The sequence below is a fragment of the Apium graveolens genome, chromosome 4, assembly GCF_009905375.1.
Source record: "Apium graveolens cultivar Ventura chromosome 4, ASM990537v1, whole genome shotgun sequence".
Classification (NCBI taxonomy): Eukaryota; Viridiplantae; Streptophyta; class Magnoliopsida; order Apiales; family Apiaceae; genus Apium; species Apium graveolens.
Window position 1 is genome coordinate 179,376,813 of NC_133650.1, and position 72,089 is coordinate 179,448,901.

General features: G+C 36.7%; 2 protein-coding genes across 4 annotated transcripts; both read right to left on the reverse strand.

Moving 5' to 3' along the window:
• Positions 1 to 10,784: 10,784 nt before the first annotated feature.
• LOC141716961 (dehydration-responsive element-binding protein 2F) lies at positions 10,785 to 11,788 on the reverse strand. Its single transcript, XM_074519101.1, has one exon. The coding sequence runs from the start codon at positions 11,746 to 11,748 to the stop codon at positions 10,891 to 10,893; it is 858 nt and encodes a 285-aa protein (XP_074375202.1). The 5' UTR covers positions 11,749 to 11,788; the 3' UTR covers positions 10,785 to 10,890.
• A 1,151-nt stretch (positions 11,789 to 12,939) lies between these two features.
• Positions 12,940 to 21,017, reverse strand: LOC141720454 (uncharacterized). Of its 3 annotated transcripts, none has more exons than XM_074522879.1 (5): positions 20,815 to 21,017; positions 20,519 to 20,682; positions 18,451 to 20,168; positions 18,199 to 18,271; positions 12,940 to 13,254 (listed from the first exon to the last, which is right to left on the reverse strand). In XM_074522879.1, the coding sequence occupies exons 1-5, from the start codon at positions 20,924 to 20,926 to the stop codon at positions 13,102 to 13,104; spliced, it is 2,220 nt and encodes a 739-aa protein (XP_074378980.1). In that variant the 5' UTR covers positions 20,927 to 21,017; the 3' UTR covers positions 12,940 to 13,101. The 3 variants fall into 3 exon arrangements, with proteins under 3 accessions (XP_074378980.1, XP_074378979.1, XP_074378981.1); XM_074522878.1 differs by having other exon boundaries at positions 18,451 to 20,219; positions 20,815 to 21,016; XM_074522880.1 differs by having other exon boundaries at positions 13,116 to 13,254; positions 18,199 to 18,257; positions 18,451 to 20,219; positions 20,815 to 21,016.
• Between the last annotated feature and the right edge of the window lie 51,072 nt (positions 21,018 to 72,089).

The window sequence follows — 72,089 nt, forward strand, 5'->3', positions numbered from 1 at the left end:
GTGTCCACCACATAGGCTAGGTAGGCCTCATTTCCTTTTCGTAGCATCCTTCTGGCCTGGGCCATAGTCAAAAATTTCTGCGTCTGCCTCTTTTCTCTAAATATAACTTCTTTCTTCCCTGGGATATTTAGCTTAACCTTCTTCCCTTTACAGTCTATCTGAGCATCATTGCTAGATAGCCAGTCCATTCCCAAAATTACATCAAACTCCCCTAATTTAAAAGGAATCAGATCAACACTAAAAGATTGTTCCCCTATGCCTATCTCACAGGCGGGGTGAATCTGGTTAACAGGAATAATTTCATGATTGGCTATTTCTACTTGTAAGGGTTCTATCAAGGGTTCAGCCTTAAGTCTTAACTTACATGCAAGGTCCTTTCATATAAAAGATTTAGTTGCTCCCGAATCAAATAAAACGTTTGCACTGACTGAATTTAGAGAAAGGGTACCTGCTATCACATCTGAATCTTTCATAGCATCCTGGACTGTCATGTTGAAAGTCCTTGCAGTAGGTGGCTTATTAGAAGCAGCCCTGCTTGCTCCCGAAGCTGCTGGTTTATTCATTGGGCATTCCCTCTTCCAATGACCCGGGCGTCCACACTGATGACAAGTGGTGGTTGGAATAACGGCAGGGGTTGATGATGGGCACTTAGTTGAATAGTTGCCTTCCCGACCGCACTTAAAGCAGGTTACTGGCTTTCCTTTACACTCCCCAGTGTGATTCCTTCCACATATGTTACAGGCTGGCAATGGGGGTCGAGACTGGTTGGGATAGGACATTCTTGACTTCTGGCCGCTCTGGCTCACACTCACGCTCATCGGTCGCTTAAACCCAGTATTCCTTCCTGGTAGGGACACTGCTCCTCGATTAAATCTAGTTGGGAAGCTCCTTCCTGCGGAACCTCCACCCATGCTCATACTTTTCCTCTTTATTCCTTTCTTCTCTCTTTCCTTCTGCATCTGTTCACTTCCGACTTCTACAATCATTGCCTTTTACACCAGAGTGGCATAGTCCGTAAGCTCAAGGATTGCCACCCTATTCTGAATCCACGGTTTCAGTCCCTGCTGAAACCTCCTAGCTTTCTTTTCCTCGGTGCTCACAAACTCCGGCACAAACCTTGATAACTCAGTAAATTTCGCTTCGTACTCTGCTACAGACAAGTTATTCTGCTTTAGCTCCAAGAACTTGAGCTCCATCTGGTTTTCCATAAACCTCGGGAAATACTTTCCCAGAAACAACTGACTAAATCTCTCCCAGATTATAATAGCATCTGTCTCCATGTTTTTCTTGGCCTCCCACCAGTAGTTAGCTTCTCCTTTCAGAAGGTAGGTAGCAAATACAGTCTTCTGTGCCTCATCGGTACTCAAAATCTCAAAAGATTTCTCCATTTCCTTTAACCATGCCCTTGCCTCAACTGGGTCGGCTAATCCGTGGAACTCAGGGGGCTTAAGGGACTTAAAAGCCCTGAAAGAGTTTGCCACAACATTGTTATTTCCTTGAGGGGGTGGGTTGGGTTGACGTTCCAAATTCTGCCTTAGGAGTTGCATGAACTGGCCCATGGGATCCATGCCTGGGTTTGGTACTGGTTGCTCAACCTCAGTTTCTCCTTCTTCAGCCTCTATCTCAAATCCCTCAACATCATAGGTTTCCTCTTCCTCTTCATACAGGGAGTCATCCTGTTCCACATAATCCTCGTCTTCCTCTTCACTGTGTTCCTGGTTCCTATCATCCTGGTTATGGCTTCCCTGGTCCTCAGATCCAGGGTTCGCCCTAGTTCCAATCTTTCTTGGCGGCATGATTCTGATAATAATAAAAAAAAATTATTGGGAAATCCAACGTTAGGTCACAATCATATACAACATTGTGCCCTGCACAGCTCTTATAATGGGGAGAACGTATATCGCAATTCTATTATTTTATGACAGTTCTAATACGAAGTGCAGTAATAATAATGATAAAAACAGTGATCTCGACACTATGGAACTGAACCGAAAGGAAACAAATATATACATAATGCGAGAAATACATAGTTTGATCTGGTCAAAAGTACAACAGTGCTACAGTCATCTGTCCCAAAAGTGATACACAAGAGTCTATCTGTCTAGTCAGAAAAAGGGATGCTATATACAAGTTAACTATCCCGGAAAATTGGCTCTTACTAAGGCCTCGGCTAACTAGACAACTAGACTATTCCATCGTCAGTCCTGAATCATACACCGGAGCGGGTCAGCTCCCATACCCTTTCCATCGCACGACGGAAGATATAGTCGGCCTGCCGCCTGGAGATCCTACCATGCCTGTCCCCCTGGAGAGATCTGAGTCTCGCTCGGGACGTGAGCTCTATCCCCGTAAGCTCCCTCCTCAAGGATCGGGGTATAGAAGCCCTAGTCTCATAAGCTCGGGTACGCCTACCCGCCCTCTTACATCCAACTCCCTCCTGGCCTCATCCAGTCGGGCCTCGGCAACAGCCATTCGGGTCCTCAGAACATCCTGAACATATCCATGAGCTAACGAGACTGCCTGTGGGCAGGGTCAAGAGGTGGTGAATCCGGAGCCGCTGAGGGTGCCTCCTCGGTCTGCCTAGGCTCGGAAGTATGGGTCTCTGAGCTGTCATCATCGGGAATCCAAGATAGTGGTGGAGGGGTAGGGGCTCTTACCACCGGAAGTGTGGGTAAAGGGGTACCAGCATACACTACCATAGGTCCAACACGCTCCTCAGCTACTGGGACCTCATCCGGGTCCTCCTCATCTGGAATAGCAATAACCTCTGTCTCTGACTCCTCTGAGGGGTCCTCCTCATCTGAAATAGCAATGACTTCCGTCTCTGACTCCTCTGAGGGGTCCTCCTCATCCTCCTCCATCTCAGGCTCCTCCTGATCCTCAACATCTAGCAATGCCTCATCATGCTCACGCTCGAACATCTCAGGGTCCTCTATCTCAGGTGCCTACACATTAAACGAGCTAAGTTACTATCATGATACTTATAAGGGTTCCCGTAAGGGTTTTAACTGTCAGCACTACTTTAAGTAGTCTGACCATGAACTTGGCAAGAGTTCTTATTATCTTTGTGAGTTTGTTATTATATCGTCGCATCATCTCTGAGGTTTATAACGCTTAGCTCTGATACCATTTCTGTAACACCCCCAGATCCGGGGTCGGGGATCCGGGTCGTCACGGTCTTTCTTTCCACAATATCACTTCACTTAATTAATAATAAATAACCTTATGCTGTAACCCCACACTAACACACACCACAACCCGTTATAGTCTCAGAGATGAAATTGAAATAAGTACAAGTCTTTGAATCCACAATTTAAAAGTTATTACAACCCAAAATGATTACTTGATAAATTTACAGTTAATTGCCATTATCTGCCACAAGTTATAATTATACATAATTGATTCTCAAAAGTAGATGGTCTGATCTACAATAGATCTACCTCTGCAGCTATAGCAGCTACAACATCATCGGGAAGACGCGGGACACTTCCCACGCGCTTGCGCTGGGTCTGCTGGAGTCTGGCCATCTTTCCTAACTGTTGTTGTGTGATGAAGAAATAAAGCAAGAGTGAGCCTTACAGCTCGCAAGATAATATATAGTGATAACAATAATATAAGTATCTAAATGGATACTTACTAGAATCTTTTATCAAGTGTAAGATAATTACTTACTAGATATAAACCACCTGAAACATTGTAAACCGCAACTCTGAGATTATATTTGTAATTTTAACAGATTATTTCTTTAAAAAAATCTCAGGTGGCAAGTCAAAAAATAAACCACCTGAAAATTTAAAACATGTGTGTTCATATTTTATCACCCAAATAAGAATTAACTTGAAAATTTTAATTTGAATTCAAGCCCCCTACAAATTAACCTAAGTTGATTGTTAGTGAATAACAATTGGTATTAGAGTAAGGCTTCAACAAACAGAAGGTTTAAAGATCTTGAAGTTGATCCATCAACTTTGGTAAAGGAGGTAGAAGCCCAGATTTCAGACTTGTGTAAAGAATTTATAGATCTGTCTCTCATGGCTAAAGATAGTGATTCAAAGATATCCTCAAGAAGCAGTCAGGTAATTACAGTTGATTTCCCTAGGTTGAGTAAGGGTGAATGTCAAGATACTATCAATGATATATCTTTTGAACTGCACTACTTGCCTAACCTTTGAAGTCTCTTAAAAAGGAAAATGGTAGGATTAAAAACAATAATTCCTTATTATTATTCGAGAGAAACAACTTATTAAAGATGCAATTGCTTGAAGATGAAAATGCTAAGAAAAATTGTCTAACTGCTAAAGATAAATTGCTGAGGATATTAAAGATAGAAGAAATTTTAAAAAGGCAGTTAAAACTTGAAAAAAGTAATTGCTAAATGGAATGAATCTAGGGATGTAACAAGCAAATTCACAGATCCTGAAAGTGTTGAGTGTTTCTGTGAAGATGTTTGGAAAATGGAGAAGAAGAAATTTGAACAAAATATTTCTACTGATAACTACTCATCAGCAAATAAAAAAAATTGTTGGCTTTCATTTTGGTGTTTCGAAGAAGAAGCTTTCGTCAACTCTTCTTGTCGATTACTACTAATTTTATAAGAGTAAATATAATAATTATGAATGTATTTTACACTAATTTTCAAAAATATGACTTACCCTTTGATAATGTGAAAATTTCACACATTTTTTAGAAATCATTATAATACAACCACAAATATGTTATTCACTCTTATATGGTTAGTAGTTAACTGGGAATTAAAGGAAATTGACAAAAGTCGTCCCTTTGAAATTCAAAAATAAATATTAACAATTTTTTTGAAAATCCCAAAATTTGGTATTTTTTTGAAAATCTATTATATATATAATACTGCAACATCAAGTTTTTGGGGAAATATTTTATTCATAAGTACTATTTTGCCCCTGGATTTTATTAAATATTAAAAATTGTTGTTTTGGATTGGAATCAAACCCATGTCAACTATTTGTAAATTTAACATATCAACACTTGAGCTAGAGACGCATTTGTTTAAGTCTTGGTAACATCAAGTGTTGAGGTAGAGCTTACTTGTTTAGACGGAGTGTGTCTTAGTCTATATTTAATTTGATATTTATTTTGATATATCTATAAAGTATAATGATTCGAGACTTGATTAAATAACTCATTTTTATATACTAACTTTATATTTGGCGAAAACAACAAGAGTATATATTTTTTAATTATACAACTTTTTATTTATAGTTAAATTTAGAGTTCACATACAACTTTAATAAAAAAATTCATTTTAAACCCAAATTTCTTGTGTAACATAGCCAACTTTATCTAATCAACGAACCGAAACATGATCTTCTAATCATAGTAATTTAAAAAATATATTTTTCTCCGTAACCATTGAACCATGTTAGCCTCTTTATACTAATTTTATGAAAGAATAATGTAGGATATTCATAAACATAAAATATAGAGTATCGATATACGAACATTCGATAAATAAATAAACCCATCAAATAAATGAATAATCTCGATGAATAAAAAAATTACATTCCCGAATGTATTCATTCATCGAGATTTTATTGCACATGTTTGTGACTGTTCTAGGGATGAGTAAAATCGAACCAAAAATCGAAATCGAAACCAAAAATATTATATATATAATACTGCAACATCAAGTTTTTGGGGAAACATTTTATTCATAATTACTATTTTGCCCCTGGATTTTATTAAATATTAAAAATTGTTGCTTTGGATTGGAATCGAACCCATCTCAACTGTTTGAAAATTTAACATATCAACCACTTGAGCTAGAGACACATTTGTTTAAGTCTGGGTAACATCAAGTGTTGAGGTAGAGCTTACTTGTTTAGACGGAGTGTGTCTTAGTCTATATTAAATTTGATATTTATTTTAATATATCTATAAAGTATAATGATTCGAGACTTGATTAAATTACTCATTTTTATATACTAACTTTATACTTGGGCAAAACAACAAGAGTATATATTTTTTATTTGTACAACTTTTTATTTATAGTTAAATTTAGAGTTCACATACAACTTTAATAAAAAAATTCGTTTTAAACCCAAATTTCTTGTGTAACATAGCCAACTTTATCTAATCAACGAACCGAAACATGATCTTTTAATCATAGTAATTTAAAAAATATATTTTTCTCCGTGACCATTGAACCATGTTAGCCTCTTTATACTAAATTTATAAAAGAATAATGTAGGATATTCATAAACATAAAATATACAGTATCGATTGACGAACATTCGATAAATAAAAAAACTCATCAAATAAATGAATAATCTCGATAAAAAAATTACATTTCCGAATGTATTCATTCATCGAGATTTTATTGTACATGTTTGTGACTATTCTAGGGATAAGTAAAACCGAACCAAAAATCGAAATCGAAACCAAAACTATTATAAATATAATACGGCAACATCAAGTTTTTGGGTAAACATTTTATTCATAATTACTATTTTTCCCCTGGATTTTATTAAATATTAAAAATTGTTGTTTTGGATTGGAATCAAACTCATGTCAACTGTTTCTAAATTTAACATATCAACCACTTGAGCTAGAGACACATTTGTTTAAGTCTTGGTAACATCAAGTGTTGAGGTAGAGCTTACTTGTTCAGACTTTAGACGGAGTGTGTCTTAGTCTATATTTAATTTGATATTTATTTTAATATATCTATAAAGTATAATGATTCGAGACTTGATTAAATAACTCATTTTTATATACTAACTTTATACTTGGGCAAAACAACAAGAGTATATATTTTTTAATTGTACAACTTTCTATTTATAGTTAAATTTAGAGTTCACATACAATTTTAATAAAAATTTCGTTTTAAACCCAAATTTCTTGTGTAATATAGCCAGCTTTATCTAATCAACGAACCGAAGCATGATCTTCTAATCATAGTAATTTAAAAAATATATTTTTCTCTGTAACGATTGAACCATGTTAGCCTCTTTATACTAATTTTATAAAAGAAATATTGTAGGATATTCATAAACATAAAATATACAGTATCGATAGATGAACATTCGATAAATAAATAAACTCATCAAATAAATGAATAATCTCGATAAATAAAAAATTTACATTCTCGAATGTATTCATTCATCGAGATTTTATTGTACATGTTTGTGACTGTTCTAGGGATGAGTAAAACCGAACCAAAAATGGAAATTGAAACCAAAACTATTATATATATATAATACTGCAACATCAAGTTTTTGGGGAAATATTTTATTCATAATTACTATTTTGCTCCTGGATTTTATTAAATATTAAAAATTGTTGTTTTGGATTGGAATCGAACCAATGTCAACTGTTTGTAAATTTAACATATCAACCACTTGAGCTAGAGACACATTTGTTTAAGTCTTGGTAACATCAAGTGTTGAGGTAGAGCTTACTTGTTTAGATGGAGTGTGTCTTAGTCTATATTTAATTTGATATTTATTTTAATATATCTGTAAAGTATAATGATTCGAGATTTGATTAAATAACTCATTTTTATATACTAACTTTATACTTGGGCAAAACAACAAGAGTATATATATTTTAATTGTATAACTTTTTATTTATAGTTAAATTTAGAGTTCATATACAACTTTAATAAAAAAATTCGTGTTAAACCCAAATTTCTTGTGTAACATAGCCAACTTTATCTAATCAACGAACCGAAGCATGATCTTCTAATCAAAGTAATTTAAAAAATATATTTTTCTCCGTAACCTTTGAACCATGTTAGCCTCTTTATACTAATTTTATAAAAGAATAATATAGGATATTCATAAACATAAAATATACAGTATCGATAGACGAACATTCGATAAATAATAAACTCATCAAATAAATGAATAATCTCGATAAATAAATAAAAATTACATTCTTGAATGTATTCATTCATCGAGATTTTATTGTACATGTTTGTGACTGTTTTAGGAATGAGTAAAACCGAACCAAAAATCAAAATCGAAACCAAAACCGAACAAAACCGCACCATTAAAAATCGAACCAATTAATAACCAAACCGAATTAAAATTAAACTGATAATATGGTTGCAGTTTGATTTTAATAATTTTTAAACCGAATACAAACCAAACCAAACCAAACTTTTCACAAATTTTCAACACATCTGTAATTCACAAGTCATTTGATTACCCTCCCTTTTCATTATTTTGGTAATTTGGTTGATTACTTTTTTACCATTAAAACTGAAGTCTAATTTATATATGTCTTACAACACAATCAAATAGTCAGGTTTATGCCAACATGAGCAAAATGTCAAGGGGGTAGGTCGATACAATATAACTCGGTACTTTTTTTAGTCATCTATGGAAGTAGGTCATAAAGAAATAGATTTGAGAAAAAAAGATTTAAAGAAGAAGATTATTCTCTTTACCAATATATATATATATATATATATATATATATATATTCATTCACGATCTTATAATAAGAGTAGAGGATTATTCCTTATGAATCGATAATTAGTTAAAAATTATGAACATAAATTCATATTTATGAATAAATAATTTAGAATCAATCTATACCCCTTAAACACATAATATGTGACGTCGAGTATGCCCATGAATTGCATTGGGGAAGTAGCTATTACCACTAATATTTGAACATGGCGAGAAGATAATTTTTTTTTAAAACAACGCACATAACGATCATCGCCCATTTCACGATAATTTTAAAATTTTTATTACCGTTAAAAACTAAAAACGTCTCGGTATGAAATGTTTAGTTACTATCATTAATAATAATCCTGCTCCAATTCAATGATTTGGATCAATTCTTATTGTGTAGTTAATTCAAATCAATTATTTTAAAGAGCAAAATGTTCGGTAAAAAAAATAAAATATTGTTTTCCTTTATACTACAATCACTCTGAATATTACACGTTCTTACATTTTTTTTATAAATATACCATATTCGTCAGCTACACATATTTGTAAAATATATTTAATAAATATTAAAATACTTAAAAATTAATACTCCCTCAGTCCCTTCCAATTGTTTATATTTTTGACGAAGTGTCCGGCACGCATTTTAAGGTGCATAAAAAGTATAGTTATATAACTTATTTTTACAATTTTCTTTTTCTGAATAAAAGTTGAATGTTTTAATTTTTATTCAGAAAAATAAATTTGTAAAAAAAATTACAGAACTATACTTTATATGCACCTTAAAATGCGTGTCGGACGCTCTCTACAAAATGTAAACAATTGAAAGAGACGGAGGGAGTATATAAGAACTGCCAGTGCCTTGCATGGGTTTAGGAGCTAGTTATTATAAAATAAGATAACAACTATATTTACTCTATTACCACTATTACCACATGAAAAAAATGCCCAAAATACAGAATTTTTGGCATTCAACTGCTCAAAATACCCGGATATCCGAGAATCTCCCAAAATATCTACGACATACGTATTTAAGAAATGCGTATACAAGCTTCTAAAATTTAATTAAAAATACGCATGTTAAACATGCATATTCACTTTTATTTGTAAGAAAAATGTGCATGTTCGACATGCGTATTTACAAGAAAAAATGTGAATACGCATGTTGAACATGCATATTCTTTGTTATTTTTTTAGAAGCCGATTAGATCCTCAAATACGTGTTTTGTGGGTATTTTGGGCGCACACTACCGTCAATTAATATTTTGGTCGGTTTACCTCAAATTGTGTATATTTTGGTTTTTCACCCATTACAAAAGTCCATAGACAACTGCATATGCGAAGTTTAAAAAACCGAAAGCTCATAATTATTTTTTACGGTTAAAGAAGCAACAAGAAATATATGCATACATATCATGGGAAAGTGTATCTCATTCTCTAAACATCATACCAATCTTTTTACGCTAAATTAATTGATGATCAAATTGCATGTGAGCGTAGTGTTTCCTCTGTAGTAGCTTGCAAGTAAAGGCAGAATATTAATGTCACTCTCTATCAGTTCTGCTAAGCTCTGCCTTAACCTTCTTCATCAATTCTGGATTATGCTTCTTCATAGAACCATGTCCAAGAAGTCCTTATGCTTTGTTGCACTTCCTTCGTTTCGTTGTCACCGTTTCACAAAACCTGAAACAATCTGTAATGTTTTTCCCATATCTATATCTGTTCTTGTCCTTAACCCTTGCAGGTCAAACCATCTAAGCCATGGAAACAAATCAGAGATATTAAGAGTAATAAAGCTCACTTTTCCTTCACTTCCATAGTGCGTCACAAGCAAAACAAGAAATTACAAAGTAAATCGATATATTTGTTTTCTTTAAATAATAAATGATGAAAAGATAACGAAGCCCTGAGTTAATTTGATAGGATTGTTTAATTGTAATTGAGCATCAAAATTGTCCAAAGACAGAGCATTGGTTCTCGACCGATTCCAGAATTGTTGATCCTTAATTTCCTGTTTGTATATTATAATGGAGTAGTTTGTGAGTTTAGAAAATGTTAATCTAATCTTTGGTACGATCATTTTAGATAATGTTTGAATGTTAAGGCCGTCTGTGCTTGAATTGGTTCCAATCTTACTAGTCTCTCAAATTTGTATAGGTGTAATCTCTCATCAACTGACGACCACAAGTGCAGGGGTTTTTGTAATCATGTCGAAATCTCTGGGTTAGTGTATGGCGCTGTTTTACTTCAATTAGCATCATTTTGAGGTATCTATTCTTTAATTTGAATATCAACCAGTATAGTACTCATAACAATTAGCTGTTGTACACCTTACACTATAGTACTCAGGTTAATGTAATGTAAAAAGCAAGCATTCATTGGCAAAACATGTTTAACATGCACGAATAGCTTCGACTGTCCTGCAATAATGCAGTCAGCAGCATCATACATAGCCTTAAAAGTTCCAAATCGAGGTGGTGAAACTGAGGTCTTCATTGATATCATAAGCCTGCCAGCTGTTAGTTTCTGCTCCTTGACGATTCTCTATATCATGCAACTCACCTAACATGTCCCAGTTGAAACTTGTTTTCGCAAATTCTGCAACTGCATTGTCGTCATTCAAAGAAGATTCAAGCTCCGTTAAACTACTGCAGGCCTCTCCTGTATCAAAATGATTATCTTTTTTGATAATACCTAGCTGTTGAAGAAACTCATTCAGATCAAGCTGAGGTTTCTCAGGATAAACCCCTGAGGTAATTTTGGATGATGACTCTACTACATCTTTTGCCTTGTCTATTGGACTTGGAGGGAAAGGTTGGTTATTAATAAATGAGGCTTCATTCTTCGGATCAGTGGAGGATGAGCTCGACGAAGATGACTGAGACAACACACCAGTTTTCTTGAGTTCTTGAAGCCTTTGATGAATAACATGAACACTTGGCTGAGCATTCAGATTCAACAGCCCACTAGCCGGGAACAATGTGATGTTATTGTTGGATGGAAACCATTTAAACTTATGTGATTTGTTTAAAGGGTTAAAGTTGGTTCTCAAATGTGGTAAATTTAGGTAAGCATCCGGTCCATATAATCGTCTCGCAGCTTCATCATAAGCCACAGCAGCTTCTTCAGCTGTGGCAAAAGAGCCTAACCAAAGTCTGGTTCTTTTCTTGGGCTCCCTGATTTCTGCCACCCATTTTCCCCAAGTCCTTTGTCTAACTCCTCGGTACTCACAAGTAGCGTTCTGAGGACCGCCTTTGCCTCTCGTCGGGCCTTTCTTCCATGGCTTTAGCGAAACCTTTCGATTATTTTCCATGATGAATTTTGTAAGATGGTTAGAAGGAGAGAGAGCAAGTGAGGAGTATAGAGTGAAGTAGAAGTGGAAGTGAAAGGCGCGGGATATGTATAGAGTGAGTGTTGTTTAGTTTTAAATGTTGTCACGGTTGGAGCTAGTTTTGAAGCCCATGTGACCGTTACTAATAAGAAGTTAGGATTATATGCAGCCCATCTAGACTTGATTCAGTTGTTACAATGTACATTTGCATATATAAAATTCCATTTGTTGTAATCAAACAAGAAAGTAAAGTGAAATCCTACTAGTAGTGTTATTAGATGGTTAAGTGAATGCATTAAAGAGTAGGTGGTGAGAAGAATGTGAAGCCAGTTTGACTAGTTGAAGAACAATTGTATACTTGTATGATTGTGCTTCCTTTCCTTGGATTCTTTGCTACTAGACTGGAGTAGTTGTGATGTTTAACAAACTTCCACTCAATAAATAAATGTTGGATTAATAGATACTGTCGTTAAATCAATAATTTTTTTTGTCGGTGCAAAATGGAGAGTCTATGATGAATCGGGATGAATGAATAAAATATTCTGATTCCAAAGATATTGAATCATGGAGGTACAAGTGTAGCAGATTTGATGAAGAATGTGGTGGAGGAAGAGTAAATACAGTGATGAGTAAATAGTGGAGAGAGCCAGGCACCTCACATCAATTTAGAGTTTCACGAGCTCGATCGTCTAACTTTCACATGTTTTCCAGTCATTCAGTACCTGAATCCCGGGATTTCCACTTCACACTATACTCCCCCCTTCCACTTTTTTCCCATGCTCTCTCTCACACTGTCTCTCTCTCTCTCTCTCCCATCATATTTTTGTACAAAGTTTAGAATCATAGACATTTGCCAAATACTAAAATATAATTATACAAATTTCGTTGCACTCCCACCTGATTAATTGCTTCCATATCGCGGGATAAATTTGTTTTGTTTAATAAAATAGCTGTAAACGATACGTGTTCATTACATTTTCACTCTAAACTAAATAAAAATTATTTTATATATATACTTCTATTTGCATTCAGCTAAATCATATCCATTCCTGAATATTATAAACATTTACTTGGATATTTTTTTTAAGAACAGCTTCAATTTTAATATATATTATGAGTACATATCTGCATAAACCAATTTAGATCACACAAAATGGATCTCCACTCCACTGAAAATTTGAGAATTAAAACACTATATTCCATGGATCAACTATTTGATCAATAGTACGCTAAACATGTATAAGCCAAAAGCAAACAAAGCATACAATTAGTAGATGAGGAACCTATTATGAGATAGATGAAAACAAAGTAAAACTAAACTCGTACTAGGTTATTTCATACTTTTGGAGATCCTTTGCATATATTCCTCCATTTATCTTTCAGGTCTATAGCTGTACGATGTTTTTCAAATATTTCAGCTCCAAATTCTAAGATTTTCTTCCAAGGCATATTTCTGTCGTGATTACTCACAAATCTCCTTACTCCTTCCTGAAACAATGAAATAGTAATTGGTAAAGTGTATCTTAGTGAACAGTGACAGGAAAATAAATGGTCAACAAAACAATTCTTTATATACTAGAAAAAACTGAACAGAACCTATTTTCTAACAGTGATGTGTCCATATATCATGTGGTAGTTCCCAATGCTTCTGTGGCTACTTCATGCAGTTGGCTAAGTGGACGAACCTTAAGAAAACCTACCAGTTAAGAACATTCCAAGAGGTGCAGTGATGGTGCCCCCTAAATTTGAGCAAAGGTGTCTGGGAGAAAACAGTACTGCGACAGAAGCATAGTAGTAATACAAGAATGCTTTAAAGTCTTCATGCTAGAGTATGCTCCTGAATCCCAATTGCATGATTTTTAATACAGTATCCTATTGTTTTCTTACTTCCATTAGCGGAGAGGAGAGAGAAAAGATCAGGAAAGAGACGGTTCTTTATGTAGAAAATACATATAGCGAGGGAGAGTTGGACAGAAAAATGTCCATTACTACTTATGCATCACATCATGAACTAACTTCTGAAAAACATAACTAATTCTGAACTCAAGTTTATCAAATAGCAGACCTTAGAAAGAATACAACAGATATGATCGGCATCGATGGCTCTTAAATGAACAACAAGCCTTAATATGAAAGAAAGATCATCAGGAAAGGCCTCTGACTCCAATTATTTATGCCAGACATGGTCATCCTTCTGTAAACGATCCAATCCAACCTAAACATTATCTTTATCTTACCCCGTAAAGATAATAACCGTAATCTTTACATTACCCCGTAATCTTTACATTACCCCGTTGATTAGTCCGTAATCTTTGATGAATTTCCTGTAATAACCGGCCAGCCCTAGAAAACCCCGTAAAGCCTTAGTTGATTGAGGTGTTGGCCAATCTGTGATGGCCTTGATTTTTGTTGTATCTACTTCAACTCCCTCTTCGTGAATAATGTCCCAGATAATTTACATTTGACTCGCCAAAGGAACACTTAGATTTCTTTAAAAACAACACATTAGAGCGCAAGAGTTCAAAAAACTAATTTCACATGTTGCATATGTTGAACCCATGTTTTGCTATAAATTAATGTCATCAAAGAAAACCAAGACAAACTTACGTAAATGAGGTCGAAAAACTTCGTTCATTAAACTCTAAAAAGTTGAAGGGCCGTTGGTAACCCCAAATAGCATGACCAGAAACTCGAAGTGCCCATGGTGGGTTCTAAAAGCTGTCGTTTCCCTATCTGATGGCGCCATTCTGATTTGGTGAAATCCTGCTTTTAAATCCAACTTTGTAAAATATTGCGCTCCATGAAGTTCGTCCAACAACTCATCCACTGTTGGTATTGGAAATTTATCTTTACTAGTGTTGGCATTAAGTTTACGATAGTCCACACAGAAACGCCATGAGCCATCTTGTTTCTTGACTAAAAGTACCGGGGAAGAGAATGGAGATTTACTTGGCTGGATAATTCCTTGTTTTAGCATCTGTTCACATTGTTTCTCAATTTCATCTTTTTGAAAATGAGGGTATCTATAAGGCCGGACAACAATAGGTCTTTTCCCAGGTAACAAATGTATGCGGTGATCACTCTCGCGGCTTGGAGGTAAACTTGAAGGCTCTAGGAATAAGTCAGCATATTCTGCCAATAAATTATCTAATATTGTCATATTCAAATTCCGTGTTTGCATCAAACTGAGTCGTGCCTCCGCTAAAGGGGGTTGTCCATGCCACATGACCTTCTTTCCGTTAAGAACAAATTTCATAGTCAAAGAACTAAAGTCCCACAAAATTGGTCCAAGGGTGCATAACCATTTTACTCCCAGCACCACATCAAACCCTTCTAAAGGAATGGTATAAAAATCAGCTTGAAAGATGTCATTCAAAACTTGAAGAGATACTGACTTGCAGATTCCCATGCTTGGTACGCGTTCTCCATTCGCCACACAAACTTGTAATCCTGGTTTTTTCCAGATTTCTAGACCCAAGCTTGGAAGTAAGCCCTCACGCAGAAAGTTATGTGTGCTTCTCGAATCGACCAACACAGAAACCGTAACACCACGTACTTCTGCCAATAGCTGCATAGTGGGCGAATTTCGTGTTCCTCTGATGGCATTCAAAGAGATCTCAAGGTCACTAGCTTTCTCTTCTTCTGATTCACTATCATCATAGGGAACCTCAATCCAGAACAACCTTTTGCATTTGTGCCCTTGTTTATAGGATTCATCACAATTATAGCACAGTCCCTTAGCCCTTCCTTCTGCCATCTCTGCTCGTGTTAGCCTCTTGACAAAAGGTGTTGAAGTGTTCGTTCGATTGCAATTGCTATTAGGCTTCCGGAATTGTTCCCCACTTTTGGTGTTTGCATTCTTGATAGATGAGAAAATAGATTCATTATTGTTGGATTTAGGAGTGGACCGGCTTCCATTGACACGCGAGGTTAAGGTTCCGTGTGACACTAATTGCTTCCTTTCTAATGCTCGAGCCATATTCATAGCAATAACAAGATTCCCTGGTTGTTGTAACTCAATATCAATTCTCAACTCCTCTCTTAAACCAGCAATAAAAAGATTTACTTGTTGACGCGGGTTAAGATCTGAAGTTCTGGCCAACAAGGACTGGAAGTTGGCGTTGATAATCTTAAACAGATCCACTTTGTTTGAAATTAGCCAACTCGTCAAGAGGATTACTACTCATAGGGGGCCCGAATCGCACATGACAACATTCTTTAAATCTCTCCCAGTTCATATCTGTCTCCTCCTGTTCAATTTGATCAAACCCAAGTTGTGCCTCACCTAATAAGTGGAAGGAAAGTAGTCCCACCTTATTTTCTTCAGCAATCTTTTGGTTGATAAAAAAAAATTCACATCTTTTTGGCCATCCCAAAGGCCATCAAACGTAGGAAATTCCATCTTAGAGTATCGAGGTACCATAAAACCTCATGACTGTGAATCATTCGGATTTCTATTACCTGAACTTCCTCTACTGCCATGAATTCTGCTGTGTTGCTCTCCCCCGCTGTCTTTATCAACATCTTTCCCTTTCCCTTTAACCGATATTGATAACTCTGCCATCTGCTATTCCTGATAGCCGAATCGGTGTCTGCGCCGCGTAAGGGTAGCCATTTGTTCCATAAACACATCTAGTTTACTCGCTAAACTTTCCGCATCACCCATGACGGACGGCTCTGATATCAAGATGTTATGTGCCTGAGCGTAGGATCTAGTCACAGGTCTGGATACGAGAGAATTCTTATATGAAGCTATGGTGAATTGTTCTCAGCAAGACTCGTCCTTGACAGAGCCCCTTTTTGAGACTTAATTTCCAGAGAATAAAACTTAATTTCTTATTCCTCTCTAAAGGCCTTTATATAGGCTACATATAGGTTGCGTAAAGCAGGAAACACAGATCCTAAATTATAGGATAATTATTTGGAAAACAGAATAAAACAAAACAGGAAATAACTAATAAGTCTGGATGCTAATACTCCTAGTAATTTATTGCCTTTATTAAATTGATCTCCTTCCCATTACTATGTTTATTAATTTGATCACCTTCCCATTACTATGTTGACTTCCCCCTCCTTTTATAATACTTCCCAGTAAATGCATCTATATCATCCTATTACTTCAAATATTATGAAGAATGTCTATGGTACGATGAGATAGATTGCAAAATTGGATGATGAATATGAAATAATAGTACAACTTGACATCGCTAATGGCCTAGAAAAAAATGCACCAAACTTGTGATTCTATCGTTTTCAAGGCCTTACGAAAGAGCAGAATTATAGAGTTAAAATCAGAGCCAATTGAAGTCGTAAAGAAAGTTGAAGCTGAGTCAGGAATGGAGCATGACAAGTACGTTGACACAGAGCCACAAATCGGTCATGATAAGCATCTTGAAATTGAGCCTCTAAAGGGGCCTGATACGTTTTTTTTGGAAAAGAAACTCAAGATAAAAAAGATTTGGTTGAGCATATCGAGTTAGTAAGTTTGATGATATATCTCAATTATTTCTAAAAGTTCATGCTGAATGCGTATGGAGCCCTAGTTGAGGATTATGGAGTCTTCTTCACTATAAAACTTGTGGTCGGGTTTTTTTCAAAGGAGAGGAGAATGACGCGGAACAAGGAATAATTAAATCACTTTGCGTATATTTTACATTATTGTTTAGATTTAAAAGTAATTATAATTGATTAGCTCGTTAAGTTATACTAAGTATATTTATTAGGAAGATTCTAGAAGAATAATAGAAGAATGTTTGCTTCAATTAGTTATGGTGGTAGATATTTGTAGGGCTTAGTTTCATTTGGAAATTACTTGGCTCCCAAGTAATTAATTACCTATATAAACTCTGGTAATCCTTCTTTATTGAATAGAGTTGAATGATGAATTAAAATCTGCGGATTTTTGTGTGTTTGGTTGATTCTCTGCGGAGATAGGCCCATATACCCTTGTTTACCCTATCCCTAACCCCTGTCCTAAATCAGTCGACCCACATTTATGTATTTGAATAGGTCAAACTATATTTACTTTAATGAGGCTGGCATCGCCGCCTTGTGCCTTAGCAAGTGAGGCACACACCTCTTTTAAGTAGCCTTGGGCAAGCGAGACGAGGTTAGTGCAACTCAAAGCGCTTCTCATCAATGCATGCATTTATAAACTCTCGCTAACAGTAAACCTAACTTCATCGTGATCTTTGACTATTATGTGAAAAGACGAGTCTCAAAGCAAAGCGCGCATAGTAATCCCATGCATTAGCGCAAACTTAGTTATTTATATAAGAAAAGAAAACATTGTATCTGATAGTCAAAATATCTTAAAGTATGGGGCAGGGATGAGTATTAAACTCTAGAGCTTTTCCTCAGACAATAACATTTACAACGCATGCTCACAAATGTTAAAACAATACATCAAAAGACTATCAGAAAAGCTAGTACCTTTAGTGCCTCTTCCTCAGCATTTGACCATGGGACTTTCTTTCTCCTCAACTGCGGAACTGATGGACATGGACTGCAAAATATGCAGTATCAACCTTTGTGAATACTTCTAGCACCACTAAAGTGGGTAATTATGGTAGGGAGACAAATTTCCAGAGGATAATAAATATAGTGCTGTCTGATTATTATAAGGTCAACTCAATCTCGAAAGTAGAATCAAATGTTTAGCATGTTCAAGTTTAAGAAACTTACTAGTGCTGTTCTTGCTTTTGGACTCTAAAGGAGTGACAAGCAATAGACTTGTCATCATTTCCTCCTAAAGTCCCCTCTACATCACGACGCACTGGTTTTGCACGTTCACAAGGTAAAACAAGTAACTGATCAGAAACATCTTGCTCCCTACTAGTTCCAGTAATTGGCTCACTCCCATGGGCAATTTTCAAGTTGTTGCAATTAGAATTGTGAACTTCACTATCACGTACAGCTCGTAATGCTTTTTTTTGTTCTTCATTATTCTTCAGTAGGATCACACCATTTGGCTGCTGTGAAACTTCCTGAAGCTTTTCAACTACAGAAAGTTCTGTGCGCCCTCCACAGAATGAATTATAAACTTTACAGTTGTGGACATCTAGCTCTGGAACCTGCTGTACTTGTTCTCTTATAGATTGGCAGCATGCTGACCTGCCACTCCTTCCTGCATTTCGCTTGTCAACAATATTTTGTCCACCAGTTACAACTCTTTCTCCTTCCCTACTGCTCAAATCAAAGGATCCTGAAGGCTTTTCTTTCATATATATTATAGATCGAGCATGATTCACCCTGCTCGCAGAATTATCTGAAACTTCAATTTCTTTTGAATGAATCTGATCTTCCCTGCCCAAAACATTGGAGTTCCTCGGCCGATATTTTTCTCTGTCAATAAAGGACAGGAGAGCTTTCTTTGCCAAGCAATATTGCTTCTTGCTATCAGAGTATTCGGCAGCTGCTCGGGAATATGCACAGAAGGGGCAGTAAAACCTCCTTTTTGCATCAAAAGTGGGAGCAACCCCTAAGCATCTTTCATGGACCACTCTTCGGCAGGTCCCAGAACTACAAACCAACAACTGACCCCCTATCTTACATATCATACAGAGTTCTTTCTTTTGACCATTTAATTTTTCCAAGGTATCTTGAGTGTCTAAATGTTGAGCATTTGTAATTGTATTCTCTCTCACAAAAATATCATCATTTTCATCATGGTAGGTGTCAACATAACTTAAATTTTCTCGTTGATGATCACTCTTCCTTGTAGCATTGACTCCGCCACAGCATAGACTATTCGGAGAAATTAGCGAGCAACTCTGCTCACATTTACCTTTGGCAGCATCAAAAGATTTTGTTTTTTGAGTTGCAGCCTGACGTGAACCACCAAAACTTCTCAATTCAGCACAGTGTTCACCAATGCTTTTAAGTTTATCAGCACCTTGAGTCATTTTTCCCACATTAGCTTGTATATTATTATGCAAAAGGTCAGCCTCGATAGTGGAGCTCATTTTAAGCTTCTTCAATGTGACAAAATCATGATCAACATTCTTAGAAGAGATGTTACCCTTGAAGGATTTCCTCTGAGGTTCTTCATCTACATTTGACCCATCTCTTCCACTATCTATAACAATTCTTCCAGGAACATCATCAACATCTCTTTTCTCAGGAAAAGAAGCCAAGTCATTACCTTCCACAACCTGCTGGGTACAGAAGACATCCCGCTTACGCTTCGTGGCAGCATCAACATTTGGATAAGCATTGTACACAACCATTTGCTTACAAGCAGATACCACACCTTGATTACCAGAAGCTGACTCATCCACGCCCCTCTTCACAGATGACAAGTCTCTAACTTTGAGATTCTCAGGAGCATCACAGTTGCTCCCTTCAGGTGGTCTCTTTGTGACGTCATCTGACCGATAAATAATCAGCAAACAACTCCTTTCCTTCAAGGAAGAGTTTAGTAAATGTCCGTCTTTCAGAATCACATACTTCAGCTATTCGTCAACACAGAATCACAAAGCAAACATTAAGCAAAATTCCGATTTTTTATTTGCTTTCATTAACTTCTAAATCTACCAAAAAATAGCATCTCAACCTTTTTCAAATTGCATTTGGGAAAACAAGATTTTTTATTTTTAAAAAACGACTTAACATCCCATCTTAACATCTCAGGTTCACTGAACTAGCAATTCGGTCTTAAAGACTCCCAACACATACAATACACACAAATTACTTAATCAAACAAAAAAAGAAGAAACATCAAAAACCACTACACACACAAACACACAAGTACCTTGAGCAATACTTGTGTAAGCACAATCTCGCAACAATCCGAAGGAGCAAAACCAACAGCATTACATTTCCCAGACAAACACTCTAGAATTCTCAAGCAAACCAATTCCTTGGCATTCTTGGCATCATTCTCCAACACATCATCAGGAATCATTTTCACTAAATCTACAACAATATTAATAATAATAACAATCAAAAATAACAAAAATCCATACACATAAAAAAAAGAACATAGAAATACAATCACAAAAAGCAAAACAAGAAGTGGAGAAAATGATGAAGTAAAAGGGAACATACTAATTAAAACAGAGGGGTCGGAGTTATAAGAAGGAAGAGTTTCAACTCCCCATATCCATGGAAGCCAAGAAGAAGAAGAAGAAGCATTTGGTTTGGAGATGACATCATACATATTAATACACACCGCCGGGACAAGCTGTGTGGTAGGCTGGTAGCTTCTTGTAATCCTTTTTACCCCTCCTTCCAACTCTCACTTGAGCTATGTTTTACAAACTTTTTTTGGAGAGAAAAGAAAAGAAATTTAAAGGAGCTTGTTCCTGAAATGAAAGAAAGGAAAAGAAAGGTACAGCTACAGATTTGGCAAGGGAAAAAGTTTTCTTTATTTTTGTCTCCAAAATCTTCATTTCTACTTTTGTTTTTCTACTTTTGGAAAGATTAGGAGAGAAAGGAAAATTGTTCATATATAACATAATTTAAGCATTTTTTATAAGAAAATGTGGACATCTATAGCGGAATTAATATTCTATTTTTGCACAAAATTTCTGGGTGAAAAAAGAAACTTATTCCGTTAAAAATATTCTCTCAACCAAAAAATACTTAAGTTTGAACCTTAAAATATAGATTTAAGTGGTGTTTGGTTCATAATTTTTATTAGCCTAAAACTCATACCTGAGATTTGATATTCATTTTATTATTCATCTTTATTTTTGCAATTAAATACAGTTTTAGTACATATATTTTAAATTTGATATATTATTTAATTTTCAATAAAATGATAATAATTTTTATTTAATGCCAATTAGTAAGATTTAATTTACTAAAAAATATTAAATTATTATTTAATTGGTTAAATTATATTTTACTAATCGTATACTTTTTATTAATATTTTTTGTAAATTGTGTAGAAACTTAATTTTAATGTACAATGTATATTTACATATAATTATAAACTCAAAATTGAGATGTCAATCATATTTAAAATTAAACAGACTCATTCGAGCACTGAACCAAACACATAATATCAAGAATCATTTCTCATCCACATACCTTCTTAACCCCGATTCCTGATTCCAAACCCATACTAACTTCTAAACAAAATGACGTCTAAGAGTTTTACCTTTCATAGTAACTCGATTGATAGGGATAAAAACTCATTGTTATTATATAGCCCCGTTAACTTATTTTCTTAATTTTTTACCTTATAAAATTATTTACATAAATACTTAATTTTGCTATTTTAATTTTTTTATCGTAGAAAATCCTTTCTTTAAAAGTTATTTTTTTTATCGTAGGTAACCCGCAGTCGCTACCCTTCGGGTGCGCACTGGGTAAACACTACGGGTTCACGTAATAGCCTGCAAACCACGTGAACCAAGGTAAACCGCATTTAAGCGACAGGCTCTGGCTCAGGAGGCATAATCATAAATTCTCCTCCCGTGGGATTCGAACCTGTGACCAAGAGATTAGTTTTCCTCTCTTTAACCAACTGAGCCAACCCTTGCGGGCAAGTTATTTTAGTTATTAGACTTGTGTTAACCAGAAAAATGTAATCAAATCAAGTTTAAGAACATAAAGCATATAAAATGCGTCATTATGGACATGTCTCGTCTGAATAAAAGCATGAGCTCGAGTTTGTCTTGTGTATTTATCTTATTATTGTGTTAGTATCTATTATTTTATTTATATTTATAATTATTACACAATTTTTTTGTCGTCGTGCACAAAGTCGGGTTTTTCACGTAAATAGTCTATCAACTTTTCGGAGTAGGGGTATGATCTCTATACAGTTTATTCTCAGCATAGTAGTATAATATGTATTTATATTCTATCAATTTTATGTAATGTTTTATGGTTCATTGTAACCTGGGGTTAGTCTTGTTATCAGATATGAATTTGTGATAAGCAATCTTCTCATAAATTGGGAGAGATTCTAGTGCAAGACATGCATGTACTATAACAAGATTAGGTCATATTAACAACCCTAAGTTTTAGTTGTATGATAGTCTAAATCTGTATTTTGTATTGTATTACTTGAGTCTGTAAAAATGTTAAAGATCAGACTAGAGTATTTTTCTGTGAACAGTCTCAAGTCTAAGAATAAACTTTAGAAGAAGATCAACAAGATCATGCCTCAGAGAAAAGTTGAAGAAGTTTGGAGTTGAATTAATCTGTTTTAGGAAAAATGTTCTAAGTCAAAGATATCTAAAAGTCACAGATCAAGTCATATAGAGAAATCATTCGAAAACCCCAGAATGTTTTATTGAGAAGTCCAAAATGGCTTATAGAGAAGTCTCAGAGATGTCAACAAGTCAAACGATAAATAATATAACTGTGCAGATTTTTCTATATTGCGGAATGATAAAGATATGAAAATCAAACACAAAGAAATGAAACACAAGGCTTTAAAACTTTCTGGTGGATTTGAACTTATCCACCAGAGATATATATATTAAGATGAGAACTCTATGATGCTTGAATAGCACACAGCTGCTTATAAGTGAACTTGTAGAATTATAAAGAGATGCTTAATAGATACAACCTTTTCTGTCTCTCGAAAAATAAGGCTTGTTTTCTTAGTTATTTGTTCTACTTGCTACACTTGGTTTATATACTACCAAGTTACATGATAAAAAGACAAACAAGTAAAACAAAAATTATTTCTAGTCTAATTTTATGCTGCTTCATTACACTATCCAACATCTTTGAATATCTTCATAATTGCATAGAAATAGTAATGCTTCTTTGTTCTCTAAATCCTGCAATTAGGCTGCCACATTCCATTTGCAAACACCCTACGCATGTGACTGTGTTGTTACTGTCAACAACTCTTTTTGAATATGATCATTCGTCGGGACTATGTTGGTCAACCGTCGGATTCCTTGTTGATTATCTGTCGGGAGCCTTTGTAGATCATCCGTCGGGAGCCTTTCTGCCACTTGACTCTATTTCACTTATACAAAATTACAAGACATCTTATATTTACAATTAGCCAGTCTATTCTGCATATCAATCTAGTAGTCAACATGACTTAAAGAATCCTACAACATCTACTCAACTAATACATTGGTGTTTGCAGACATGTGCTACAAGACTTATAACTACATAAGCTACACTCTCGATGGATGTTCAGTGGTCCTCCGTCGGGACTATAAAGTCCATCCGTCGGGACTATTGTAGAACATTCGTCGAGAGCTACAAAAATACTAAGTTAAATCTACTATGGTGTTTTGTTCAACTTATCATCAAGTTCACAACATATTCCTAACAATCTCCCCCAATTTATGTCTACTGGAATTGTAGCCATAAATTAAGAGAAACTTGATGATAATAAAACACCCTAAATGTACAGATTGAATTATGGTAGATAAAACTAGTAAGTGCTATAGTTTATTTGAAAATTGAACAAAGTAAAGTGTACAAAGAGTTCTCACAATCATTTTCAAGGTGCTCCTCTAGTCTGAGCAGATGTGATATATCTCCTTGATTGTCTTGATTTCTTCCCAAGCTTCCTGTTGTTTTCTTCTATTTGATTTTGGAGTTGTCTGTGAAATTCAAGTTCTTCAGTATTTGATAGATCCGACTTTTCTTGCATTTCCAATAGAGTCTCATTACTTGAGATTCTCAATTGGTCATCCAGTCTGAAGAATCTCCTAACACCTTTTTCATCCATGAATTCCATCAGCCAGTAAGCCTCAAGTGCACTTTATTTCCTGTGAAGGGAATTGATAGAGTCTTTGGGAGTGCATCTGAGGCTATTCTGCTCCTTAGTCCTTCTATCTTCTTTAGAATCATTCTCTTGGCAGTCACATTAAATCCAAAATATTTCTTGAAATATGAGAAGATCTTTATCAAAACAGAACAGCTCTCTTAAAGAATCCTGTGAAGGGGCCATATTATCTTTTTCCCACCCTTGTATTTAAACACCAGTCTTTCAGGGAGATTTCTGTGAGAATCAAGTGCTCTTACTTCTTCTAGCTCATCCATGTAGAGATTTATATCTGAAAATTCCTTGATGTACTGGTATATAGAAGATCTCCCTTGTTGATAGTTGGTTGAGTTTTGGTTAAGGTTTTGGTTTTGAGTCTCACAAGCTTGACCTTCTTGATTGCTCTTGTCTCTGTCTTCTTTTTATTGTTGAAGATTGGTAAATTGAGCTCAGGAAGAGGCAAGTTATCCCAATCTACTAGCTCATCTTTGGGAACTATTGGCTCATCATGATAATTCCTTGTAGGATCCACCTTAAATTCTTCATGCACCACTGAGGGCTTGGATGTTTGAGTTATAGATGTAGACTGGTTGGGAATATAATCTTCCATCTCATCATCATTGAAGTCCAGTCTTTTTTTATCCTGACTTTGTATCTTGGCTTCTTTGTCTGTTAAGTTCCTTGTGCATTTTCTGATCCTGAGCTTTAGCTATCACATGTTGCTTCTCAGAAATCTCAGTTACATTTTTCATAGCTTAGAGCTTGGCTACTATAGCTGCTTGCTTTTTCTTCTATTTGAGCTTCTTAGCATCTAAAGCAGCTTGCTTCTTTTCTTGTTTAATTCTCTCATTTTCTTCCTTCTTAGCTTCTACAAACTGAGGGTGTCCAGCCACCACACAGATTTCTTTCCCAAACCTATAGATCTTAGCAATTATTCTCTTTAGTACAGAGTCAGTTGGATCCTTGAAGAATGTAATGGACATTGCCAACAGCTTCTTCTCATCTGGCCTTGGAGTCTCAAACATAAGATCCAAAGGGTTCATGTCAGATGACTTTGGATAATTTCTTTTGGGCTTCAAAACCAAGTTGGCTTTTGGAGACTTTATACATGAAGGTTGGCCCTTTTCCATATTACCCAGACTCATTTCATTCACTGAAATTTGTCTTAAATTGGAGCTGTGAGAAAAGACCTTGTCTTGCTTCTCAATTTGTCCAAACTTCTCCTTGATGTTTTCACCAAGCTTCTTCCACTGTGCATCTAGTTCTTGTTCAACAGCTGCTACATCAATTTGTTTGAACTGTTCATTTGACTCCAACTTGGCAGCTGCTAACTTGATTAGATCAATGTTGTCCAAAGCTGGTGGCTTTGAGAAAGTAATTGCAGGAACAATCACCTTGCTGATTTGTATGTCTAGCACTTTCTCCCCCTCACTTGTTGGCTCCCCTTGGCTAACTGGAACAATAGAGTCTTTCTCCCCCTTTTTGTTAGCATCAAGTTGAGTGGAGGAAGGAGTTTGTGCAGCCACCAGTTTATGAAGAAGTTGAGTCTGTTGAGCCTGATGTAGATGGATTGCAGTTATGGATGCTTCCAGTGTTTTGAGTCTTGTATCCAAGAAGTCCACCTTGATGGCTAGATAAATATTTTTCCTTAGTTGTCTGTTGATGTCAAGCATGATTGTGTTGGGAAACTTAGCATCCAGTCTCTCAGACATATCCTTCTTGACTTGATCAATTTCTGTTTTAATTGCAGTGACATCCAGATTGTATTGAAGAGATTGAATTTGGTGCAGTAGAAGAGAATTGAGATGTTCTTGAAGAAGCTTCTTGGTGTTGGCATTGGTTGTAGCTTGAAGAGCTGTCTGAGTTTTTTGAATGATATGAAAGAGAGTAGACTTGAAATGTTGCTCATCACATTCTTTGGAAAACACCCAAGGTGGAGTGTTTGACCTGGAGCTAGGGCCTGCTTCTCCCCTATGTCCATAAACTCTTCTTTTTCATCATCATCATCTTTATCCCCAAATATGTCTTCGGAACCACCAGATGGATAATCAACATCATCATTAGCTTTGGGTAGCATGGCTGTGATGGCATCCTTGGCCCTTTGCATAGAAGCTGTAGTGTGCACCAAATTGAGCATTCTTTCAGCAACCATGTTAGGAATATATTGTGAACTTGTTGATAAGTTAAACAAAACACCTTAGTAGATTTAACTTAGTGAATTTTGTAGCACTCGACGGATGATCTAATATAGTCCTGACGGATGAACTTTATAGTCCCGACGGATGACAGATTGACATCCATCGAGTGAGTAGCTTATGTAACAAATAAGTACTGTAGCACATTTCTGCAAACAACATGTATTAGTCAAGTATATTGCTTAGGGTTCTGTAAGTCATGTTGACTACTAGATTGATATGCAGAATAGGTTAATTAATTGTAAATATGAGATGTCTTGTAATTCTGTATCAGTGAAATAGAGTCAAGTGGCAGATAGACTCCCGACGGATGATCTACAAGACTCCCGACGGATGATCAACAAAGCTCCCGATGGATGACAAACATAGTTCTGACGGATGATCAAATTTAAATAGTTGTTGACAGTGACAACACAGTCACATGCGTTGGGTGTTTGCAAAAGGAATGTGGCAGCCTGTTAAGCAGGAATTTTAGAACAAAGAAGCATTACCATTTCTATGCAGTTATGAAGATATTCAAAGATGCTGGAATAGAGTAGTGAAGCAGCATGGAGTTAGACTAGATATGTTTTGTTTTATTATCTTATCTTATTTTCATATAAACTTGGTGATATATAAACCAAGTGTAGCAAGTAGAACAATTAACCAAGAAAGCTTATTTTCAGATAAACATATCAAGCTATATTCTGTAAGCATTTCTCTATAGTTTAGTTGTTCAAACTTGTAAGTAGCTATGAGCTATTTAAAGCTTCACAAAGTTCTTAATTTGATATATATATATATAATATATATATATATATATCTGGTGGATACTTTCAAATCCACCAAAAAGTTTTAAAAGCTTGTATTTTTATTACTTAGTGTTTTGATTTTTATCACTCTTTTATTCCGCACCATTGCTAATCAAACACTGTTATATTTATCAAGTTAGAATATTCTTTAAATTTGAAAAAGTAGCCAGAATTACATTCAACCCCCCTTCTGTAATTCTTGTTGTATTGTTAGGGAATAACAATTGGTATCGGAGCAAGCTCTTGAAAAACAAAGAGTATAAAGATCAAAACAAACAACAAGATGAAAAAAAAGGATGTTGGAGTAAAGATTCCATATTTGGACAAAGATAACTATCACCACTGGAAGGTGAAAATGCACCCACATCTTCTTTCCCAAGATGAGGCTTATGTGGACTGCATAGAAAGAGGTCCTCATGTACCAATGAGAGCTGCAACTAGAAATGAGCCATCTGTTCCAAAACTTAGGCATGAATGGTCAGACCCTGATATTGAGCAAGTCAGGAATGATAAGAAGGCCATGAATATATTGTTCAATGGAGTTGATGGTGATATGTTTGATAATATCATTAACTGTAAAATAGCCAAAGAGGATTGGGACACAATCCAGATTATTTGTGATGGTACCGAGCAAGTAAGGGAGAACAAGATGCATCTACTGATTCAGCAATATGAGCATTTCCACTATGAAGAAAGTGAGTCTCTCACTGATATTTTTAGTAGATTTCAAAAGCTACTAAATGCTCTGAAGTTGCATGGAAGAGTCTATCAAACAAAAGACCCTAACCTCAAGTTCCTTAGATCTCTTCCAAAGGAGTGGAAGCCATATGACAGTCTCATTGAGAAATTTACAGGATTACAAGGAGTTCACCTTGGAAAGACTGTATGGCATCCTGAAAACCTATGAGCTTGAAATAGAGCAAGATGAGAGGATGGAGAAAGGAAGGAAGAAAGGAGGGTACATAGCACTGGTTGCTGAGTTAGAGAAGGAGAAAGAGATGAAGGTAGAAGCTGTTGAGTCTACATCAAAGGTCTGTGAAAGCAAGGGTAAAGGGCTCGTAGCTGAAAATGAAGATCAATTGAGCCAAGATGACATGGATGATATTGATGAACATCTAGCATTCTTATCCAGAAGATTTTCCAAGCTCAAATTCAAGAAGAATTTTGGAGCAGCTAAGCCAAACAAAAACATGGTTGATAAGTCAAAATTCAAGTGTTTCAAATGTGGCTTGGCGGGTCATTTTGCTAGTGAATGTAGAAAGTATGATTCCATCAAAAAGAAGTTTGAGCATGTTGATTATAAACATAAATACTTTGAGTTGCTCAAACAAAAAGAAAGGGCTTTCATCACACAGGAGAATGATTGGGCTGCAGATGGATTGGATGAAGATGAAGAAACAAGCTATGTCAATCTAGCCCTAATGGAAAAATTTGATGAAACATAAACAAGTTCTTCAAGCAATCAGGTAATCACCACTAACCTAGCACATTTATCTTTAGATGAGTGTAATGATGCAATAAATGACATGTCCATAGAATTATATCACTTGTGTGTTACACTTAAGTCCCTCACTAAGGAAAATGCTAAAATTAAAGAAAACAATTTGTTTTTAAGTGAGAGGAATAATGTGCTAGATTCTTAGTTTATTGAATTTGAGAAATTAAGAATTGAGTGAAAGATTGCCAAGGATGAATTAACTGAGTCCTTGAAGAAAGAAGAGATTTTAAAGAAGCAGCTTGAACGAGAACATGGAGTGATTAAGGCATGGAAATCATCCAGAGATGTTAATGCTCAAATCACTAAAGTTCAAGGTATTGAGTCCTTTTGTGATGCAGCCTGGAAGAAGATTAAAGAGAAGCTTGAGTCCAATTTGGTTGAAGGATTACTGACAGATGTGGACTCGACGGATGATGAAAATCATCCGTCGGATAATCAAAAGGATTATCCGTCGAGTGACAAGGAGCCACATCCGTCAGCTGTGAGTAAACCAGTTAGCAAAGCTAAGCTATCTAAGTTGAATGAGAAATATGGATCAGTTTCTAAGAACTTTATTCCAGGAGAATCAAGTCAAGCCAGAAAAGAAAAGAAAGTTAATGTTGGTCATTTGACTATCAAGCAATTGAATGACATATTAGAAAAGATTGAGGTTAAAACAGAAACTAAAAAGAAAAACAATAGAAATGGGAAGGTAGGAATTAACAAACATAACAACTACACACCTGATAAATTTGCACCAAGAAAAATCTGTGTTAAGTGTGGTAGTGTTAATCACTTGTCTGTTAATTGCAAACTTGCTATGCCTACTTCCATGTCTGCACTCTCTTCTTTTCCCAACATGGCTGCCATGCCTACCATGCCTATGAATGCTATGTCTACTCAGAATATGAATCCTAATTTGCTAATATGCCATTTGCACTTAATCCTAATTATTCTGCATTTAATATGCCTCAAATGCCATTTAGCATGCCTTACTGGAATAACATGTTTGCAAATAGCATGCCTTTTCCTATTAATCAAAATGTGCATGATAATTCTGTTCTAATGACTGGTTTTAAAGGTCCAACTCAAATGACTAAGGATGAATCAGAAATTCCCAAGTCAAATGAGATCAAACCTAAGAAACCAAAGAAGAAAGCTAACAAGGCAGGACCCAAGGAAACTTGGGTACCAAAATTAACTTGATTTGATTTTGATGTGTGCAGGGAAGTAGAAAGAATCTTTGGTATCTGGATAGTGGTTGCTCAAGGCACATGACTGGAGATTCTACCCTGCTCACTGAGTTCAAGGAAAGAGCTGGCCCAAGTATTACTTTTGGAGATGACAGCAAAGGTTATATACTGTGGGATATGGCTTGATTTCAAAAGATAATATCATCATTGAAGAAGTTGCCCTAGTAGATGGTCTCAAGCATAATTTATTGAGTATCAGCCAGCTTTTGATAAGGGCAACTCAGTTACTTTCAATTCAGAAGCCTGTGTTGTGACAAACAAAAAGAGCAACAAAGTGGTTCTCACTGGAGTGAGAAAAGGAAATGTGTACTTAGCTGATTTCAACTCATCAAATACAGAATCAGTAACTTTTCTTTTCGGTAAAGCAAGTCAAGATGAAAGTTGGCTTTAGCACAAGAAGCTGTCCCATATAAACTTCAAGACCTTGAATGAGCTTGTCAAGAAAGAACTGGTTAGAGGTATTCCTCAAGTGGAGTTTACTAAGGATGGATTGTGTGATGCTGTTAGGGCGAAAAACACGCGCTAATAATACACGCAAGTATACGCGTTCACAAGTAATATAGAATACTTTCTAGTTCGTTCCCACAGAGACTCAGACTAATTATGTTCAATTAACACTTACTCACCAATGTATGATTACTTCTCAACGTCAAGACAATTACACGTAGATTTGATTAACTAAGTATTAACTATAATTAACTACGAGAATTAAACATTTAATTGACACTTGAATTAACAATATTAAACACACATGAGATCATAACTTCATTACTATTTCCTTCAATAGTTATTGTTATTACCCTTAGCATGTAACAGTGATGATATTAATCGAACAACACGAAACTGATAAAAGCCAACTTTCATTGTACTAATACCATTCTACCAAACATCCACAATTAAGATAGAAGTTGAATAGTCATCAATTATATTGAGACCCTATATGTCTACAGAATTTGACAACATAAGGATTTAAGCACAAGTTATTCCTTATGATTACACAGGGCAAGTAAAACAGTTAGAGTTACCCACTAATCATGCATACACATACATGAACCTATGCTAACATGGCAAGTTCTAAATCTCAAGATCCACCGTCGCTTCACAAGAGATTAACACCCTATCTTATATGTTCACGACGCACATAAGATGAATAAGCACAACCAATACTAGATATCATACAATCATCACTCACTAAGGTATTAAACAACTAACTAAAGAATTCCATAGTAAATCCGTTACGACCCCATGATCACGATTAACCCATGATTGAACTCATCGTCACCATGGGTTCATATGAAAATATGATAATAACACACGAGAATAACTAATAAAAATACTTATTAAAACCAGAGTACGTCACAAGAGTAATAAGGTTCAAAGTAAAGAAAACTAGCATCCGCTGATACAAAGGATAAAAGAATCACAAGAAAACTATGCTTCCTCTTCTTCTTTACGATATGCTAAAACGGTCTTCTTCCTTATCTCCTTACTCCTCGATTGATACCACAATTCAACACACGTGAAACATCTTTGAAAACTACTTAATAGGAGCCCCACAAGTCCCAGCTATCTCAGAAGTCAGAAGTTCAATAGGAATAGAACTCTAAAAATCAGGATTTAAATTCATGACCTTGAGCGGCCGCCCAGCAATCCTGAGCGGGCGCCCATCACCTCACTGGAAAATTTATTATTTTTCTCCTTTTTTCTGCTGCGTTCTGCTCCTAACTTCCCACTTGCAATGCCAAGCACATACTTAGGCCTATTCCTGATGAAATCTCTCCACAAATGCAAGTAATACCCTGAAATGCACAAACACTAGAAAAACGCATCAAATACACAAAATACTTGATTTCAAGAGATCAATTCAAGCCATTATAAGACGTTCTAAGTGGTATAAAATGCCACTTATCACACCCCCAAACTTAAATCGATGCTTGTCCTCAAGCGTCACAGACTCAAAAATAAAACAAAAACATGCATGAATGTAATCTATATGAAATGCAGCGATCCCCCTCATTACGACTAAACCAACCAATTTACGACATCTCAATAAATGCAATTAGGTGACTAAAGATCAATCAAATCATGCAAACTAACATACACCCAGAAATATGGTGTGTGCGGATGCTTAACAGATATGCTTCAAAACTAGATCAATTATCATAACTCGACTATCCTCAAGGCAATCACATGATTATACGAAGAATAAATTATAGGCACAAAATGACTTAAACACTTCAAGATTACTGGAGCTTATTACGAAATCATGCTTTTATTTAACACAACAACAAATGCTTATGCAATTGCATCCATTTAGCGAGGGTTAGGTTAGCGGATCCTAGACTTTAAAAGCCTTAGGTCACTAGGCACAAAGTCCCCTAAGAACTTAATAACTCGAATACGAAAGAGCCCACTCGTGATCAATTATGCATTAACTCTTTTTTTTCTTCTCTTTTTTTTCTTTTTTTCTTTTTTTTTCTATTCTTTTTTTTTCAAATTTCTGAGCAAGTGCGTTTCGCTCCATCTTGCTCAACCCTAGACTACTCGCATAAAAATACGAGCCGGCTACTAGCCATTTGACGTCTAGCCACAATTAGCGATGAATTCCAATTTTTTTACTCCAATTTTTTCTTTTCATGCCTTTCATCATTAAGAACCTATTATAAATTCTAAGCATAATCAATAGATTAACCTCAAAAACCATCAAACCATGACAACATTCTAGTCCTTAAGCATACTCTAAGATTTAGTGAAATTACAAGTGTTTCTAGCATGCATGTCAACCTACAAGACTCAACATCAATCTAACGCTATCACTACACTCGCATCAATATCACAAATCAATTGGTAAAGCAACGCAAAAGGGATCATGGTAAATGCATGAGCTAAATGACATGATAAATAAAGCTATAAAAATAAAATAAAATAAACTATATAACAAAAATATGCAATTATATGAACTTAACTATCATGAATATGCAACTACATGACACACGCACAAAAATATTCCTTAACTACCACCCTCAAACTTAAAATCTTCACTGTCCCCAGTGAAGGTAGTAGAAAGGAACACAGGGTATACCTACTCGAAGAAATCATCATCATCACCCTCAAAGGGTGGAGTATTAGGAGGCGGATAAGCAGAGTCCTCAACAAAAATGGGCCACTGGATGTCAGCTCCAAGACCTCTGAAAGCAGTCCCAAGTGCAAGGGTGAGCTCCTGAGAAAACCTACTCTGTGTCTCATACATAGCATCCATCCTCCTCGACAGCCTCCTATACTGGGCATCAGCCATCCCAGCACCCTCCTGGGCTCTAGAAGAGCCTGCCTCATCACGACCCGGCCTAGTCATGGTAGCACCAGCTGCTGGACGTCCTCCTGGAAGACGATAACCCAACCCATGCTCCTCGGGCTCTCCACCTGTCCACTCCTGCATCGCATTCAGAGTCGCTGAATCAATAGGAGCGGCCGACATCTGCAATTTCTCATGAGAAGACCAATGAACTCCCACTGCTCGGCATAGCTTCGTGACAATAGATGCATAAAGGATGTTCATGTGCTTCGCTCCCCTCAAAAACTTCAAAATTCCTTGGTAGATAAACTCACCAAGGTCCACATAATACTCCTCATTAAAAATACCCCATAACAACCTTGCTCGCTCAACTGTAACCTCATGTGTATGCGAAGTAGGCAGAATATTAGCACAAATAAAGGCATTCCATGCATGGGCATACCTATTCATCGCAATCGCCGGAAAAGAACGATACTCGTTAGTTCCCGTCTTGAACTTCCAAACCGTACCCGGCTGACAGGGAGTAGCACGAATCAAATCCACATTAAATTCCTCGAAGTGCTTCTCATTCCAATTCTCCTCCGTGGGCTTCCTCTATCGCTGTCCAATCACACGGCGAATCGCCTCAGGATGATAATCTACCATAAGCCCACAAACAACAGTAAACCCATTCTTTTCAGCCTTTGCGTTCGCATAAAACTCGCGAACCACGCTCATCGGAACCGCCTCCGGTGACTCACAAAAAGAAATCCACCCCTTTTCAGCAATCATCGGCAACAACTCACCATCCCTCCCCGATGGTAAGAATCCCCTCTCCTTCAAAATCGATTTAGCCAGAAGCCTAGTATACTCCTCCTCAGCAGCCCTATCAAACAAACGAGGTCTCGCAGCAGTACCCCTCGAAGAATCAGCAGTAGGCACAGTGCTGCTGCTATCAATAGTCCGGGATCTCTTGGGTGCCATTGAAACTGAGAAAAAGTGTTTAAGAGTTGTGTTTTTGAATATGGGAGAGAGTTTTAAGGTTGGAAGTATATGGGAGAGTATATGGAGGAGTTGTATGTATATATAGGGTAGGGATTAGGGTTATAATTTGATTAGGAGTGGGGTTTGAGGGAAAAAACGTGGGTTAATGGGAAAAGAATTTGTGGGTTGTGGGTTTGTGTTTTTATTTTTGGTTTTCCTGATTTTTTTGGATTTTTATAAGGCTAAAATTTTTTTTAGACATTCGGGGGCTGAGCGGCCGCTCAGCAAAGCTGCACGGGCGCCCAGCATCCTGAGCGGCCGCCCAGCAGAGCTGGGCGGGCGCCCAGAGGGTGTCTAGAAAAAAAAAATTCTTGCCCTTTTTTTCTGACTTTTTTTGTGTTTTTGGATAGGTTACTAACTTCTAAGGGTTCCTAAAATAACAAATCTTGGGTTGCCTCCCAAGGAACGCTTCTTTTACGTCATTAGCTTGACGTAGAGTACCTTGCTCAAGTTGACAAAAAAACGACACTAACCACTTCCCGGTTTACCGTGTCCCCTTAGTAATGCTTCAAACGCTGACCATTAACCTTGAATACTTGGCCCAGATCAGTCCCAAAAATCGCCACCGCTCCATGTGGAAACATAGTTTTGACAATAAAAGGTCCAGACCACCTTGATTTCAACTTTCCAGGAAAAAGTCGGAGACAGGAGTTGAATAAAAGAACTTGTTGCCACAGCACAAATGACTTAGGATATAGCTTCCTATCGTGCCACCTTTTCACTTTTTCCTTGTACATTTTGTTGTTCTCGTAAGCTTGGAGTCGAAATTCATCAAGTTCATTTAACTGAAGCACTCACTTCTTCCCAGCTGCATCTAGATCAAGGTTCAACTTCTTCAATGCCCAATAAGCCTTATGCTCAAGCTCCGCAGGTAAATGACATCCCTTACCATAAATAAGTTGAAACGGGGACAACCCAAGTGGAGTCGTATATGCTATTCTATAAGCCCAAACAACTTCATCGAGCTTTAAAGACCAATCATTCCTTGACGGACAAACAACTTTCTCTAGAATGCGCTTGATCTCTCTATTAGACACTTTCGCATGACCATTCATTTGCGGATGATAGGCAGTAGCAACACGATGATTCATATTGTAGCGCTGCATCATAGAAGTGAACTTACGGTTGCAGAAATGCGACCCCTCATCACTTATGATTACTCGTGGCATTCCAAACCTTGTGAAAATCTGCTTATGAAGAAAATTCAACACTACCTTTGCATCATTCGTCGGTAAAGCCTTGACTTCTACCATTTTGAGACATAATCGACTGCCAATAAGATGTACTGATTATTACATGATGAGACGAATGTTCCCATGAAATCGATTCCCCAAACATCAAAGACCTCGACTTCAAGCATCACATTTAACGACATCTTATCCTTCCTCGTAAGATTCCCCACTCTTTGGCAACGATCACACCTTAAAATGAACTGATGAACATCCTTAAACAAAGTAGGCCAGAAAAAACCTGCTTGCAGAATACGAGCTGCTGCCTTTTCACCACCATAATGTCCACCATAAACTGTGGAATGACAGTCTCGTAATATCCCCTGCGTCTCACAGAATGGGATACATCTCCTGATGATCTGGTCAGCTCTTTATCTAAACAAATATGGTTCATCCCACATGTACCACTTCACCTCATGCAGAAACTTCTTCTTTTGAGCTGTATTCATATTAGGAGGCATTATATTGCTGACAAGATAGTTCACAATATCTGCGAACCATGGCTCTTCCTCCTGAACTGCGAACAACTGCTCATCAGGAAAAGATTCGTTGATCAATGTCTTATCATGCGAAGTAGAATCAGGATTCTCCAATCTAGAGAGATGGTCAGCTACTTGATTCTCAATACCTTTTCGATCCTTGATCTCTAACTCAAATTCCTGTAGCAAGAGCACCCAACGAATAAGTCTAGGCTTCGAATCCTTCTTGGAAACCAAATAGCGAATGGCAGCAAGATCAGTGAATACTGTCACCTTTGTCCCAAGCAGATAAGATCGAAATTTTTCGAAACTAAAGACTTTAGCCAAGAGCTCCTTCTCAGTAGTGGTATAGTTCATTTGAGCTCCATTTAGAGTCTTACTAGCATAGTAGACCACATGAAAAAGATTATTCTTGCGCTACCCAAGAACTGCTCCCACCGCATAATCACTCGCATCACATATCATCTCAAAAGGCTCTATCCAATTAGGTGTCATAATAACTGGTGCAGTTATCAAACTCTTCTTGAGAGTCTCGAATGCCGCCAAACATTCATCATCAAATTTGAAAGGCACATCCTTCTCGAGCAAGTTGCACAACGGCTTAAATATATTCGAGAAGTCCTTGATGAAACGCCGATAAAAACCCGCATTACCAAGAAAACTATGGATTCTTTTCACATAAATAGGTGGTGGAAGATTTTCAATGACTTCCACCTTAGCTTTGTCCACCTCAAGACCCTTGCTAGAGACTTTATGCCCAAGAATAATGCCTTCACGCACCATAAAGTGACATTTTTCCCAATTTAGCACCAAATTAGTTTCCACACACCTTTTGAGCACCGCACGAAGATTATTCAAACATTCATCGTATGAATGTCCAAAGACGGAGAAGTCGTCCATGAACACTTTGACATTATTTCCAATCATATCAGAGAATATAGCCATCATACATCTCTGAAAAGTGGTAAGTGCGCCACATAAGCCAAACAAAACTCTGCGAAAAGCAAACGTGCCAAATGGACAAGTGAAGGTAGTATTTTCTTGATCCTCTGACCGGCCAATAATACTCATGACCGGCCAACCTGTCAATCATCTGATCAATAAATGGAAGAGGGAAGTGATCATTTCTCGTGGCTTTGTTCAACTTTATGTAATCTATGCATACCCTCCATCCTGTGACTGTTCGAGTGAGGATGAGCTCGTTCTTCTCATTTGCTACCACAGTTATACCTCCTTTCTTCGGTACACATTGCACGGGGCTCTCCCAAGACCTGTCAGAAATAGGATATATGATTCTTGCATCCAGCCACTTCAGAATTTCTTTCTTCACCACTTCTTTCATGTTAGAATTAAGTCGTCGTTGTTGCTCAACAGTTGGCTTACTACCTTCCTCTAGCAGAATTTTATGCATGCAGTACGAAGGGCTGATCCCTTTGATATCTGCTATAGTCCATTCGATAGCCGATTTGAATTCTCTTAAGATCCGCAAGAGCTTGTCCTCCTCACTACCTGAAAGGTCAAATGCAATAATAACAGGTAAGGTAGATGTATCACCTAAAAAGGCATACCTCAAGTGTTCAGGCAATGGTTTAAGCTCAAAGTAGGTGCTTCCTCAATAGATGGTTTGAGCTTTCCTTCAGCATTCTTGAGATCAGAAGTACCAAGAGATTCAAATGGCATGTCTAGCTTTCGCCTCCAAGGAGAAGCATTTAGATATTGTAGTTGCTCATTGCCATCCTCATCATCACTGTCAAACTCCCCCACTAAGGCTTTCTCTAATGCATCAGACATTAGCATATGATCAAGTTATGAAGTTACCGCAGAATCAATCAAATAAGCACTCTTCGTCTTCTGTAGGGAATTTTATCGCTTTGAATACATTGAATATTACATCCTGATCCTGCACCCTCATAGTAAGTTCACCTTTCTGTACATCTATCAAGGTTCGGCCTGTAGCCAAGAAAGATCTTCCCAAGATTATGAGGATCTTCTTATCTTCCTCGAAATCCAAAATGACAAAGTCTGCAGGGAAGAAGAGCTTATCCACCTTTACTAACACGTCTTCCACTATGCCTTGTGGATATGTAATAGAACGATCAACCAATTGTAGAGACATGTAGGTGGGATTTGGATCAGGAAAATTCAACTTTTTGAAGATAGACAATGACATCGGATTGATGGTTGCTCCCAAATCGCACAGGTATTTGTCAAAAGACAACTTGCCAATGGTGCAAGGAATGGTGAAGCTACCTGGATCTTTAAGCTTTAGAGGTAATTTTTGTTGCAGCACAGCACTGCACGCTTCCGTTAGAGCAACGGTCTCAAGGTCATCCAGTTTCACCTTCCTTGAAAGAATACTCTTCATGAATTTCGCATAACTAGGCATTTTCTCCAGAGCCTCAGCGAAAGGTATGTTGAAGTGTAGTTTCTTGAACACCTCCAGAAACTTACCAAACTGCTTATCTAGCTTTTGTTGTTGCAATCTCTTAGGGAAAGGTGGTGGAGGATAGAGTTGTTTCTCCCCTGTATTACCCTTAGGCAGAGTGTGTTCAACAATAGTCTTCCTTGGTTCCGCCGTTTTCTCCTTTTGGTTCTCTTCTTCATCACCAACTTCAGCTTCTCCGTCTTTTGCTTTTTCAGCATCAGCAACTTTTCCAGACCTTAAGGTAATAGCCTTGATTTGCTCTTTATCTTCCTTCCTGCCTAGCACTTCAGTATCACTGAGAAGTGCGCCAGGTTGATGATTGAGCACTGCATTGGCTATTTGACCGATTTGATTTTCCAAGGTCTTGATAGAAATAGCCTGACTTTTGCACAACTTGAGTTCCTCAAAATCAGCACTAGACTATGGAGCAACACCTCCTTGTTGAGGGTATGATTGCCTTTGAGCATAATGTCGTGGCGGTTGGTATCCAGGTGGATTAAACTATTTACTTACGCCTTGATGATATGGTTGCTGAATATCATTCTGATTATTGCTCCAGATGAAATTGGGATGATTTCTATTGTTAGGATGATAGGTAGCTGGCACAGGCTATTGCGGTCTCTGATAATTGTTCACATACGGAACAGATTCATTAACAAGAGAACACTGATCCGTAGCATGAGTGTAACACCCCCAAATCCGGGGTCGGGGATCCGGGTTGTCACGAGTTCCATTTCCCTTAGTAACACCCAATCTTAATAAATAATCAACTACTCTGTACTGTGACCCCACAATAAACACACACACCACAAGTTATAGTCTCAGAGATGAATATCCAAAAACAATCACAAGTCATTTTATTCCAAAATTATATGCCATTACACCTTAAAAGGGTTTCTGAATAGATTTACATTTCTTTGCCATTATTACAATTCATAAATATACATAAATCTGGTACATCAAAAGTTGAAAGCATAGCCTATTGGTAGCTCCTACCTCAGCTACGGCGGCATCAACGCTTCCAGAAAACTGCGGAACGTTTCCTAACCGCTTGCGAATTGGAAGCTTGGTCTTGTTCATCTTGTTTATCTGATGTTGTGTGATGAAAGAAGAAAGCAAGGGTGAGCAACAAGCCCACCGAAATAATATGTATAATAATTAACAATATATGAGCATTCTCATAGTACTCATGAAAGTCTTGGTCAAGAAGAAATGAACCAAGCTGATATCTTAACGCGACCAAGTCGCAAAATATTCAGTATATATATATATATACTTTTCACAATCTTTGAAATCCTTTGACATGTATAATATACACAGAGTTCCAGTTTATAGCTGTATAAAATATCGTTGCAAGGTGATCTCCTATATCTAACCTTGTCTCAACGTTTTTCCGAAAATCTTTGACATGCACAAGATAATCATTTACTAGATATAAGTTTAAAAGATGAAGTTACAAGATACTCCAATATACTTATATCCGAATACTGCTTGAACTACCACCGTTCAAGTTATAATCAGTTTCAAAAGTTCATCACCCAGATGAGACTACAAGATAAGACTTGAATAGATTCAATCCTTGAAATATCATTATAAATAATGAAGTTACGAGATACTTCATTAAGTCCCGATATATATATACACCTATATATATATATACATTTCATACACTCCTTGAAAACCTCTGTTATGAAAATTATAAACAGAGTTGCAATATCCAATGAATTTTGGAAAGGAGAAAACCTTGGCATAAACCTGATATCTTGTTGATCAGACAAAGATACCAATAAGTAACCTTTTCTACTAGTAGACGGACGAATTCCCCACTGGTCATCACCCTGGTCGCAATAGGACCTTATGCTGGACTGCCACTCAGCCACTTACGCATTTGATGGACTCCCACTGAGCCACTTACACTTTCATGGACGCCCACTGAGCCCATGTTGCTTATGCCGACTCAAATAGATGGACTTACTTCCCGAACGTTGGGTAAGTAATCAATTCATTTACCAAAACCGCAACCTTGTTGCGAATATAAAATACACCACAGAGCCGGATCCCTCTGGTTTTGAGCGAGTATTTAAATCCCCTTTAAAAGGAAGATCTTAAATATATAAAAAATGAGTTTTGGGATCCGTTCTAACTTTTAAAAATCATTTTAAAGACTCGAAAACAATTTAAAGAGTGTTTGGAGTAATGCTGATTTAATAAAGTAAATCAGTCCCAATATATTAGAAAATATCTGAATATTATTATTTAAATAATATTCCCATAAAGAATAATCTTTATACAAATAATTGAAGTAGAAGTTGTAAAACTTATACTTGAAATGAGTATTAAATAACCAAAGATATACTTATACGAAAGTACTATCTTTATTTGAATAATCAAAAATAAGTTTGATTATCGACACCTTATTCTTTAATAAAATACAGAATATATTTCAGTAAATAATCGGAGTCATAGGTCCTCAAATGGATATTCAAGTAATATTCATTAATTAATATAAAGGAGTCATAAGTCCTCAAATGAATATTCAAGATAATATTCAATAAAATAATATAAAGTTATCGAATAAACCTTATTCGATTAATAGTTTTTAAAACTATAACCATATATATATATAATATATATTATACTCGGGAACATCGACTCCCGGTTTAGAAATATGTTCACCCTTTTTATCCCCTATACTAAGGGTAACTCAAATACAACTTATCTCTAGCATAGGTATTATGCAACTATAAGCATTTTAACCAACAGATATATAATTCAAGAATATGAAACAGGCATGCATATATACCATATCACATGCTACAATATATCGCAAGAATTTGCTAATAACAAATATACATTTATCGCAAGATCATGCATATACATATATACATCACACCAACAGTTATACGGGTAGAAAACTTTCCTGAGTTACTGGGGGTTACAATGGCTCGGGACGAGTCTGGTAACCTATAAACAACAAGTAAGTTGGAATTAAACCAAAGTCACTTGTAAATCTATACTTTAACCAACTTAGACTCTAACGCTCGTTTTGCGCTTACTGATTCTCTTAAGTCGCTCGAGTACCCTCGGCTCCACCATTTTTAATAAATTAGCCATTAAGAGTTTTAAGGCGATTCTTTCGCGAGCAACTTACCAACTGCCTAACACACTTAACATAATTGTTTCATACAATAATTAACCCTTTTTAGGTATTTAACCTATGTTTCAAAGTAAGGCGAGGGGTAATGGTTCGGTCACGAAACGCCGTTACATAAAACGGTCGTTTCTCCTAAACCGTACATCGGATTCAAACGAACCACATATCAAAACGAAGCTTGTAACATGAACTATCTAATCATGGTAATGGTCAAAACCTAACAGGGAGTTCTCCGGTCCTGATGTTAAGAGCAAAAACAGTCTAAAGTAAATCGGACATTACGACGGCTATGTTTACGCGATTTCCCAAATTTTACCATTCCAAATCATATCAATCCAACTACCAATCAAAAACAACTCAAGATACACATCAATGCTACTCATTTGAGTCATAATAAGCTCAAGGATCTCCATCCAATCATATATTATAACATCTCCAAATTCAACTAAACTACTTAACAATTAAGCTCGAATCATGCTTATCATTCAAATTACTACTCATCCATCCAAACCATCTCCAAACTTCAACATTCAAACTTATTACTAAAGGGTGTGAATATTTATACCTTTATTTGAGGGTGGAAAGTTACTAGGAAGCCTTATGGAGCCTCCTACAAGCTTGATCTTTTCAAAGAAATCAAGAACACAAAGTTAGGCTTTAAAGTTTCTAAAAGTACGATTGAAAGAACTGTAAAAATGAGGGTCTTACCATGCTTATTTGGACGAGACTTGTGAACAAGAGTTGTAGGCCATCTCAATACCCTTCCAACGAGTTATAGAACACAACATTTGAGTGAGTATTGAAGGAGATATGGCAGTTTGAAGTTGCTGTGTTTATTTTGGCCGAGAGCTTGATGAAGAAAAGGGAAGAGCTTTTGTGTTTTTTGTGATTTGTTTTGATTTGCCTTGGTTGGTTGACTTTTGTTTTGTTTTAATAATTTTTAACCATGAAAAAAAAAATTGTGTGGTTATAAATCAACCACACTTCTTTCCCTTATGTCATGCTTTGGTCATCATGTGATGTCTCCCTCCACACTTGTCCTCTTCTTGTTGGTTTGATGATATCATCATCCCTAACCTCCTTGATTAACTCTTAATTGCTTGCCTAATGACCGTTTATCTGTTATACGGTTCGCTTAACTTTCGTTTTCGTTTATCGTTTGAGGGATCATACCCGGGATCTTATTACTTAGGTTTCTTTAACCTTTCTCAATACATTATATTCCTTTCATGATCCTCTCTTTTAATCCTTGAATTTAAATCCTTTTTATTCTGTTACCTTATACTCAATTCTTTCTGTATCTGGTAGATTTTCGGGAAAAATCAAAGTGTTCGAATTTGGATTCTGACGATCTTTACATACACTTATTTATCATATAGAGTACTAATAAAATCTCAGAATATCCATAACAGAACCCCTACATAGTGTGGCATGAAAAGTTTTCTCATTCAGCAAAAACCCTATTCATAAGGGTTTTAAAAATTTCCAAAATTTGGGGTTATTACAGTCTCCCCTCCTTAAAAGGATTCCGTCCCGGAATCAGATAGAAAATGAATAGGGATACTCTCTTAGCATTGCACTTTCTAATTCTCAAGTAAATTTTCCCATATTGTGGTTCTTCCATCAAACTCTGAATAGTTTGATAACCCTTCTCCTAAGCACTTGTTCCTTTTTCAATCTATAACCCTTCCTGGTTGCTCCATATAGGTTACGTCGTGTTGCATGTCTATGCGCTCATATGCCCTTATTTGTCTGGCATCCGAATTATACTTCCTTAATATTGATACGTGGAACCCGTTATGAACTTGCTACATGTTCGGGGGTAGGGCTAGCTCATATACTAACTTCCCAGTACGTCTTAATACCTCAAAGGGTCCAATAATTCGTGGGCTTAGCTTTCTTTTCTTTCCGAACCTCATCCATCCTTTCCAAGGGAATACCTATAACAGCACTAGGTCCCCTACTTCCTATTCCTTGTCCTTTCATATCAAATCAACATACTTCGTGTGCCCATCTTGGGCTACTACCAGCCGTCCTCTAATTAAATCTATTATATCCTTGGTCCTTTGGACCACTGCTGGTCTAAGCATCTTGCGCTCTGCAACATCATCATATGATAAGGGAGATCGACATTGTCTTCCCTCAAGGATCTTATAAGACGACATCTCGATAATGACATATGATCTATTTTCATAAGAAAACTCAATCCGCGTTAAGTGATCATTCTAAATTCATTCAAGTCTATTGCACAGACTCTCATCATAGCTTCTAGCACTATGGCTTTTGCTTCTCAATACCTATTCTTTTCTAGTTTGTAGTCATTACTATCTTCCGTACATAATATTATACTGGTTACACTTTTGCTCGTTAGCATTCTATAACCTTTTAATAACCACGTCAACCTTAGTATCACGAACGCGTTAGAATCGGAATACCACCGTACTGATATTACTTCATTTAGCTGCTTCCATCTTCGAAAGCTTGGTCCTTCATATAGAAGTAAAAGAATTTATTGAGAGATCACTATGATCATGAACACTTGTTATATCGCATAGTTAGTACAGAAGGTGGTCAGCCTTTAGTACTTGATAAGCAATTAAACAATAGATGGTATCCTACTAGGCTTCTATCACACAGATAGATAGTCATTCGGCAATACCTCCCCTTCTGGAAGGGTTGTTCTTCTCAGCTTATATGAAATGAAAAGGAGAGAAAAGAACGAACTGAAGAGAATTGTATATATATAAAATATACTGCCACAAAATATCTGGCTTGGAATCTACCTCTAAGCTATAGAGGTTTGTCATAGGAGAACAAATCATATACGTATATATATCAACATCAAGTATTATCGCATCGCATTTCACATGCTTAAATATTTTTGCTATTCCGTCCATCATTCTATGGACCCATGCTCTTCCTCGAGCTTATACACAATCACCTTTGAAACTCCCTCGACATTGAAAATCGAATCTGGGATCTCATTCTAGACATCATCGTTACTAGAATTCTATGCTTGCATCGCAACCTTCCTCGTATAGTCATACGACCCTCTATTGATAAGGAGGAATAAATATTCAATAGGTAAATAATCTACTTAATTAGTCTATTCAATGATAACTTATACATCACCATGACCCGATTAGTGGTACTCAATCTCAACATTCATTACAGTACAACTCTCACATTTGTCATTGTCTCATTATTCATAGACTCATTGGAGCATTACTATGGTCTACCACTGACCTACTGTAGTCATTCATTTTCCATGAAATCTTCATATCTAACCATACAAAGTCCATACCTACCTTATCGAATTCTTCTAAGGAGTTAACATAATCACCATTCATAATTCATGAAGAACACTCCAGATCCTGGCATACATTCATGACATGAAGCAGATAAAATTGCAGAAGAGTTTCAATCAAAGCAACGATAGCAGGTTAATACCCTTCTTAATCATATGCCTTCAACCATCAATTTTAACTCATGGTGAATCATCCTCATCCTGACGATTATATACTTTTCTATTTCTATTGCTATGAGTCTTTAGGGTTTCCTCATACCCAACTCCCTTATCATTTCTCAAACTCTATTGCCTTTATATTCCTTTCCACTTCAGTTTCTTTCTATTTTCCTTTCTCTTATCATTATTTCATGAACCCACTAATCATTGACTTTAAGCATCACATCGTTCTGGGATTCTTGTCATCAGAATGAATCTTGACAACTTTTATAACTTAGCTTCATATTTCATCATACTCGTCCGCCTTTGTTCTGATTCTAAAGCTTTTACACTATCTCCATAACCTTGGGAATTACTTTCCCAAAAACAATTGCCTGAACTTTAATCAGTTTATTCTAACCTCTGGCTCCGTGCCTTTCTTGGTCTTTCACCAGTGGTGGCCCTTCTCTTAGGAGGGTAAGTGACAAAAATAGTCTTTTGTGATTCATCCATCATTTAGAATCTCAAATGATTCCTATATTTCCTTTAGCCAGGCTCTTGCCTCGACTGGGTCAGCTTGTTCCTTGGAACTCTAAGGGCTTAGCGACTTAAAGGTCCTGAAAGAATTTCTCACCGCATTATTTCCTCAGGGTGGTGGTTGGGGATAATAGTCTAAGTTCTGTCTAGAAAGGTCCATAAATTTTCGTATAGGAGTACCGTCTCGGGTCTCCTTTCCTTACTCGACTTCTGTTTCCTTAGTCTGAACATTCCCTCCTCCTCCCCATAATCGGGGTCCTCCTACATATTTTAAATCCTCATTTTCCACTTCATTATGTTATGGGTTCCTTTTTATCTTGATGGCGACCTCCCTGACTATCACGTTCAGGGTTTGCTCTAAATCTTATTCCTCAAACTAGCTTTCATCTAAGATCTCATCTTTAAGCTCTTGAACATTTGGAACCCAAATTCTGTAGGAATACCTCATTATTCCCTTATCATCTTTCTCAGTATTAATCTCTTATCTATTTGTTGGCTCTCTGCCTTCATTCATCACTTTTTTCTGGCACAACCTGTTCTTTTCCAATAATTCGGGCTGTATTGCAATCTCAAACAGCTTTTCGGTACCGGCTCCGGTTACCTTCACTTCAATTTCCATTTTCTCAAAACCTCTTATAAACTCTCTCAAAGACATTATCATCTTGAGTCTCTCCTTTTTACTAAGGGCATCAACCACCACATTGGCTTTCCCCGAATGATAAAGAATCTCATAATCGTAATCCTTGATTAGCTCTAACCACCTCATTTGGCGCATGTTGAGTTCTTTCTGCGTGAAAATGTACTAGAGCAGTTATGGCTTAGGTAAATCTCGCACTTCTCTCCATACAAGTAGTGCCTCCAATCTTTAGGGCAAAACTATTGCCACGAGCCCAAGCTCATGGGTGGGGATATCGAATTTTATATTCCCTTAATTGTCTTGACGCGTACACGATTACCTTGATGTGCTGTATAAGAAGCACCTTAATTCCTTATGCGAAGCGTCACTACAGATCACAAAATCTCCTTTTCCATCCGGCAATGCCATCATAGGGGCCGTCACCAATCATTGCTTCAGTTCTTAAAAGCTGTTCTCGCATTTCTCTGTCCATTCGAACTTCTCAGTCTTATGAGTAAGCCGCGTTAAAGGGGCTACTATCTTTACAAACTTGAACGAACCTCCGGTAGTGACCGACCAATCCTACCTCTGGTAGTCGACCTAACCATGGTCATCAATTCATCAGTGGTCCTTTATTCATTCTTGTCAGGATCCTCCATGGGATCCTCCTCAGCAACTATCCCTTCTAGGACAACATCCTCAACCGCTACATCCTCAATATAAACATCATCCGGTCCCGTGTTAGGACGCTCTATTGGATCCACAATCTGATCTCCAATAACTAATGAAACATCATCGCGTTGTTGCTCCTCAACCTCAGGGTTCGGAGTCCCGCTAACATATACGATAACGAACTACGCTTCTATCATGATATTTATAAGGGTTCCCATAAGGGTTTTAACTGTGAGTACTACGTTAGGTAGCCCGACTATGAACTTGGCAAGAGTTCTTATTATCTTAGTGAACTTATTAACGTCATATCATCTCTGAGGTTTATAACGCTTAGCTCTGATACCACTTCTGTAACACCCCCAAATCCGGGTTCGGGGATCCGGGTTGTCACGAGTTCCATTTCCCTTAGTAACACCCAATCTTAATAAATAATCAACTACTCTGTACTGTGACCCCACAATAAACACACACACCACAAGTTATAGTCTCAGAGATGAATATCCAAAAACAATCACAAGTCATTTTATTCTAAAATTATATGCCATTACACCTTAAAAGGGTTTCTGAATAGATTTACATTTCTTTGCCATTATTACAATTCATAAATATACATAAATCTGGTACATCAAAAGTTGAAAGCATATCCTATTGGTAGCTCCTACCTCAGCTACGGCGGCATCAATGCTTCCAGAAAACTGCGGAACGTTTCCTAACCGCTTGAGAATTGGAAGCTTGGTCTTGTTCATCTTGTTTATCTGATATTGTGTGATGAAAGAAGAAAGCAAGGGTGAGCAACAAGCCCACCGAAATAATATGTATAATAATTAACAATATATGAGCATTCTCATAGTACTCATGAAAGTCTTGGTCAAGAAGAAATGAACCAAGCTGATATCTTAATGTGACCAAGTCGCAAAATATTCAGTATATATATACATATATACTTTTCACAATCTTTGAAATCCTTTGACATGTATAATATACACAGAGTTCCAGTTTATAACTATATAAAATATCGTTGTAAGGTGATCTCCTATATCTAACCTTGTCTCAACGTTTTTCCGAAAATCTTTGACATGCACAAGATAATCATTTACTAGATATAAGTTTAAAAGATGAAGTTACAAGATACTCCAATATACTTATATCCGAATACTGCTTGAACTACCACCGTTCAAGTTATAATCAGTTTCAAAAGTTGATGAGGATCAAGGAATGAATATGTTAATTTAGATTTGGTTATGTGTGCTCGTGGTGATGTTCAATTGGAGAGGATGCAAACATGGGTTATGCAGCTTACTTGGACAACAAGGAATAAAGGAGCGATGCATGAAGTAGGACAAGTAGCTGATTATTTTCCTATTTGGATTTGGTTTTTATCTTTTTTCTATTTGGATTTGGTTTTTAAATTTGTTTCGTGGAAGGATTCAGATATTGGCTAATTCAAGCTGATATTGAATTTCTCTCGGAATCCTATTGGGTTTGGGTTATTGTCTAAGCCTATAAATACCCTTCTAATGTAATCTTTTAAGAGAGACAATGGATGATATAAAACTTGTGTTTTGAGATTAACTATGAGTAGTTTTTCTTTTCTCTAAACTTCAATTACTGGATTGTTTTGAAGGTTAGATTCGAATTACTTAGTTTCTGGATTGATCTAAGCAATTTGAGATTCAAAGTTCACGTTTCTGGATTGATCGTGTTCTTTTGAAATATCCTCTTCTTCTCTTATCCCTTTTCTTCTTGTTTTTGTTTCTTTGTGATGCGATCCACATCAATTTGGTATCAAGAGCCAAGGTTTTTTCTCCAATTTCTTAATTGTTGGGAGATCTAGGTTTCAAAAAAAAAAATATTACTATTCGCGAGTACTGTTCACGAGTACTGTTCACGGGGGTTACTGTTCACAAAATTATTGTTCATAGGCACTGTTCACGGGGTTACTGTTCACGGGCACTATTCATCGGCACTGTTCACGGGCACTGTTCACCAAATTTTTTTCAGATTTTTCTTATGGCTACGGATGAATTGCTCAGAAAATTACTTGGAAAATTGGATGAGATTGATAAACGTACTCAAAAGCTTGTTAATTCAACGAAATCGAGGTTTGATGCATGGGATAAAATTTTAATTAAGGTGAAAGATAGTGATGAAGTCTATGATCCTGGTATAGATCTTGGTTATTTTACAGGTTTGGGTAGCATAGATGATTTTGTTGAATGGGTTACACAAGTCGACAAGATTTCTGCTTATACAGGTTGGACTGAGATGAGAATATTCAAGATTGCAGCGCTTAAACTTACAAAGAAAGCAGGCTTGTGGTTTGATAATCTAAACACAAAAAGAGTTAGATCTGGAAAAGAAAAGATTATGACTTGGACATCTCTGAAGAAGAAACTTCGTGCAAAATATATTCCTTTGCATTATAAATTCGAATGTATAATGAAGATGACATCCCTCTCTCAAGGTACTATGAGTGTTTCCGAGTATACTTCTGAATTTTATAGATTGCGCCTTATTTGTGACTTGGAGGAGACGGAAACAATTAAAATTGGAAGATTTATTCGTGGATTGAATTTGCCTATTTATCGAAAGGTTAAATCAAGTCCATATATCTCGTTTAATGATGTATGCAATCTTGCTTTGGAATTTGAATCTTTTCAACAAGACGAGAAATTGAAGTCTTCCCTTCACGAGTTTACTCTTTCAGAAGAAACTAAAGAAGAAGACTTTGTCAGTGTGGAGAATGTCGCGGATCTTGTTGTTGATTACCATGTGTTACATGTGGCGACTACATCAAGTTTGGATGAAAAGGATGAACCAGTTACAAAAGAATCTATGATAGAGAAGCATGAAGAAAGACAGTCACTTGATGATAAATTCTTGGTTGTTGAAGAAAATCAAATAGATACATCTCTTAAACTTGTGTGTCGTGACATGGTTGAAGAGAAAAAGGTACTCGAGGATATGTTCCAAACTAAAGAGGTTGTGTACAATGAAAACAACATGATCATCGTGGAACACATTGATTTTCTAGGGGTAGAGAACTTGTTAAATGCACCTATCTCAACAAACTATCTTATTCTTTCTAGTTTACTTCCTAAGATACTAGTCATGGAATTGCAATTCAAAGCTTTCAAGTTCTACGAGAAATCACCTCGTTGTGTGCTTATTCTTAAATACTTTAGAACTCGAGGGTGAGTTTTCTTCAAAGGAGAGGAGAATGATGAGGATCAAGGAATGAATATGTTAATTTAGATTTGGTTATGTGTGCTCGTGGTGATGTTCAATTGGAGAGGATGCAAACATGGGTTATGCAGCTTACTTGGACAACAAGGAATAAAGGAGCGATGCATGAAGTAGGACAAGTAGCTGATTATTTTCCTATTTGGATTTGGTTTTTATCTTTTTTCTATTCGGATTTGGTTTTTAAATTTGTTTTATGGAAGGATTCAGATATTGGCTAATTCAAGCTGATATTGAATTTCTCTCGGAATCCTATTGGGTTTGGGTTATTGTCTAAGCCTATAAATATCCTTCTAATGTAATCTTTTAAGATAGACAATGGATGATATAAAACTTGTGTTTTGAGATTAACTATGAGTAGTTTTTCTTTTCTCTAAACTTCAATTACTGGATTGTTTTGAAGGTTAGATTCGAATTACTTAGTTTTTGGATTGATCTAAGCAATTTGAGATTCAAAGTTCACGTTTCTGGATTGATCGTGTTCTTTTGAAATATCCTCTTCTTCTCTTATCCCTTTTCTTCTTGTTTTTGTTTCTTTGTGGTGCGATCCACATCAAAAGTTCATCACCCAGATGAGACTACAAGATAAGACTTGAATAGATTCAATCCTTGAAATATCATTATAAATAATGAAGTTACGAGATACTTCATTAAGTCCCGATATATATATATACACCTATATATATATACATTTCATACACTCCTTGAAAACCTCTGTTATGAAAATTATAAATAGAGTTGCAATATCCAATGAATTTTGAAAAGGAGAAAACCTTGGCATAAACCTGATATCTTGCTGATCAGGAAAAGATACCAATAAGTAACCTTTTCTACTAGTAGACGGACGAATTCCCCACTGGTCATCACCCTGGTCGCAATAGGACCTTATGCTGGACTGCCACTCAACCACTTATGCATTTGATGGACTCCCACTGAGCCACTTACACTTTCATGGACGCCCACTGAGCCCATGTTGCTTATGCCGACTCAAATAGATGGACTTACTTCCCGAACGTTGGGTAAGTAATCAATTTATTTACCAAAACCGCAACCTTGTTGCGAATATAAAATACACCACAGAGCCGGATCCCTCTGATTTTGAGCGAGTATTTAAATCCCCTTTAAAAGGAAGATCTTAAATATATAAAAAATGAGTTTTGGGATCCGCTCTAACTTTTAAAAATCATTTTAAAGACTCGAAAATACTTTAAAGAGTGTTTAGAGTAATGCTGATTTAATAAAGTAAATCAGTCCCAATATATTAGAAAATATCTGAATATTATAATTTAAATAATATTCCCATAAAGAATAATCTTTATACAAATAATTGAAGTAGAAGTTGTAAAACTTATACTTGAAATGAGTATTAAATAACCAAAGATATACTTATACGAAAGTACTATCTTTATTTGAATAATAAAAAATAAGTTTGATTATCGACACCTTATTCTTTAATAAAATAAAGAATATATTTCAGTAAATAATCGGAGTCATAGGTCCTCAAATGGATATTCAAGTAATATTCATTAATTAATATAAAGGAGTCATAAGTCCTCAAATGAATATTCAAGATAATATTCAATAAAATAATATAAAGTTATCGAATAAACCTTATTCGATTAATAGTTTTTAAAACTATAACCATATATATATAATATATATTATACTCGGGAACATCGACTCCCGGTTTAGAAATATGTTAACCCTTTTTATTCCCTATACTAAGGGTAACTCAAATACAGCTTATCTCTAGCATAGGTATTATGCAACTATAAACATTTTAACCAACATATATATAATTCAAGAATATGAAACAGGCATGCATATATACCATATCACATGCTACAATATATTGCAAGAATTTGCTAATAACAAATATGCATTTATCGCAAGATCATGCATATACATATATACATCACACCAACAGTTATACGGGTAGAAAACTTGCCAGAGCGACTGGGGGTTACAATGGCTCGGGACGAGTCTGGTAACCTATAAACAACAAGTAAGTTGGAATTAAACCAAAGTCACTTGTAAATCTATACTTTAACCAACTTAGACTCTAACGCTCGTTTTGCGCTTACTGATTCTCTTAAGTCGCTCGAGTACCCTCGGCTCCACCATTTTTAATAAATTAGCCATTAAGAGTTTTAAGGCGATTCTTTCGCGAGCAACTTACCAACTGCCTAACACACTTAACATAATTGTTTCATACAATAATTAACCCTTTTTAGGTATTTAACCTATGTTTCAAAGTAAGGCGAGGGGTAATGGTTCGGTCACGAAACGCCGTTACATAAAACGGTCGTTTCTCCTAAACCGTACATCGGATTCAAACGAACCACATATCAAAACGAAGCTCGTAACATGAACTATCTAATCATGGTAATGGTCAAAACCTAACAGGGAGTTCTCCGGTCCTGATGTTAAGAGCAAAAACAGTCTAAAGTAAATCGGACATTACGACGGCTATGTTTACGCGATTTCCCAAATTTTACCATTCCAAATCATATCAATCCAACTACCAATCAAAAACAACTCAAGATACACATAAATGCTACTCATTTGAGTCATAATAAGCTCAAGGATCTCAATCCAATCATATATTATAACATCTCCAAATTCAACTAAACTACTTAACAATTAAGCTCGAATCATGCTTATCATTCAAATTACTACTCATCCATCCAAACCATCTCCAAACTTCAACATTCAAACTTATTACTAAAGGGTGTGAATATTTATACCTTTATTTGAGGGTGGAAAGTTACTAGGAAGCCTTATGGAGCCTCCTACAAGCTTGATCTTTTCAAAGAAATCAAGAACACAAAGTTAGGCTTTAAAGTTTCTAAAAGTCCGATTGAAAGAACTGTAAAAATGAGGGTCTTACCATGCTTATTTGGACGAGACTTGTGAACAAGAGTTGTAGGCCATCTCAATACCCTTCCAACGAGATATAGAACACAACATTTGAGTGAGTATTGAAGGAGATATGGCAGTTTGAAGTTGCTGTGTTTATTTTGGCCGAGAGCTTGATGAAGAAAAGGGAAGAGCTTTTGTGTTTTTTGTGATTTGTTTTGATTTGCCTTGGTTGGTTGACTTTTGTTTTGTTTTAATAATTTTTAACCATGAAAAAAAAAATTGTGTGGTTATAAATCAACCACACTTCTTTCCCTTATGTCATACTTTGGTCATCATGTGATGTCACCCTCCACACTTGTCCTCTTCTTGTTGGTTTGATGATATCATCATCCCTAACCTCCTTGATTAACTCTTAATTGCCTGCCTAATGACCGCTGATCTGTTATACGGTTCGCTTAACTTTCGTTTTCGTTTATCGTTTGAGGGATCATACCCGGGATCTTATTACTTAGGTTTCTTTAACCTTTCTCAATACATTATATTCCTTTCATGATCCTCTCTTTTAATCCTTGAATTTAAATCCTTTTTATTCTGTTACCTTATACTCAATTCTTTCTGTATCTGGTAGATTTTCGGGAAAAATCAAAGTGTTCGAATTTGGATTCTGACGATCTTTACATACACTTATTTATCATATAGAGTACTAATAAAATCTCAGAATATCCATAACAGAACCCCTACATAGTGTGGCATGAAAAGTTTTCTCATTCAGCAAAAACACTATTCATAAGGGTTTCAAAAATTTCCAAAAATTGGGGTTATTACAATGAGAACCTGTACAAAGCTCACAGACCATAGCTATCTGATTGACTCCATAGATGGCTAAACAATCGACCTTCAAAGACAGCGCTTGAAGCTGCGCTACAATAGCTGTAGCTGCATCAACTTTCAGAATACCTGCTACCTTCCCAGGCATCATCCTTTGAGTTGGGTTTTGATGCTCATTTGCAGCCATAGTTTCAATAAGATTATAAGCCTCAGTATAGCTTTTGGCCCACAAGGCGCCTCCAGCTGCTGCATCGAGCATAGGCCGAGATTGGGCCCCCAAACCATTATAGAAACCAGTGATCACCATCCAGTCAGGCATACCGTGATGTGGACACTTTCTCAACATCTCCTTGTAGCGCTCCCAAACTTCGCACATAGATACTGTTGGTTGTTGCGCAAACTGAGTAAGAGCACTCCTCATAGCTGCAGTCTTTGCCATTTGATAGAACTTTACTAGAAACTTTTGCACAAGATCTTGCCAAGTAGTGATGGACCCAGCTGGTTCCGAATGTAACCAGTCCTTAGCTTTATCCCTCAAAGAGAATGGGAAAAGCCTCAGCTTGATAGCCTCATCAGTCACACCACTATATTTGAAAGTACTACAGATCTCGACAAAATTCCTGATGTGCATGTTGGGGTCTTCAGTCGCAGCACCTCCGAAAGAAACATAATTTCTGCACCATCTGAATAGTGCTCGACTTGATTTCAAAAGTGTTAGCCTGAATAGCCGGATGAAGGATGCTTGACTGAATGTCATCAATTTTAGGCTGAGAAAAGTCCATAAGAGCTGGATCTGCCGGAACTATACGATCACCCATGATTACTGGTTCTTTCTGCTCATTCTCTTTATCCGAATCTTCAAAATCTATCTTCTCTGGAATACCAAGAACTGAGTCTGTCTCCTCAGCCGTATCTAAAGTCCTCTTGCGAGTACGAGAACGTGTTTGCATAAACGCTCGTTAAAGTACCTGAAACACAATCGGAAACACTAAGTAACACGTCTTAATCAATGAGTCCTAACTACCACTGATGATAAGTACATAAACTAAACAAATACGCCGAGTCCCCGACAGCGGCGCCAAAAACTTGTTAGGGCGGAAAACACGCGCTAATAATACACACAAGTATACGCGTTCGTAAGTAATATAGAATACTTTCAAGCTCGTTCCCACAGAGACTCAGACTAATTATGTTCAATTAACACTTACTCACCAATGTATGATTACTTCTCAACGTCAAGACAATAACACGTAGATTTGATTAACTAAGTATTAACTATAATTAACTATGAGAATTAAACACTTAATTGATACTTGAATTAACAATATTAAACACACATGAGATCATAACTTCATTACTACTTCCTTCAATAGTTATCTTCATTACCCTTAGCATGTAACGGTGATGATATTAATCGAACAACACGAAACTGATAAAAGCCAACTTTCATTGTACTAATACCATTCTACCAAACATCCACAATTAAGATAGAAGTTGAATAGTCATCAATTATGTTGAGACCCTATATGTCTACAGAATTTGACTACATAACGATTTAAGCACAAGTTATTCCTTATGATTACACAGGACAAGTAAAACGGTTAGAGTTACCCACTAATCATGCATACACATACATGAACCTATGTTAGCATGGCAAGTTCTAAATCTCAAGATCCACCGTCACTTCACAAGAGATTAACACCCTATCTTATATGTTCGCGACGCACATAAGATGAATAAGCACAACCAATACTAGATATCATACAATCATCACTCACTAAGGTATTAAACAACTAACTAAAGAATTCCATAGTAAATCCGTTATGACCCCATGATCACGATTAGCCCATGATTGAACTCATCGTTACCATGGGTTCATATGAAAACATGATAATAACACACGAGAATAACTAATAAAAATACTTATTAAAACCAGAGTACGTCACAAGAGTAATAAGGTTCAAAGTAAAGAAAACTAGCATCCACTGATACAACGAACAAAAGAATCACAAGAAAACTATGCTTCATCTTCATCGTTGCGATGTGCTAAAACAGTATTCTTCCTTATCTCCTTGCTCCTCGATTGATACCACGATTCAACACACGTGAAACGTCTCTGAAAACTACTTATATAGGAGCCCCACAAGTCCCAGCTATCTCAGAAGTCGGAAGTTCAACAAGATTAGAACTCTAAAAATCAGGATTTAAATTTACGACCCTGAGCGGCTACCCAGCAATCCTGAGCGAGCGCCCAGCCAGGCTGAGCGGGCGCCCAGAACCTCACTGGAAATTTTATTATTTTTCTCCCGTTTTCTGCTGCGTTCTGCTCCTAACTTCCCACTTGCAATGCCAAGCACATACTTAGGCCTATTCCTGATGAAATCTCTCCACAAATGCAAGTAATACCCTAAAATGCACAAACACTAGAAAAACGCATCAAATACACAAAATACTTGATTTCAAGACATCATTCCAAGCCATAATAAGATGTTCTAAATGGTATAAAATGCCACTTATCAGATGCCTTCTAGAAAGGAAAGCAGATCAAAGCATCATTCAGAAAGAAGCTTGATTCAACAATTGAAGAACCTTTGCAATTGTTGCACATGGATTTGTTTGGACCAGTCAATGTGTTGTCCATCTCAAGAAAAAGATTTTGCTTAGTAATTGTGGATGATTTCTCAAATTTCTCTTGGACATATTTTCTAAAGTCCCAAGATGAAGCTAGTGAAATCATCATCAATCACATAAGGCAAGTCAACAATCATCCTGACTTTAAAGTAAGAAGAATCAGGAGTGACAATGGAACTGAGTTCAAGAACTCTGTGATGAGATCATTTTTTGAAGAGAATGGGATTATGCATGAATTTTCTGCAGCAAGAACTACACAATAAAATGGAGTAGTGGAAAGAAAGAACAGATCTCTTATTGAAGCTGCAAGGAAAATGCTTGAAGAATCAAAGTTACCAACATATTTTTGGGCTTAAGCTATGAATACTACCTGTTACACTCAGAATATCTCTTTGGTTAATCAAGCCAAGTGCATGACACCCTATCAATTGTTCAAGAATAGGAAGCCAACTCTAAATTTTCTTCATGTCTTTGGCTGCAAATGTTACATTTTAAGGAATCAAACTGATCAACATGGAAAGTTTGATGCTAAAGTAGATGAAGGAATTTTGGTTGGATATGCTGTGGGAAAAGCATATAGAGTCTACAATCTAAGAACCAACATTGTTATGGAATCAGTACATGTTGTGTTTGATGATAAAAGGATTGAAGGACTGCAAGATGGAGATTTCCATGAAAGCCTCAAGTTTGATAATGTGGAGATGGTTAGTGATGACAGTGATGATGAAAGTGATCAAGAAACAGTGACTAAGGATAATGCAGAAAAATCTATAACTAATGAAGCACATAATTCAACATCTGTCGAGTTACCATATGATTCATCCGTCGCAAACAATCTGCCTTATCCATTGGGAGACAATCAGCTTTATTCGTCGAGATACAAAGTGCATCATCCGTCGGAACAAGGAGAGAAGCTGAGAGTCAGAAAGATAACCTACAGAAAGTACCCCTTTCTCAAATCAAAGATTCACAAACTCAGGGGGAGTTTCTCATAATCAAAACTCAATCACACATCAAGACAATAATGAGGCCTCTTCATCTAGAGCTAATCTACCCCAACAAAGAAAATGGACTAAAGATAACCCTTTTGAGCTCATCATTGGTGATGCAACTCAAGAAGAATGTCTATATAGCACCTTCATTTCTAAGGAAGAACCAAAGAAGGTAGAAGAAGCTTTGTTGGATCCTGATTGGATTTTAGCTATGCAGTAGGAGCTAAACCAATTTGAAAGGAACAAGGTATGGAAGCTGGTACCCAAACCTAAAGGAAAGAATCAAATTGACACCAAGTGGGTATTCAGAAATAAGATGGATGAAAATGGCATAATGGTTAGGAACAAAGCTAGATTGGTTGCTAAGGGCTATTATCAACAAGAAGGAATAGATTTTGATGAAACTTTTGCTCCTATTGCAAGACTTGAAGCCATCAGAATTTTCTTAGCCTATATAGCCCATGCCAATTTCAAGGTCTATCAAATGGATGTCAAAAGTGCCTTTCTGAATGGAGATTTGGAGGAGGAAGTCTATGTCAGTCAACCTCCTGGTTTTGAAGATCCAAATTTTCCAGAATATGTCTACAATCTTTTGAAACCCCTTTATGGACTGAAGCAAGCACCTAGAGCCTGGTATGACACTTTATCAAAGTTTCTTTTGGAAAATCACTTCACAAGAGGTACTGTTGATAAAACTTTATTCTTTAGAAATATCAATGGCTCTAGTATACTTGTTCAAATTTATGTAGATGATATTATATTTGGCTCTACAGATGAAAAAGTTTGCAAAAAGTTTGCCAAATTGATGCAAAGTAAGTATGAAATGAGCATGATGGGAGAACTAACTTACTTTGGTTTACAAGTTAAGTAAGTTAGTGATGGAATATTCATTAGTCAAACTAAATATATTTATGATCTTTTAAAGAAGTTTGGTCTAATGGATTGCACATCTGTAAAAACTCCCATGGCCATGTCAACTAAACTTGAATTAAACACTACTGAAAAGTCTATGGATATTTCAAGCTATAGGGGGCATGATAGGCTCACTCCTGTACTTAACAACTAGTAGGACAGATATAATGTTTGTTACTTGTCTTTGTGCTATATTTCAGGCTGTTCCTAGAGAATCTCACTTAGTAGCTATAAAGGGAATTTTCAGATATCTCAAGGGAACACCAAAACTTGGCATTTGGTACCCTAGAGATTCTGGTTTTGATCTAACTGGTTATTCAGATGCAAATTATGCAGGTTGTAAAATAGACAGAAAAAGTACAACATGAACCTGTCAATTTTAGGGAACAAGCTTGTGTCCTGGTTCAGTAAAAAGCAAAATTCAGTTTCTACTTCTACAGCTGAAGCTGAATATATTCTTGCTGGTAGTTGATGTGCACATATTTTGTGGATGAAAAACCAATTGTTGGACTATGGTCTACAAGTGGACAGAATTCCCATTTCTATGATAACACAAGTGTAATTGCCATCACTAAAAATCCAGTACAGCATTCAAGAACAAAGCACATAGACATCAAGTACCACTTCATTAGGGAACATGTGATGAATGGTACTGTGGAACTTCATTTTGTTCCAAGTGAAAAGCAGCTTGCAGATATCTTTATCAAGCCACTTGATGAATCCACCTTTTCAAGGTTGGTAAGTGAGTTAGGTATGCTTACTTATTCTTGAATCATTTCAGATATTTTTGCAAGTTATAATGCACCCAGAAACATAATTGATTTTTTGTTTTGGATGAAATTTTGGCTAAGTCAAAATTTACATCCCGATGGATGATCATTATCCATCGAGTTTGATCATCAGTCGGAATAATATTTATTAATAAAAATTAATTACTTTTCTGGATTATTTTATAACTCGACGGATAATTGTTTTATTCTCATTCGTCGAATTGTCTCAATCTTAGCCGTTAAAACTTTGAACGTTATCCATCTGGTATACTTACAGTTTGTAAGTGTAACACGATGGATAATTGACAGAATTTTGACAGTTTATTTATTTTAAACGGCTATTTTGGGCTATTTTTATTGGTTACTTTATTTCACTTTATTATTTTTGACAGTTTATTTCTGAGATAGTATAAAAATAGAATTCATTTTTATTCTATTCTTTTATCATTCTCAAATCAATTGCTCTAACTTCTTTCTTCTCCAAAGCAAATACTCTCTCTGCAAATTTCCATACTCTAACAATGGCACCAGTAGTCAAAATCATGTCCCAGTCTGGGTTCATCTATGAAAAGAATAACTTCGTAGCTCTTGTGAACAAGGAGATTCCACAATCTGGAGATTTTCACAAAATGATGGACTTTGTGAAGGAATGCAAACTCGGTTATGCTATGCTGGAATCACCCACAATCTACTGTGAGGTTGTGGAGGAGATATGGACAACAACTGTGTATCATTCTACTGACAAGACCATAATTTTCACTCTTAAAGGTAAGTAGTTCTGCATTAATAGTGACATTATCAAAGCATGCTTTAAAATTCCAGATAATACTACTACTATTCCACACACTGATGCTAATTTAGTTACCATGCTTAATTTTATGGGCTATGCACTTTTGACTTCTAAGTTAAGTGAGATTAGGAGGCTAGGTCTTAGAAAGGAATGAAGCTATCTGTGTGATGTGGTAACTAAGGTATTTTCTAGTAAAGTGAGTAATTTTGATTCTGTTAACATTGTCATGCTTAACATGTTTTATATGCTAGTTACTGATAAGTACTTTAACTTCAGTGACATGATCATGTTTGAGTTAGGTTATAAGTTAGGGGAACTTAATAAGAGAGGTAAAATTGTCTATTATACTAGATTCTTTATGATGCTTGCTAACCATCTTATTGAGAACATTGCTATTGAGAACCCAAACAATAAACTGAATTGTTGGGTTCAAGAAAGGAGAATCATTGCAGATCTCAACAGAGCAAGTCACCACAAAGAGGTGCCCCTCTTCTATTTTCCAATCATGGAGGGAACTCAGGTTAGTGAGGTAAGCACTACTGTCTCTACTCTTCCAACCTCACAAATTTCTTTGCCTTCAAGTATAGCTATGTCATTTGTGTTAATGACCCCACAGATGCCTACCCAAGCTACCAAATCAACAACTTCAAAATCCAAAGCAAAGAAACCACCGCTGGTTTCTTTCCAGTTGCAAAAGCTACCAAACATAAAGAGGGGAGTGTGAAGGAGAGTGAGTTAGGTAAGGGACAGGGTGAAAATCAAAGAAACCCTAAGGATAAGGCTAGTGAGACTAGTGTACCCAAGCCTAGACACACCATAGTTTCCTAACAAACTGTGGTTGTTAATAAGGAAATCAGCTCAATTCTTGTTTCATCCTCCCAAAAGGATGTTACTATTGAAACAAGCTCCCAACCGGGAGCACAAGCCAAGAGGGTTAGGGACACAAGTTTACCACAGACTTATGCCAGAAAGAAAAGATCTAAAACCCTTGGGGATGCACAGGGAACACACACAGTGCAAATTGGAGCTAAAGACTCAGTCACTACACCATCTCAAAGTCAGCTTGATGTGGCTCCAATAAATGTGGAGTCACAACAAATATCATTGATAATTGAAGCACCTGAAACACCAAATTCACCCACACACTCACTTGATGTAGATATGATTCATACATCACTTCCAAATTCTCCATCTTTAACTCTATTAGAAAAGCCAAAAATCCAAGCAAGTGAGCATCATCTTTTAGATGATTTGTTAGCTCACTTGCCAATTCTTTCTGAGTCTGTTGAGACATCTGTGCCCAAATTTTCATCAATCTGCACAGAGTCTACAATAGTCTCCATTCCAAACTTATTCATTTCTTCTATCCCGGTGGATATTATTCATCCGTCGAGTAGTGATTGTATCCTTACGGATGTTCCTAACAGCAGTCATCCATCGGCTAGCCAAATTACTATCCCGATGGATGTTCCTCAACCATCGGTACTCTGCACAACTTCAAATCCCAACAATTGTCACAAGTGCAGATGACCTAGTAGTAGTACAATCACTCTTAGGACTGAGGGCAGGGAGTGAATTGAGTGAGATGCTGGGTTGCTCCTAGGCAAAAGGAGAGGAAATGAGTGAACCAATACAAATCATTTCTTCAGGTCTGGAAAAAGTGAGTGAGGGGAGTCCTACCTTAGATGGTGAAGGTGAGGGTGTGAGGGTGGGAAGCCAATGGGGGCCCTTGATGCAAAAAAAGAGAGAAATTATGAGAAAAGCAGGTACATCTGAATGGGAAGAGCCAATTGTAAGTGAGTTAATGGATGTCAATGAGGCTGACAAGAAACAGCTAATTCAGCAAGAATATCAAGTATTTTTAGACTCTGTTTCTTTTGAAGCTGAGGCATTTACTCACCATGTGTCAGCATATCAAGTTCTAGCTGAACATGGTAAAGCGGCTGTAGAAAAGATGCTCAACTTGGTCCATACAACTGAATTCATGCAAAGAGCAAAGGATGCTATCACAGCCATGCCACCTAGAGCTGGTGATGATGTTGAATATGGTACTGGTGAATCTGCAGATTTCTTTGGAGATGATGGTGATGATAGTGAAGAGCTCATGGACATAGGGGGAGAAGAAGGCCCCAGCTCCAGATCTGGCCTGCCTTCCTGGGCATTTTCCAAGGAATGTGATGTTCAACACTTCAAGACCACTCTCATCCATAAAATTCAAGAGACACATAATGCTCTTCAATCCACTACAAATGCTAGCACCAGGAAGCTCTTACAGGCACATCTCAACTCTCTACAATTACATCAGATTCAAGCTCTTCAATATAATCAGGATGTCACTTCTATCAAAACTGAGATTGATCAAGTAAAGAAGGATGTCTCTGAACGATTGGATGCTAAACTTCCATATTCAACAATGCTTGACATTTAAAGACAGGTAAGGAAGAATTCTGATCTTGTCACTAAAGTAGATTCCCTGGATGCAAGGCTAACTGTAATAAAAGCATCTCTCACAGGTATCCAGCTATATCAAGCACAGCAAACTCAGTTGCTGCAAAAGCTGGTGGCTGCACAAACTTCTACCTCCACTCTACTTGATGATAACAAAAAGGGGGAGACAAATTCAACAATCCAAGTCAATCAAGCAGAGCCAACCAGTGAGGGGGAGCATGTGGTAAATGTTCAAATCAGTCAAGTAATTGTTCCAGAAATTACTCTGCCAAAGTCACCAGTATTGGACAACATTGATCTGATCCAAATAGCAGTTGCTAAACTTGATTCAAAGACAAATCCCAAGATGCTTGATGTTGCAGCTATTGAGAATGAACTAGATGAGAAATGAAAGAAGATTGATGCAGCTATTCAGGAGAAATTTTGGACAGCTACAGAAGCCAGACAAGACCTTTCATCACCATTCTCAAGTCAAACAACTCTCAGTGCATGAAATGAGTCTGGGCAACTTGGAAAAAGGCCAAACCTCATGCATCAAATCTCCAAAAGCAAATCTAATCCTAAAGCCTAAAAGAAACTACTCAAAGTTCTCAGACAAATATCCTGTTGAACTTGTGTTTGAGACACCTAGGCCAGATGAGAAGAAGCTGTTGTCTAGGTCAATTGTATTTTTCAAAGATCCAACTGATTCAACACTTAATAGAAGGATTGCCAAAATCTTCAGAAATGGTAAGGAAATCTGTGTGGTGGATGGACACCCTCAGTTTGTAGAAGCTAAGAAGGAAGAGAAGGAAATAATCAGGCAAGAAAAGAAGCAGGCTGCCTTAGATGCTAAGAAGCTCAAACAAAAGAAGGAGCAAGCTGCTATCTTGGCCAAACTTCAAGCTGTGAAGACTACAACTGAGATTTCTGCACAACCATCGGTGATTGCTGAACCTCAAGATCAGAAAATGCATCAAAAACCACAACATAAAAGAAGATTCAGATACAAGCTCCATTCCAAAAGAAAATTGGACTACAACTGAGATTTCTGCACAACCATCGGTGATGAGGAAATGGAAGACTACATTCCCAAAAAGTCTACAACTTCAACTCAGACATCCAAGCCCTCAGTGGTACATGAAGAATTCAAGGTGGATCCAACTAAGAATTTTCATGGTGAGCCTATAATTCCAAAGGATGAGCCAATGGACTGGGATATTTTGCCAATCCTGAACTAAATTTACCTATCTTCAATAAGCCAAAGAAAACAAAGCAGGAGCAACCAAGAAAAGCAAGCCTGTAACTTTCAGAACCAAGACCTTAACCAAATCTAAATCTACAGTCAACAAGGAAGATCTTTTATATATCTATGATATCAAGGAGTTTTCAGATTTAAACCTCTACTTGGATGAACTGGTAGAAGTAAGAGGAATTGATGCTCACAGACATCTTCCTGAAAAATTGGTGTTTAAGTACAAGGCAGGGAAAGAAATCACATGGCCTCTTCACAGGGATTCTAGAAGAAAGCAGTTTTGTACTAATAAAGATCTACTCTGTAATAACTCCCAAAATTTTGAACTTTTTGTAACCCTTGTGAATAGTGTTTTAGCTGAATGAGAAAACTTTTCATGCCACACTATGTAGGGGTTCTGATATGGATATTCTGAGATTTTATTAGTACTTTATATGGGATATAAGTGTATGTAAAGATCGTCAGAATCCAAATCCGAACACTTTGATTTTTCCCGGAAATCCAATAGATACGGAAAGAATTGAGTATAAGGTAACAGGATAAAAGGATTTAAATTAAAGGATTATAATAGAGGATCATAAAAAGGAATATAATGTATTGAGAAAGGTTAAGGGAACCTAAGTAATAAGATCCCGGGTATGATCCCTCAAATGATAAACGAAAATGAAAGTTAAGCGAACTGTATAACAGATCAGCGGTCATTAGGCAAACAATTAGGAAGTTAATCAAAGGGATTAGAGAGGATGATGTCACCCAACCAATGAGAAGAGGACAAGGAGGGGAGGATGACATCATGAGGATGACACAAGCATGACATGGGAAGGAAGGAGATGTGGTGGCTTTTTAACCACACAAAATCAAGGGCAACTAGGTAATTTACTAAAACAAACACAAAAATCAAACCAACCAAGCCAAGCAAATCATTTTTCATCAAAATCAAAAAGAAACCAAGGCATTGTTCTTCATGCTCTCGGCCAAAACAGAACCAGCACACTAAAACTGCTGTATCTCCTTCATTTCTCACTCAAATATTGTGTTCTATAGCTCATTGGAAAGGTATTGAGATGACCTACAACTCTTGTTCACAAGTCTCGTCCAAATAATCATGGTAAGACCCTCATTTTTACAGTTCTTTAAATCGGACTTTTAGAAACTTCAAAGCCTAACTTTGTGTTCTTGATTTCTTTGGAAAGATCAAGCTTGTAGGAGGCTCCCTAAGGCTTCCTAGCAACTTAACACCTCCCAAGGAAGGTATAAACTTCAAACCCTAGCCTTTACTTTATTTGTTAGTAAGTTTAATGGTTGGTTTTGTGAAATGAGAAGCATGGATTGTGATTATTAGTAGTTTGGTTTGATTTGGAAGTGTTTTGGTAATTGAAGCTTGATTATAGTTCATAGGTCTTGATTGTGGTTGTTTGAGTTGAAAAACTTGGAGATTATGGACTGATGTGGTATGGTTTCGGTGAAGTTTTGTTGTATTGATGGTTATGAGTTGGTTGGTGGTTAATTGGAGTAGTTTAAATATTGGTAATCGCGTAAACATAGCCGTCGTAATGTCCGATTTACTTTAGACTGCTTTTGTTCATAACATTTGGACCCGAGAACTCCCTGCTAGATTATGACCACTGCCATTTTTAGGTAGCTCATGTTACGAGCTTCGTTTTGATATGTAGTTCGTTCGATTCCGATGCACGGTTTAGGAGAAACGACCGTTTCAAGTAACGGCGTTTCGCGAACGAAACTTTTCCCCTCGCCTTACTTTGAAACATAGGTTAAAGACCAAAAAGGGTTAATTGATGTATGAAACAATTATGGTAAGAGTGTTAGGCAGTTTGTAAGACACTCGCGAAGGAATCGCTTTAAAACTCGTAATGGTTAATTTATTAAAAATGGTGGAGCCGAGGGTACTCGAGTGACTTAAGAAAATCAGTAAGCGCACAACGATCGTTAGAGTCTGAGTTGGTTAGAGTATAGATTTACAAGTGACTTTGGTTTAATTCCAACTTACTTGTTGTTTATAGGTTACCAGACTCGTCCCGAGCCATTCGTAATCCCCAGTCGCTCAGGCAAGTTTTCTATCCGTTATACTGTTGTTGTGATGTATATATGTATATGCATTATCTTGCGATAGATGCATGTTGGTTAATTAGCAAATGTTGCGATATATTGAAGCATGCTGATATGGTATATATATGCATGCCTGTTTCGTATTCTTGCCAAATATATCTGTTGGTTCAGTTGATAATACCTATGCTAGAGAATAGCAGTAATTTGCATATACCCTTAGTATAGGGACCCAAAGGTGAAAACATTTTCTAAAACCGGGAGTCGAGGATCCCGAGTAGATTATATATATATATATATTTATATATATATATATATATGTTTATAGTTTTCAAAACTATTAATCGAATAAGGTTTATTCGATAACTTGATTTTATTATTGAATATTATCTTGAATATTCATTCGAGGACTTATGACTCCTTTATATTATTTATTGAATATTACTTGGATATTCATTTGAGGATGTATGACTCCTTTATTTTATTTAATGAATATTATTTATAATATTCATTCGAGGTATTATGACTCAGCTTATTATTTAATGAATATTATTTCGAATATTCATTCGAGGGCTTATGACTCAGCTTATTTTATTTATTGAATATTATTTGAATATTCATTTGAGGATCTATGACTCTGATTATTTGCTGAGATATATTCTTTATTTTATTAAAGAATAAGGTGTCGATAATCAAACTCACTTTTGATTATTCAAATAAAGATATTACTTTCGTATAGGTATATCTTTGGTTATTTAATATTCATTTCAAGTATAAGTTTTAAAACTTCTACTTCAATTATTTTTATAAAGATTATTCTTTATGGAAATATTATTTAAATAATAATATTCAGATATTTTCTAATATATTGGGACTGATTTACCTTGTTAAATCAGCATCACTCCAAACATTCTTAAAAATGTTTTACGAGTCTTCAAAATGATTTTTAAAAGTTAGAGCGGATCCCAAAACTCATTTTTATATTTAAGATCCTCCTTTCGAAGGGGATTTAAATACTCGCTCAAAACCTGAGGGATCCGGCTCTGTGGTGTGTTTTATATTCGCAACAAGGTTGCTGTTTTGATAAATGAATTGATTACTTACCCAACACTCGGGAAGTAAAATTCTTGGAACAAGTTAATCCATTAACAGGCATCGCCTGGGAAATATCGGTGAGTTTTCCTTTCCAACTAGATACGACTTCTTGGTGGAGCCGTATCAACAAGTTTCTACTTGGGGAAAGGGGGAACGAGCTTTACGTTTCAGAGTCATGGATTTCATCTGAACTAGGAGTAGCGTAAGTGGTCGAGTGGCGCCGGCCCAGCCTTATTATATTGGCCCAAATGGCCTGGAAGTTCCGCTAAGGCGGTCCATTCCTTAGGAGTTCAGTGTTCGGTTGACAAGTAAATCCGACAGGTTCTCCTCTACATGTAGAAAATGGTGGGGTTGCACTACTACGACTGATCATCGTAAGTGGTCTTCCTGGCGCGGCAAACTCCCGTAATGAGTTCATCATCCAATTGGATATTTCTGCAACACTACCCAGAGCACTTCGATAGAAAGGCTACGGTTGGGCGATTGTTGAGTGTTGGCAGGGTCAAGTTTTCAAAATGATGTTTGCATCAAATGAAGTATCTCGTAACTTCATTTTATTTTGATGATATTTTAAAGATTTAATCTATTCAAATCTGGTCTTGTAGTCTCATCTATGTGATGAACTTTTGAAACTAATTATAACTTGAACGGTGGTAGTTCAAGTAGTATTTGGAAAAGATATAAGTATATTGGAGTATCTTGTAACTTCATCTTTTAAACTTATATCTAGTAAATGATTATCTTATGCATGACAAAGATTTTCAGAAAAACGTTGAGACAAGGTTAGATATATGAGATCACCTTGCAACGATATTTTTATACAGTTATAAACTGGAACTCTGTGTATATTATGCATGGAAGAGGACTTCCAATATTTTGAAAAGTATATATGTATATATATACTGAATATTTTGCGACTTCATCGCATTAAGATATCATCTTGGTTCATTTCTTTTGACCAAGACCTTCATGAGTACTATGAGAAGGCTCATATATTGTTAATCATTATACATATTATTTTGGTGGGCTTGTTGCTCACCCTTGCTTTCTTCTTTCATCATACAACATCAGATAGACAAGATGAACAGGACCAAGCTCCCAATTCGTGAGCGGATAGGAAACGTTCCGCAGCTTCCTATAGGCGTTGATGTCGCTGTAGCTGAGGTAGGAACTACCAATAGGCTAGGCTTTCAACTTTTGATGTATCAGATTATGTATATTTATGAATTGTAATAATGGCAAAGAAATGTAAATTTATTCAGAAACCTGTTTAAGGTGTATTGGCATATAATTGTGGAATAAAACGACTTGTGATTATTTTTGGATATTCATCTCTGAGACTATAACTTGTGGTGTGTGTGTTTATTGTGGGGTCACAGTACAGAGTAGTTGATTATTTATTAAGAGTGGGTGTTATTAAGGGAAATGGAACTCGTGACAACCCGGATCCCCGACCCCGGATTTGGGGGTGTTACAGAAATGGTATCAGAGCTAAGCGTTATAAACCTCAGAGATGATGGGACGTTAAGATAATAAGTTCACTAAGATAATAAGTACTTTTGCCAAGTTCATAGTCGGACTACCTAACGTAGTACTGACAGTTAAAACCCTTATGGGAACCCTTATAAATGTAGCGATAGAAGCGTAGTTCGTTATCGTATAGAGTAGCGGGACTCCGAACCCTGAGGTTGAGGAGCAACAGCGCGATGATGTTTTATTACTAATTGGAGATCGGATTGTGGATCCGATAGAGTGTCCTAATGCAGGACCGGATGATGTTGATATTGAGGATGTAGCGGTTGAGGATGTTGTCCTAGATGGGATTGTTGCTGAGGAGGATCTCGTGGAGGATCCTGACAAGAATGAATAAAGGACCACTGATGAATTGATGACCATGGTTAGGGCAACTCCCAGAGGTAGGATTGGCCGGTCACTACCGGAGGTTCGTTCAAGTTTGTAAAGATAGTAGCCCCTTTAACGCGGCTTACTCGTAAGACTGAGAAGTTCGAATGAACAGAGAAATATGAGAATAGCTTTCAAGAACTGAAGCAGAGGTTGGTGATGGCCCCTATGCTGGCATTGCCGGATGGAAAATGAGATTTTGTGAAGTGTAGTGACGCTTCGCACAAGGGCTTAGGGTGCGTGCTTATGCAGCACGGTAAGGTAATCGCGTACATGTCAAGACAATTAAGGTAATATGAAATTCGATATCCCCGCCCATGAGCTTAGGCTCGTGGCAATAGTTTTACCCTAAAGATTGGAGGCACTACTTGTATGGAGAGAAGTGCGAGAATTACCTAAGCCATAAGTGCTCTAGTACATTTTCACGTAGAAAGAGCTCAACATATGCCAGAGGAGGCAGTTAGAGCTAATCAAGAATAATGATTGGGAGATTCTTTATCATTCGGGGAAAGCCAATGTGGTGGCTGATGCCCTTAGTAAAAAGGAGAGACTCAAGATGATAATGTCTTTGGGAGAGTTTATAAGAGATTTTGGAAATAGTAGTGAAGGTAACCGAAGCCGGTACCGAAAAGCTGTTTGAGATTGCAATAGAGACCGAATTATTGGAAAAGAGCATACGGTGCCAGAGAAAGGTGATGAATGAAGGCAGAGAGCCAACAAATAAATATGAGATTAATACCGAGAAAGATGATAAGGGAATAATGAGGTATTCCTATAGAATTTGGGTTCCGAAAGTTCAAGAGCGTAAGGATGAGAACTTAGATGAGAGCCATAGTTTGAGGAATAAGATTTAGAGCAAACCCTGAACGTGATAGTCAGGGAGGTCGCCATCAAGATAGAAGGAACCCATGACATAATGGAGTGGAAAATGAGGATTTTAAATTAAAAGATGACCCCAATTATGGGGAGTAGGATGAAACATTTCATACTAAGGAAACAGAAAGTCGAGTAAGGAAGGGAGACCCGAGACGGTTCTCCTATACGGCAATTCATGGACCTGTCTAAAAAGAACTTAGACTATTATCCCCAACCACCACCTTGAGGAAACAATGCGATAGGAAATTCTTTCAGGACCTTTAAGTCTCTAAGCTCTCAGAGTTCCAAGGAACAGGTTGACCCAGTCGAGGCAAGAGCCTGGCTAAAGGAAATAGAGGAATCATTTGAGATTCTGAATGATTGACGAATCACAAAAGACTGTTTTTGTCACTTACCCTCCTAAGAGAGAGACCACCCGCTGGTGAAAGGCCAAGGAAGGCACGGAGCAAGAGATTATAATAAACTGATTTAAGTTCAGTCAATTGTTTTCAGGAAAGTACTTCCCAAGGTTATGGAGATAGTGTAAAAGCTTTAGAGCCAGAACAAAGGCAGACGAGTATGATGAATTATGAATCTAAGCTATAAAAGTTGTTAAGATTCGTTCTGAAGACGCGAATCCAGAATGACGGGATATTTGAAATCAATGCTTATGTTGTGTTGGTTCATGAAATAATGATAAGAGAAAGGAAAATAAAAAGAAACTGAAGTGGAAGGGAATATAACGGCAATAGAGTTTGAGGAATGATAAGGGAGTTGGGTATGAGGAAACCCTAAAGACTCGTAGCAATAGAAATAGAAAAGTATATAATCGTCAGGATGAGGGTGATTCACCATGAGTTAAATTGATGGTGGAACGCATAAGAGATACATATATTTTATTCCCTTTAAGTTGGGAGGATTCGAGGAAACCTTGAGATAGTTCGAAGGATAAATAATGAGACGCGGATAGACTGAGGAGACAAGGAAGTAAGAAATTAGGAAAATTTGGATGAAGGAAGTGACCTTCAAGAATGTGAAGTGTAAGACCGGTGGCTTGTTACCCAAAAAGGGAGACGCCAGGTATGGGAGGTATCCCAACATTGAGGTGACTGTTGAGATAAACAACAAAAGTAAATAAGGAATTATTAAGAAGAAGTTCACGTTGAACATGACCAATATCTTCCAGAACATCCATGTTATCATTACCAAATCAGGAAAGAAAAGCGGATGACCATTGTTATCTTTTGGAGGCCATATGGATTGACCTCAATTTGAATAAGGATGCTATTATGAAGTTAGGTATAGACTATCGAGGTGGGAATGATTGAATAAGACACCCTTATCAGGGATATATGACTTGAGTTATCCATGGAAGGATGCAGGTACCTTTTAAAGGTGGAATTAAGGATAACCTTAGAAGTTTTACAAGGAGAAAGGTAATATTCAAAATTCTCAAGAATATAAATGTTGATAAAGGAAATATGACGTAATTATAATGATGCCAAGTGTGGCACGTGTTAAACCACGAGAAAGTATGGATCGAACCAGTAATGGTCGAAATTGTTCAGGGCAATTAGGACTTAAGATAAAAGATGTTCTAATTATGATTGTAAGTCAGTCATGACAGTGATTAACCTCTAAAGACTGAGGCAATAACTTATGGGAAAAAAATGGTGATTTTTTTTTACTCATCAGCTTTTAAGGAAAGCATTTTCACATAAGCTGTGATTGAAATAAGGTAGAAAATTTATTTGGAGGTGGTTAAAATGACATTGACTGTAAGGAAATTTTACTATCAGGAAAGGCTAAAGAGGTGGCCGACACTTTAAAGGTAAGAGGATAATTATAGGCGCTTGTGCCAAAAGAATACAGTGATGATGGTTAAAACTGTGAAGGTTGTATTATGGTTTGGAAGATTGACATTCCTCCTGATGACTGTGCAATACCCAACCGTAATAGTAGTTGGTAAAGGTTTAATTCGTGTAATCGCCATGAACGGGCTATCTATCTTAGAAGGTCCTATCTTGAGATAAGCCAGGACCATGTTTCAAAAAGGACTAGATGAACCCTTGAGTTAAGTCTTCTATTTAGGGCATATGATTAAGAATGGTATTAACCTGCTATCGTTGCTTTGATTGAAACTCTTCTGTAATTTTATCTGCTTCATGTCATGTATGTATGTCAGGATCAGGAGTGTTCTTCATGAATCATGAATGGTGATTATGTTACCTCCTTAGAAGGATTTAATACGACATGTATGGACTCCGTATGGTTAGATATTAAGATTTTATGGAAAGGTGAATGACGATAGTAGGTCAGTGGTGCACCATAGTAATGCAGTAATGATTCCGCGAGTAATGAGTTGATTACAACCGTGAGAGTTGTATTGGAATGGGTGTTGAGATTGAGTACCAC

Coding starts and splice junctions, on each gene's coding strand:
- LOC141716961 (XM_074519101.1), bottom strand. CDS start 11,748: ATGGAAAATAATCGAAAGGTTTCGCTAAAGCCATGGAAGAAAGGCCCG.
- LOC141720454 (XM_074522878.1), bottom strand. CDS start 20,926: ATGTATGATGTCATCTCCAAACCAAATGCTTCTTCTTCTTCTTCTTGG. Junction 20,683..20,814: donor CGACCCCTCTGTTTTAATTA/GTATGTTCCCTT, acceptor ATATTGTTGTAG/ATTTAGTGAAAATGATTCCT. Junction 13,255..18,198: donor CTGAGGAAGAGGCACTAAAG/GTACTAGCTTTT, acceptor TCATTGTTTCAG/GAAGGAGTAAGGAGATTTGT.